The 72,089-nt window shown below is 38.7% G+C and overlaps 1 pseudogene; it reads left to right on the forward strand.

The window, feature by feature from the left end:
* Nucleotides 1-20,626: 20,626 nt before the first annotated feature.
* Nucleotides 20,627-43,932, forward strand: LOC122905338 (annotated as a pseudogene).
* Nucleotides 43,933-72,089: the final 28,157 nt, after the last annotated feature.

Consider the following 72,089-nt stretch of genomic DNA (forward strand, 5'->3'; position numbering starts at 1 on the left):
TTTGATTCTCAATGTTAGTGTATAAGAAAGCCACTGATTTCTGCACATTGACTTTGTATCCTGCCACGTTGCTGAATTGCTGTATGAGTTCTAGTAGTTAGGGGTGGAGTCTTTTGGGTTTTCCATATAAAAATCATGTCATCTGCGAAGAGAGAGAGTTTGACTTCTTCATTACCAATTTGGATACCTTTTATTTCTCTCTGTTGTCTGATTGCTGTTGCTAGGACTTCTAATACTATGTTGAACAAGAGTGGTGAAAGTGGGCATCCTTGTCTTGTTCCTGATCTCAACGGGAAGGCTGCAAGCTTTTTCCCATTGAGGATGATATTTGCTGTGGGTCTTTCATAGATAGATTTGATGAGCTTCAGGAATGTTCCCTCTATCCCTATACTTTGAAGCGTTTTAATCAGGAACGGATGCTGGATTTTGTCAAATGCTTTTTCTGCATCAATTGAGAGGACCATGTGGTTCTTCTCTCTTCTCATATTAATTTGTTGTATCACATTGATGGATTTGCGAATGTTAAACCATCTTTGTACCCCTGGGATGAATCCCACTTGATCGTGGTGGATAATCTTTTTAATGTGCTGTTGGATCCTATTGGCTAGGATCTTGTTGAGAATCTTAGCGTCCATATTCATCAGTGATATTGGTCTGAAATTCTCCTTTTTGGTAGGGTCCTTGCCTGGTTTGGGGATCAGGGTAATGCTGGCTTCATAGAAAGAGTCTGGAAGTTTTCCTTCTGCTTCAATTTTTTGAAACAGCTTCAGGAGAATAGGTGTTATTTCTTCTTGGAAGGTTTGGTAGAATTCCCCAGGGAATCCGTCAGGTCCTGGGCTCTTGTTTTTTGGGATGATTTTGATCACTGCTTCAATCTCGTTATTAGATATCGGTCTATTCAGGTTGTCGATTTCTTCCTGGCTCAATGTTGGAAGTTTATATTTTTCCAGGAATGCATCCATTTCATCTAGGTTGCTAAGCTTATTGGCATATAACTGTTCGTAATAACTTCTGATGATTGTTTCTACTTCCTTGGCGTTAGTTGTGATCTCTCCCTTTTCATTCATAATTTTATGAATTTGGGCTTTCTCTCTTTTCTTTCGGATTAGTGTAGCCAGTGGCTTATCGATCTTATTGATTCTTTGAAAAAACCAGCTTCTAGTTTCATTGATACGTTCTACTGTATCTCTGGTTTCTCCCTCATTGATCTCAGCTCTAATCTTGATGATTTCCCTTCTTATGTGTGGAGTTGGTTTGATTTGTTGTTGATCCTCCAGTTCTTTAAGGTGTAGAGACAGCTGGTGTGTTCTGGATTTTTCAATTCTTTTGAGCGAGGCTTGGATGGCTATATATTTTCTCCTTAGGACCGCCTTTGCTGTATCCCATAGGTTTTGGACCGAAGTGTCTTCATTCTCATTGGTTTCCATGAATTGTTTCAGTTCTTCTTTGATCTCCTGGTTGATCCAAGCATTCTTAAGCAAGGTGGTCTTTAGCTTCCAGGTGTTTGAGTTCCTTCGGAACTTTTCCTTGTGATTGAGCTCCAGTTTCAAAGCATTGTGATCTGAGAATATGCAGGGAATAATCTCAGTCTTTTGGTATCGGTTGAGTCCTGATTTGTGACCCAGTATGTGGTCTATTCTGGAGAAGGTTCCGTGTGCACTTGAGAAGAATGAGTATTCTGCTGTTTTAGGGAGGAATGTTCTGTATATATCTATGAGGTCCATCTGGTCCAATGTGTCATTCAATGCTCTTGTTTTTTTATTGATTTTGTGCTTCGATGATCTGTCTAATTCTGAGAGAGGCGTGTTAAGATCTCCTACGATTAGTGTATTCATATCAATATAACTCTTTATCTTGATTAACAGTTTTCTTAAGTAATTGGCTGCTCCCATATTGGGAGCATAGATATTTACAATTGTTAGATCATCTTGGTGGATAGTCCCTTTAAGGATTATGTAGTGTCCTTCTGTATCTCTGACTACAGTCTTTAGTTTGAAGTCTAATTTATCTGATATGAGAATCGCTACCCCAGCCTTCTTTTGAGTCCCATTGGCATGAAAGATGCTTCTCCACCCCTTCACTTTCAGTTTGCGTGTATCTTTAGGTTCAAAATGGGTCTCTTGTAGACAGCATATGGATGGGTCCTGTCGTTTTATTCAATCTGCAACTCTGTGCCGTTTTATGGGTGCATTGAGGCCATTCACATTGAGAGTGATTATTGATAGATACGTTTTTATTGACATCGAGTTACCTTTGAAGTCTTTCTTTCTGTAGACTGTCTCTATATTTCTGTTCAATGCTATTCTTGGGATTTTTCCTCTTTATAGAACCCCCCTTAATATTTCCTGCAGTGTCGGCTTGGTGGTTGCATAGTCTTTTAAGGCTTGCCGGTCTTGGAAACTCTTTATCTCTCCATCCATTTTGAATGTCAGTCTTGCTGGATAAAGTATTCTTGGCTGCATGTTCTTCTCATTTAGTGCCCTGAATATATCTTGCCAGCCTCTTCTGGCTTGCCAGGTCTCTGTGGACAGGTCTGACATTATTCTGATGGGCTTCCCTCTGTAAGTAAGGAGCCTCTTTGCCCTGGCGGCTTTCAAGAGATTATACCTACAATTATAATTCCTCATTTTGACTATCAGGTGTCGTGGTGTTTTTTTGGAATGTATAATCTTGGGTGGAGACCGTTCAGCCTCTAGTACAGGAACGCTGGTTTCATTCGCTATATTCGAGAAGTTTTCATGAAGGACTTGTTCCACGATATCTTCTAGACTTCTTTCTTTCTCCTCCCCTTCAGGGATTCCAATAATTCTGACGTTGGAACGCTTCATGGCATCATTTATTTCCCTAATTCTGCTTTCATGGGATCTAAGCTGTTTGTTCCAGGCTTCCTCCTGATCCTTCTCTCTATCTGTTTGTCTTCCAGATCACTAATTCTATCTTCTTTCTCAGTTACCCTAGCTTTGAGAGAGTTTAGATTAGATTGGAACTCATTGAGAGCATTGTGGACCTCCTCCCTGGTAGCTTTAAGCTCCGCCCTAACACTGTGAAAATCCTGTCTGGTCGCTTTCAGTTCGGCCCTAATCAATTCTGTTTGGTCATCCATGGCTTTCTCCAACCTAGCTATTGCCTGGATAATTGTTAGCCTGAATTCTCTTTCCGACATATTGTCTATGTTGATAGCCGTTAGCTCTGTTGCAGAAGGCCCATCCTCTGTATTTTTCTTCTGTTGGGCATTCCTCCTCCTAGTCATTTTGGTGGGAGAAGACTGAACAGATGTAGCTGGATGTATCAACTCTGGTGCAGTCAAGGTGCACCCTGGAACACTTCCTGATCTCCGTCTCAGAGAGAAGCCTCAGTCTGGGTGCAGAAGCTGAATTAATTCCCCCTTGGCCGCTGGCAGAGCAGGTTCCAAGTTAAAGACCCTGGGGGCGCAAGATCTTTTGCTCGTCCCCAAAGCCAAGGCAGTGGCTTCTGTCTGGGAGCTCCTGACCGCCAGAGAGGTTCCAAGCAGCGATCACACACTGAGATTTGCCGCTGGCCTGGGCTGGGAGTACATGGCTTGCGCGCACCTCTTTTCAGAGGCGGCTGTGGGTCGGGCGTGCGTCTGGGGCACTGAGAACGGGGCGCTGGTCCGTAAGCCGCAGGCTGGGCTTTTGCATGCCTCTGTCCAGGGAAGAGTTTTGCGCGTGCTCGCGACTTAGACTTTGAAACAATGGCACAGGTCAAGAAGCGCTCCCTGGCCTTAGAAACCCAGGAGAGCTGGAGGGACGTGCGCGCGCATCTCAAGCTTTGTGGTAGGGCTAGTGTGCGTTCTGCAGACCGGCACAGCTCCCATCCCCTCACAGGAGCCGGAACCCACGCGCTCTGGGGCGCTCTGGCGGCTTAGGGACCAGAAGCCGGTTTCTCCGCCGCACTCTCTCTGCCTCCACGCCGTGGAGGCCGTCTGGGACCGGGGACTTAAGCCCCTGTCCCTAGCCGCCCCGATTACCACAATTTGCCCCCCGCGATCCTTTGCTCTTTTGGAGTGCTTTCAACCAGTCTCCAAGTTAATGCTGGTCCCCAGACGCAGGGCACTCTCGCTCGTATCAGGGTATTACTTTCGCACCAGTCACCTCTGGTGGCTCCCTCCCCCTTTTGTTTATCTTCGGATATCAGTCCGCTGTTCCCATTCTACTTTACCTGCTCACTGGCGTCTTCTGCCCCTGTAGAGATCCAGACGTGTATAATTCTGATCTCAGGCTGATTTCATGGGTGATCGGAGTTCTTTGGTAGGTAATCAGCTCACTTTGGGGTACCAGCTGAAAAGACGCCTCTTCCTACTACCCCGCCATCTTGTCCCCCCTGTGAGTTTTTTTTTTAAGACAACAGAAAATGTTACAGAAATGGAGGCAGTAAGAAAATGGGTTGCCACGAAAAGACATAATATTTTATCAAACTAAATATTTTTTTTTTAGATTTTATTTTCTAATTTGAGAAAGAGAGAGAGTGAGGGAGAGAGCCTAAGCAGGGTCAGGGGTGGGGAGAGGGGCAAAGGGAGAAGCAGACTCCCCACTGATCAGTGAGCCCATCACAAAGTTCCATCCTAGGACCCTGGGATCACGACCCAAGCAGAAGGCAAACACTTCAAACCAAATTCTGATGGAACAAGTCAAATCACAGTATGCTAGAAATCGTGTGACTTTCTAGTTATCAGAACTTCACATATTCAGAGGGCACCAAAAATGGAAGCATCTCAGTATTACTCTCCACTTTAGCAGTGATTTGTGACTTTTGTTTGTAAAATGAGAAGAAATGGTTGCTTGCCCTGTAGTGTCAAGGCAGTGTTTAAAGGAGCTATGTGAGCTTCTTCTGACAAGTATAAAGCCAACCCTCTTTTTCTCAGAGTGAATTCAGAAGTAGCAGTAGGCTGAGAGACCACTAAAAACATGGGCCAAAACAGAAATAAACCAATACTATGGCAAACTCCTAAAGGGGAGCCAAGCTCTGGGAGAAATAAATAAGTACTTTACCTAGACATCGGATAATTTTAAAACAAGGTGATTTTAAAAAATAGTTTTGAGGATTATCATTTAGTGTTTTCAAATGCATTTTTAAAGTTTATGTCAAAGATCTAATATCCCATTGAAAAGACAGCTTATGCATAGGTTATTTGGAATAATGTTAGGAGGAACACTATTCTTACAAGCATCCACTAGAGGGCAGTATAAGCAAGCGTTATGGCTGATTGCCTGGAATAGTGATTTGTTTCAGAGACCATAACCTGAATATCATATTACAGCTTAGTTTTCTAAAATGACATACAGTTCTACTGTCTGTTTTAAAGTTTAAAAAGATTTCCCACATTAGGTGCCTAGATAAGTCTGTGTATTTCCATCTGATGTGAAGAATGATGGGGCTGATTATATGTTGAAACCATTTCTGTCTTCCTGACAAATCAAAGTGTGAATTCAAGTTTCTGTACTCAGTTGAGCAGTGATGCATTTCAATCTGACTAGAGTTTAATTTATACTCTCTACCTGAGGAAAGAAACCAGGTTTCCAGAGACAGCTGTCACTAATTGCAGTTAGGTCACACTGCCTCACACACCTTGACCCCAGAACATGGAGTGCAGTGGTCTTGATCCTATCAGCTGCCTGTGTAGCACACGCTTCCTTGAAGAAATGTATTTAATTTGATTTCTGAGAGTAAATGACTCATCTGTGAGACAGAGTTAGAATTCAAATTGCTCATTTAACTGTAAATAAATATTACAGTTGATGAAAACTAGGCATCTTTTGCTTATATTAATACCTGCCTCTTCACCGATAGTTCCTTCCTTCCTCCCAAAGGCCACCCATCACCATCTTCCATTAACTTACTCAATATTGATTGTTTTAAGCTACTTTGTTGTGGTAATTTGTTATAGAAACAAAAGGAAACTAATACACCCATCAAACTTGGTCAGCTTTGACCAACACAAGGAGAAAAAAATAATTCCAGCACACTTTCCACAGCTATGTGTATTCATTTGAGTTTTGTCCTACATTTTTCTCTTATTCTGGAAAGTCATTTTACCGTAAGGCAAAACTACTCTCATCTCCTTAACACAAACACATCCCTTATAGCATAGCTTCTCAAAGTAGCAAAAATGAACATGTTAACGGACCCAAATACATACTCTCTCTATATTGTAGACATAAGAGGCAAAATTATAAACAAAACTATGCTTAGTAATTAGTGTTTCAGTATTCTGTCTTACTTAGAAATGATCTAGGCATCTAGTAAATATTGATTGATTAACTGAATTTAATATCAATACAAGGGTTTAAGTTACCTAAAAATCTTAGAAATTATCTTCAAGTTGACATATTACAAAACACGGATACTATTTTTTTAATTAAATTTATTTATTTATTTTCAGAAAAACAGTATTCATTATTTTTTCACCACACACGGATACTATTTTTAATTAGGAGTCTGCCTAAAGTGATGTTTGACTACTCTAGGCAAGTTGATAGGAAAGACCAAGTGCTTCCTCCATTGCTACTGGTGGGAAGTTAAAACCATGCCAAGTCCCTGCGGGCACATAGAAAACTTCACTCCAGACCCTCCCCAACCACCATAAAAGACTCATGCCAGTCTCCTTTTTCTCTGTCATGAAATTTGGACCTGTTTGGCAGGCCTGCCCTGCTTTCTCCAGAAAGCCCCCTAATGTGAGTAATATTCCTACCTTCTTGGTATTCCAGTAGCAACATCAGTCTCTAATCTGAACCACATTTTGGATGGATGTCCATCTTTTCTTTGCAAGAGTGTCTAAAACACTGTTGGAATAAAATTTGTCAAAATTATGATTCAATATTGGTTAAGCATATTCATATTTTTCATATTCTTAAATATTTAGTAGAAGTCATATCTTTTTTTAAATGTTAATGTGTATATGTTTAGGAAAACCTTACCAAAATAGAAAAAAGACTCTATGCATATTATACTTAACCTTGGTCTAATAGAAAACAGGCAGCTGCTTTTCATTAAATCAAAACAAATCTTATTTTCCAAGGATTTACCTAAATTATGTAAACTTGAATTCTTTTTTTTTTCAATTTATTCATTTTCAGAAAAACATTATTCATTATTTTTTCACCACACCCAGTGCTCCATGCAAGCCGTGACCTCTATAATACCCACCACCTGGTTCACCTCCCCTTCCAATTTACCCAAATTCCCTACTCCTCTCTAACGCCCCTTGTCCTCCATGCTATTTGTTATGCTCCACAAATAAGTGAAACCATATGATAATTGACTCTCTCTGCTTGACTGATTTCACTCAGCATAATCTCTTCCAGTCCCGTCCATGTTGCTACAAAAGTTGGGTATTCATCCTTTCTGATGGAGGCATAATACTCCATAGTGTATATGGACCACATCTTCCTTATCCATTCATCCGTTGAAGGGCATCTTGGTTCTTTCCATAGTTTGGCGACTGTGGCCATTGCTGCTATAAACATTGGGGTACAGATGGCCCTTCTTTTCACGACATCTGTGTCTTTGGGGTAAATACCTAGGAGTGCAATTGCAGGGTCGTAGGGAAGCTCTATTTTTAATTTCTTGAGGAATCTCCACACTGTTCTCCAAAGAGGCTGCACCAACTTGCATTCCCACCAACAGTGGAAGAGGGTTCCCCTTTCTCCACATCCTCTCCAACACATGTTGTTTCCTGTTTTGTTAATTTTGGCCATTCTAACTGGTGTAAGGTGATATCTCAATGTGGTTTTAATTTGAATCTCCCTGAGGGCTAGTGATGATGAACATTTTTTTCATGTGTCTGATAGCCATTTGTATGTCTTCATTGGAGAAGTGTCTGTTCATATCTTCTGCCCATTTTTTGATGTGTTTATCTGTTTCGTGTGGGTTGAGTTTGAGGAGTTCATTATAGATCCTGGATATCAACCTTTTGTCTGTACTGTCATTTGCAAATATCTTCTCCCATTCCGTGGGTTGCCTCTTTGTTTTGTTGACTGTTTCCTTTGCTTTGCAGAAGCTTTTGATTTTGATGAAGTCCCAGAAGTTTATTTTGGCTTTTGTTTCCTTTGCCTTTGGAGACGTATCTTGAAAGAAGTTGCTGTGGCTGATATCAAAGAGATTACTGCCTATGTTCTCCTCTAGGGTTCTGATGGAATCCTGTCTCACGTTGAGGTCTATTATCCATTTTGAGTTGATCTTTGTGTACGGTGTAAGAGAATGGTCGAGTTTCATTCTTCTACATATAGCTGTCCAGTTTTCCCAGCACCATTTATTGAAGAGACTGTCTTTTTTCCACTGTATATTTTTTCCTGTTTTGTCGGAGATTAATTGACCATAGAGTTGAGGGTCCATATCTGGGCTCTCTACTCTGTTCCACTGGTCTATGTGTCTGTTTTTATGCCAGTGCCATGCTGTCTTGGTGATCACAGCTTTGTAATAAAGCTTGAAATCAGGTAAGGTGATGCCGCCAGCTTTATTTTTGTTTTTCAACATTTCCTTAGCGATTTGGGGTCTCTTCTGATTCCATACAAATTTTAGGATTATTTGCTCCAGCTCTTTGAAGAATGCCGGTGGAATTTTGATCGGAATGGCATTAAAAGTATAGATTGCTCTAGGCAGTATAGACATTTAACAATGTTTATTCTTCCGATCCAAGAGCATGGAATGGTCTTCCATCTATTTGTGTCTACTTCAATTTCTTTCATGAGTGTTCTGTAGTTCCTCAAGTACAGATCCTTTACCTCTTTAGTTAGGCTTATTCCCAGGTATCTTATGGTTCTTGAAGCTATAGTAAATGGAATCGATTCTCTAATTTCCCTTTCTGTATTTTCATTGTTAGTGTATAAGAAAGCCACTGATTTCTGCACATTGACTTTGTATCCTGCCACGCTGCTGAATTGCTGTATGAGTTCTAGTAGTTTGGGGGTGGAATCTTTTGGGTTTTCCATATAAAGAATCATGTCATCTGCAAAGAGAGAGAGTTTGACTTCTTCATTACCAATTTGGATACCTTTTATTTCTCTCTGTTGTCTGATTGCTGTTGCTAGGACTTCTAATACTATGTTGAACAAGAGTGGTGAAAGTGGGCATCCTTGTCTTGTTCCTGATCTCAACGGGAAGGCTGCAAGCTTTTTCCCATTGAGGATGATATTTGCTGTGGGTCTTTCATAGATAGATTTGATGAGCTTCAGGAATGTTCCCTCTATCCCTATACTTTGAAGCGTTTTAATCAGGAACGGATGCTGGATTTTGTCAAATGCTTTTTCTGCATCAATTGAGAGGACCATGTGGTTCTTCTCTCTTCTCATATTAATTTGTTGTATCACATTGATGGATTTGCGAATGTTAAACCATCTTTGTACCCCTGGGATGAATCCCACTTGATCGTGGTGGATAATCTTTTTAATGTGCTGTTGGATCCTATTGGCTAGGATCATGTTGAGAATCTTAGCGTCCATATTCATCAGTGATATTGGTCTGAAATTCTCCTTTTTGGTAGGGTCCTTGCCTGGTTTGGGGATCAGGGTAATGCTGGCTTCATAGAAAGAGTCTGGAAGTTTTCCTTCTGCTTCAATTTTTTGAAACAGCTTCAGGAGAATAGGTGTTATTTCTTCTTGGAAGGTTTGGTAGAATTCCCCAGGGAATCCGTCAGGTCCTGGGCTCTTGTTTTTTGGGATGATTTTGATCACTGCTTCAATCTCGTTATTAGATATCGGTCTATTCAGGTTGTCGATTTCTTCCTGGCTCAATGTTGGAAGTTTATATTTTTCCAGGAATGCATCCATTTCATCTAGGTTGCTAAGCTTATTGGCATATAACTGTTCGTAATAACTTCTGATGATTATTTCTACTTCCTGCTGTTATTTGTGATCTCTCCCTTTTCATTCATAATTTTATGAATTTGGGCTTTCTCTCTTTTCTTTTGGATTAGTGTAGCCAGTGGCTTATTGATCTTATTGATTCTTTCAAAAAACCAGCTTCTAGTTTCATTGATACGTTCTACTGTATCTCTGGTTTCTCCCTCATTGATCTCAGCTCTAATCTTGATGATTTCCCTTCTTATGTGTGGAGTTGGTTTGATTTGTTGTTGATCCTCCAGTTATTTAAGGTGTAGAGACAGCTGGTGTGTTCTGGATTTTTCAATTTTTTTGAGCGAGGCTTGGATGGCTATATATTTTCCCCTTAGGACCGCCTTTGCTGTATCCCATAGGTTTTGGACCGAAGTGTCTTCATTCTCATTGGTTTCCATGAATTGTTTCAGTTCTTCTTTGATCTCCTGGTTGATCCAAGCATTCTTAAGCAAGGTGGTCTTTAGCTTCCAGGTGTTTGAGTTCCTTCGGAACTTTTCTTTGTGATTGAGCTCCAGTTTCAAAGCATTGTGATCTGAGAATATGCAGGGAATAATCTCAGTCTTTTGGTATCGGTTGAGTCCTGATTTGTGACCCAGTATGTGGTCTATTCTGGAGAAGGTTCCGTGTGCACTTGAGAAGAATGAGTATTCTATTGTTTTAGGGTGGAATGTTCTGTATATATCTATGAGGTCCATCTGGTCCAATGTGTCATTCAATGCTCTTGTTTCTTTATTGATTTTCTGCTTCGATGATCTGTCTAATTCTGAGAGAGGCGTGTTAAGATCTCCTACGATTAGTGTATTCATAGCAATATGACTCTTTATCTTGATTAACAGTTTTCTTAAGTAGTTGGCTGCTCCCATATTGGGAGCATAGATATTTACAATTGTTAGATCATCTTGGTGGATAGTCCCTTTAAGGATTATGTAGTGTCCTTCTGTATCTCTGACTACAGTCTTTAGTTTGAAGTCTAATTTATCTGATATGAGAATCGCTACCCCAGGTTTCTTTTGAGTCCCATTGGCATGAAAGATGCTTCTCCACCCATTCACTTTCAGTCTGCGTGTATCTTTAGGTTCAAAATGGGTCTCTTGTAGACAGCTTTTGGATGGGTCCTGTCGTTTTATCCAATCTGCAACCCTGTGCCGTTTTATGGGTGCATTTTATGGGTGCATTTAGGCCATTCACATGGCCGTGTGGTGAGAGTGATTATTGATAGATACGTTTTTATTGACATCGAGTTACCTTTGAAGTCTTTCTTTCTGTAGACTGTCTCTATATTTCTGTTCAATGCTATTCTTGGGATTTTTCCTCTTTTATAGAACCCCCCTTAATATTTCCTGCAGTGTCGGCTTGGTGGTTGCATCGTCTTTTAAGCCTTGCCGGTCTTGGAAACTTTTATCTCTCCATCCATTTTGAATGTCAGTCTTGCTGGATAAAGTATTCTTGGCTGCATGTTCTTCTCATTTAGTGCCCTGAATATATCTTGCCAGCCTCTTCTGGCTTGCCATGTCTCTGTGGACAGGTCTGCCGTTATTCTGATGGGCTTCCCTCTGTAAGTAAGGAGCGTCTTTGCCCTGGCAGCTTTCAAGAGATTATACCTACAATTATAATTTCTCAATTTGACTATCAGGTGTCGTGATGTTTTTTTGGAGTGTATAATCTTGGATGGAGACCGTTCAGCCTCTAGTACAGGAACGCTGGTTTCATTCGCGAGATTCGGAAAATTTTCATGAAGGACTTGTTCCATGATATCTTCTAGACTTCTTTCTTTCTCCTCCCCTTCAGGAATTCCAATAATTCTGACGTTGGAACGCTTCATGGCATCATTTATTTCCCTAATTCTGCTTTCGTGGGATCTAAGCTGTTTGTTCCAGGCTTCCTCCTGATCCTTTCTCTCTATCTGTTTGTCTTCCAGATCACTAATTCTATCTTCTGTCTCATTTCCCTAGCTTTGAGAGAGTTTAGATTGGATTGGAACTCATTGAGAGCATTGTGGACCTCCTGCCTGGTAGCTTTGATCTCCGCCCTAACATTGTGAACATCCTGTCTGGTCGCTTTCAGTTCAGCCCTAATCAATTCTGTTTGGTCATCCATGGCTTTCTCCAACCTAGCTATTGCCTGGATAATTGTTAGCCTGAATTCTCTTTCCGACATATTGTCTATGTTGATAGCCGTTAGCTCTATTGCAGAAGGTCCATCCTCTGTATTTTTCTTCTGTTGGGCATTCCTCCTCCTAGTCATTTTGGTGGGAGAAGACTGAACAGATGTAGCTGGATGTATCAACTCTGGTGCAGTCAAGGTGCACCCTGGAACACTTCCTGATCTCCGTCTCAGAGAGAAGCCTCAGTCTGGGTGCAGAAGCTGAATAAATTCCCCCTTGGACGCTGGTTGTGCAGGTTTCAAGTTAAAGACCCTGTGGGTGAAAATCAGGAGTATTAAAAGTCTGTTCCGCTGAGAGACATCACTCCGGAGGCTAAACCGGGGCGAAGCCCACGCGGGGTCGGCGTGACCTCAGGTCCCGCGGGGTCACAGAAGGATCGGGGGTGTCTGAGTGTCGCAGAGCTTGCGGATATTGGAGTGGGAAAGCCGGCTGCAGAGACAGAGCCGACAGTAAGCTCGCAGCTCGGAGTTGCCTTGAACCGGTCGCAAGCTCGGTGAGCTCGGAGCGCGACCGGAGGTTAGGCAGACGCGAGTTACTAGGAGCTGTTCGCTGAGGGCGCACTGGGGAGCGGGGCCCTGGGCTCTCGGTCCTCCAGGCCGGAGACCAGGAGGCCGCCATTGGTATTCCTGTCCTCCGGAACTCTACAGAAAGCGCTCAGGGAACAAAAGCTCCTGAAAGCAAAGCCTAGTGGATCACTCAGCCCGGCCCCTGGTAAGGGCGGTGTAATTCCGCCTGGGGCAAAGACACTTGAGAATCACTACAACAGGCCCCTCCCCCAGAAGATCAACAAGAAATCCAGGCAAGACCAAGTTCACCTACCAAGGAGTGCAGTTTCAATACCAAGGAGAGAGCAGCAGAATTCCAGAGGAGGAGAAAACAAACCACGGAACTCATGGCTTTCTGCCTGTGATTTTTTAGTCTTGCAGTTAATTTAATTTTTTTTCTTTTTCATTTTTTTTCTCTTCTTCTGCTAAAATTTTTTATAACTTTTACCCTTTTCTTTTTTAACGTTTTTTAACTAGATTATCTAATATATATATATATTTTTTTTTCTTTTTTATACTTTTCTTTATTCATTTTCTTTTTTTTTAATTCTTTTTTTTTCTTTCTTTCTTTTTGAACCCTTTTTATCCCCAAATCAGAAGAGATCCTAATCTCTTCAATCTTTTTTTTTTCTTAATTCTTTTTAAATTCTTGGTTGAATTTTTAATTCAATCTCTTTTTTTTAATTCTTTTTTTCTTTCTTTCTTTTTGAACCTCTTTTTATCCCCAAATCAGAAGAGATCCCAATCAGAAGAGATTGGGAGATCCCAATCAAAGGAGATCCCAATCAGAGGAGATCCCTCACCCAATCGTGAGGGGGGAGAAATCCCCCCTCACGATTTGGGATCTATTCTGATTTGGTTAAAGCATATCTTCCTGGGATTGTTGCCACCCTTTTAGTATTTTACTTGCTCCTTCATATACTCTTAGCTGGACAAAATGACAAGGCGGAAAAATTCACAACAAAAAAAAGAACAAGAGGCAGTACCGAAGGCTAGGGACCTAATCAATACAGACATTGGTAATATGTCAGATCTAGGGTTCAAAATGACAATTCTCAAGGTTATAGCCGGGCTTGAAAAAGGCATGGAAGATATTAGAGAAACCCTCTCCAGAGATATAAAAGCCCTTTCTGGAGAAATAAAAGAACTAAAATCTAACCAAGTGGAAATAAAAAAAGCTATTAATGAAGTTCAATCAAAAATGGAGGCTCTCACTGCTAGGATAAATGAGGCAGAAGAAAGAATTAGCGATATAGAAGACCAAATGACAGAGAATAAAGAAGCTGAGCAAAAGAGGGACAAACAGCTACTGGACCATGAGGAGAGAATTTGAGAGATAAGTGACACCATAAGACGAAACAACATTAGAATAATTGGGATTCCAGAAGAAGAAGAAAGAGAGAGGGGAGCAGAAGGTACTGGAGAGAATTATTGGGGAGAATTTCCCCAATATGGCAAAGGGAACAAGCATCAAAATTCAGGAGGTTCAGAGAACGCCCCTCAAAATCAATAAGAATAGGCCCACACCCCATCACCTAATAGTAAAATTTACAAGCCTTAGTGACAAAGAGAAAATCCTGAAAGCAGCCTGGGAAAAGAAGTCTGTAACATACAATGGTAAAAGTATTAGATTGGCAGCTGACTTATCCACAGATACTTGGCAGGCCAGAAAGAGCTGGCATGACATTTTCAGAGCACTAAACGAGAAAAACATGCAGCCAAGAATACTATATCCAGCTAGGCTATCATTGAAAATAGAAGGAGAGATTAAAAGCTTCCAGGACAAACAAAAACTGAAAGAATTTGCAAACACCAAACCAGCTCTACAGGAAATACTGAAAGGGGTCCTCTAAGCAAAGAGAGAGCCTACAAGTGGTAGATCAGAAAGGAACAGAGACAATATATAGTAACAGTCACCTTACAGGCAATACAATGGCACTAAAATCATATCTCTCAATAGTTACCCTGAATGTTAATGGGCTAAATGCCCCAATCAAAAGACACAGGGTGTCAGAATGGATAAAAAAACAAAACCCATCTATATGTTGCCTCCAAGAAACTCATTTTAAACCTGAAGACACCTCCAGACTTAAAGTGAGGGGGTGGAAAAGAATTTACCATGCTAATGGACATCAGAAAAAAGCAGGAGTGGCAATCCTTATATCAGATCAATTAGATTTTAAGCCAAACACTATAATAAGAGATGAGGAAGGACACTATATCATACTCAAAGGGTCTGTCCAACAAGAAGATCTAACAATTTTAAATATCTATGCCCCCAACGTGGGCGCAGCAAACTATATAAACCAATTAATAACAAAATCAAAGAAACACATCAACAATAATACAATAATAGTAGGGGACTTTAACACTCCCCTCACTGAAATGGACAGATCATCCAAGCAAAAGATCAACAGGGAAATAAAGGCCTTAAATGATACACTGGATGAGATGGACATCACAGATATATTCAGAATATTTCATCCCAAAGCAACAGAATACACATTCTTCTCTAGTGCACATGGAACATTCTCCAGAATAGATCACATCCTCGGTCCTAAATCAGGACTCAACCGGTATCAAAAGATTGGGATCATTCCCTGCATATTTTCAGACCACAATGCTCTGAAGCTAGAACTCAACCACAAGAGGAAGTTTGGAAAGAACCCAAATACATGGAGATTAAACAGCATCCTTCTAAAGAATGAATGGGTCAACCGGGAAATTAAAGAAGAATTGAAAAAAATCATGGAAACAAATGATAATGAAAATACAACGGTTCAAAATCTGTGGGACACAACAAAGGCAGTCCTGAGAGGAAAATATATAGCGGTACAAGCTTTTCTCAAGAAACAAGAAAGGTCTCAGGTACACAACCTAACCCTACACCTAAAGGAGCTGGAGAAAGAACAAGAAAGAAACCCTAAGCCCAGCAGGAGAAGAGAAATCATAGAGATCAGAGCAGAAATCAATGAAATAGAAACCAAAAAAACAATAGAACACATCAACAAAACTAGGAGCTGGTTCTTTGAAAGAATTAATAAAATTGATAAAGCCCTGGCCAGACTTATCAAAAAGAAAAGAGAAAGGACCCAAATAAATAAAATCATGAATGAAAGAGGAGAGATCACAACTAACACCAAAGAAATATAAACTATTATAAGAACATACTATGAGCAACTCTACGCCAACAAATTTGACAATCTGGAAGAAATGGATGCATTCCTAGAAACATATAAACTACCAAAATTGAACCAGGAAGAAATAGAAAGCCTGAACAGACCCATAACCAGTAAGGAGATTGAAACAGTCATTAAAAATCTCCAAACAAACAAAAGCCCAGGGCCAGACGGCTTCCTGGGGGAATTCTACTAAACATTTAAAGAAGAACTAATTCCTATACTCCTGAAACTGTTCCAAAAAATAGAAATGGAAGAAAAACTCCCAAACTCATTTTATGAGGCCAGCATCACCTTGATCCCAAAACCAGACAAGGATCCCATCAAAAAAGAGAGCTATAGACCAATATCCTTGATGAACACAGATGCAAAAATTCTCACCAAAATACTAGCCAATAGGATTCAACAGTACATTAAAAGGATTATTCACCACGACCAAGTGGGATTTATCCCAGGGCTGCAAGGTTGGTTAAACATCCGCAAATCAGTCAATGTGATACAACACATCAATAAAAGAAAGAACAAGAACCATATGATACTCTCAATAGATGCTGAGAAAGCATTTGTCAAAGTACAGCATCCCTTCCTGATCAAAACTCTTCAAAGTGTAGGGATAGAGGGCACATACCTCAATATCATCAAAGCCATCTATGAAAAACCCACCGCAAATATCATTCTCAATGGAGAAAAACTGAAAGCTTTTCCACTAAGGTCAGGAACAAGGCAGGGATGTCCATTATCACCACTGCTATTCAACATAATACTAGAAGTCCTAGCTTCAGCAATCAGACAACAAAAGGAAATTAAAGGCATCCAAATCGGCAAAGAAGAAGTCAAATTATCACTCTTCGCAGATGATATGATACTCTATGTGGAAAACCCAAAAGACTCCACTCCAAAACTGCTAAAACTTGTACAGGAATTCAGTAAAGTGTCAGGATATAAGATCAATGCACAAAAATCAGTTGCATTTCTCTACACCAACAACAAGACAGAAGAAAGAGAAATTAAGGAGTCAATCCCATTTACAATTGCACCCCAAACCATAAGATACCTAGGAATAAACCTAACCAAAGAGGCTAAGAATCTATACTCAGAAAACTATAAAGTACTCATGAAAGAAATTGAGAAAGACACAAAGAAATGGAAAAATGTTCCATGCTCCTGGATTGGAAGAATAAATATTGTGAAAATGTCTATGTTACCTAAAGCAATCTACACATTTAATGCAATTCCTATCAAAGTACCATCCATCTTTTTCAAAGAAATGGAACAAATAATTTTAAAATTTATATGGAACCAGAAAAGACCTCGAATAGCCAAAGGGATATTGAAAAAGAAAGCCAAAGTTGGTGGCATCAGAATTCCGGACTTCAAGCTCTATTACAAAGCTGTCATCATCAAGACAGCATGGTACTGGCACAAAAACAGACACATAGATCAATGGAACAGAATAGAGAGCCCAGAAATAGACCCTCAACTCGATGGTCAACTAATCTTTGACAAAGCAGGAAAGAATGTCCAATGGAAAAAAGACAGCCTCTTTAATAAATGGTGTTGGGAAAATTGGACAGCCACGTGCAGAAAAATGAAATTGGACCATTTCCTTACACCACACACAAAAATAGACTCAAAATGGATTAAGGACCTCTATGTGAGAAAGGAATCCATCAAAATCCTTGAGGAGAACACAGGCAGCAAGCTCTTCGACCTCAGCCGCATCAACATCTTCCTAGGAACATCGCCAAAGGCAAGGGAAGCAAAGGCAAAAATGAACTATTGGGATTTCATCAAGATCGAAAGCTTTTGCACAGCAAAGGAAACCGTTAACAACAACAACAACAAAAAAAGACAACTGACAGAATGGGAGAAGATATTTGCAAACGACATATCAGATAAAGGACTAGTGTCCAAAATCTATAAAGAACAAACTCAACACCCAAAGAACAAATAATCCAATCAAGAAATGGGCAGAGGTCATGAACAGAGGTTTCTGCAAAGAAGACATCCAGATGGCCAACAGACACATGAAAAAGTGCTCCATATCACTCGGCATCAGGGAAATACAAATCAAAACCACAATGAGATATCACCTCACACCAGTCAGAATGGCTAAAATCAACAAGTCAGGAAATGATAGATGCTAGCAATGATGCGGAGAAAGGGGAACCCTCCTACACTGTTGGTGGGAATGCAAGCTGGTGCAACCACTCTGGAAAACAGCATGGAGGTTCCTCAAAATGTTGAAAATAGAACTGCCCTATGACCCAGCAATTGCACTACTGGGTATTTACCCTAAAGTTACAAACGTAGTGATCCAAAGGGGCACGTGCACCCGAATGTTTATAGCAGCAATGTCCACAATATCCAAACTATGGAAAGAACCTAGATGTCCATCAACAGATGAATGGATCAAGAAGAAGTGGTATATATACACAATGGAATACTATGCAGCCATCAAAAGAAACGAAATCTTGCCATTTGCGACAACATGGATGGAACTAGAGCGTATCATGCTTAGCGAAATAAGTCAAGCGGAGAAAGACAACTATCATATGATCTCCCTGATATGAGGAAGTGGTGATGCAACATGGGGGCTTAAGTGGGTAGGAGAAGAATCCATGAAACAAGATGGGATAGGGAGGGAGACAAACCATAAGTGACTCTTAATCTCACGAAACAAACTGTGGGTTGCTGGGGGGAGGGGGGTTGGGAGAAGGGGGGTAGGGTTATGGACATTGGGGAGGGTATGTGCTTTTGGGTAAATTGGAATTGGAGGTGAACCATGAGAGAATATGGACTCTGAAAAACTATCTGAGGGGTTTGAAGTGGCGGGAGGTGGGAGGTTGGGGTACCAGGTGGTGGGTATTTTAGAGGGCACGGCTTGCATGGAGCACTGGTTGTGGTGAAAAAATAATGAATACTGTTTTTCTGAAAATAAATAAATTGTTAAAAAAAGGAAAGCTGTTTGATAAATTTGTTCATGAAACAATATTTTATAGACATCTGTCTACACATATTTCTGTGAAATTTTTGTCACATTCCATTTATGATTATAGTTCTGCATAGTATTATGTAATTTGCATGTACCATAATATAAATGATTCCCTTATTAATGGGCCTTTTGGTTGTTTCCAATGTTTTCACTTTTGTAAATAATATTTCATCTTATCTGAAAAGTTTTCTTCGGATAAATTCTTGGAGGTGAGAATTTCTGGGTTAAAGGGTATGCCCATTTAAAAATTTGAGATATATGGTCAAGTTGTTCCCAGAAATGTTGTGCCATTTTATACCCCCTCTTTTTTTAGAGAGGGTGGGAGGAGGGGCAGAGGCAGAGGGAGAAAGAGAATCTTTTTTTTTTTTAAAGATTTTATTTATTTATTTGACAGAGAGAGATTACAAATAGGCAGAGAGGCAGGCAGAGAGAGAGAGGAGGATGCAGGCTCCCCGCTGAGCAGAGAGCCCGATGCGGGACTCGATCCCAGGACCCTGAGATCATAACCTGAGCCGAAGGCAGCGGCTTAACCCACTGAGCCACCCAGGCGCCCCGAGAAAGAGAATCTTAAGTAGGCTTCACACTCTGCCCAGAGCCTGATGGGTGGCTCCGTCTCACAACTCAGAGATCAGGACCTGAGCTGAAATCAAGAGTTGGATGCTTAACCAACTGAGCTACTGAGGCGTCCCTGTGCCATTTCATATTCTTACTCCAGTGTGCTTGAGGTTGATAACTTTGGAAAGTTATGAGCAATACTGGGTTTTCTTAATCTCTTAAGTCTTTGTAAATATAGCATGTCAAAAATGGGATTCTTACTTTAATCTTCATTTGTTTGATATAGTATCCAGAGGTTCCCTGGAGACTCTGTGTGCCCTGGGGATTGATGGGATGTGTAGTCATACCCCAACTTGGCTTGTAGGGTTTGAAGTTCTTTTTTTTTTTTAACAGTTTATTTATTTGACAGAGGTCACAAGTAGGCAGAGAGGCAGGCAGAGTGAGAGGGAAGCAGGCTCCTCGCCAAGCAGAGATGCTTGAAGTTCTTAAGACAGACAAGGGAAACAGTGATTTCGCCTGGTTACTAGGTGCTTAATGAGCAATGTCTTGAAGACACAAGCCAGATATGCTGCATGGAAAGTCACTTCTCCTTTTCCTTCCAAACTTTCTCTTTTAAGACCCAATATAAATAGCTCTTTCTACTCCTTTATTCCTTTGCAAAAATAATAGCTTACTTGGTCATGGGTCCAAGCTTAATTAATGACTTATTAAGGAGAGTCCAGATCTTTGAAATACTAAGGAACTTTTCTGCCTACCATAGGGCTTTGGAGGGCCCTGATTTGATCCCAGAAATACAAAATCTGGCTTTCTAAAACTTGGGAGGGGGTAGTTAGGAAGGGAAGGGATATCGTTTTATTCCTTCTTGAAGAGTCACTTTCTTTCTCTCGTTCTCTTTCATTCTCTTTCTATCTCTGATTCCCTACTTCCTTCCCTCAGTCTATCTCAGTTCCAAAGGATCACCTTGGAATTCCTGACACCCCCTTTTATTAAATCAGAAGTCCCATTTTTCATTCGATTTTGGTGTTTTGTGCTTCACAAAACTTAGAAGTTTAGGAAACATTTGACTCCTGTTTACCACAGAACATTGAGATCGTGGTGGATAAATTTAGTTCATATATACATGATCACTTTTGGTCTTGCCCCCAAATTCTGAAGGATATAATTCCCAGGGAGAAACCACTGTGAACCAGGGTTTCACCTTTTACAACAAAACTATTATTCTTAGTAGTTATTGGGTTTTTAAACTCTGGTTTCCTATAAAAAATTTAGTTCTAATCAACACCATGTTATTTTATTAACCTAATGTTGCCTTCACAATATCTTTTTTTGTTTGTTTCATGCTGGTATTCTTACACCAAATGAACCAGTGTGCAGCATCAAAAATTGATAAAAATGTAACAGAAGAAACAGTGAAGGTGAGGAGGCACAGTCGGCCCTCAACCCAAGCACACATTCCCTTTTAGTTAAAATTTAGTTAAAATTTGGGGGACAAGATGGCGGGGTAGTAGGAAGAGGCGTCTTTTCAGCTGGTACCCCAAAGTGAGCTGATTACCTACCAAAGAACTCCGATCACCCATGAAATCAGCCTGAGATCAGAATTATACACGTCTGGATCTCTACAGGGGCAGAAGACGCCAGTGAGCAGGTAAAGCGGTATGGGAACGGCGGACTGATACCAGAAGATAAACAAAAGGGGGAGGGAGCCACCAGTGGCGACTGGTGGGAAAGTAATACCCCAATACAAGCGAGAGTGCCCTGCGTCTGGGGACCAGCAGTAACTCAGAGACTGGTTGAAAGCACTCCAAAAGAGCAAAGGATTGTGGGGGGAAATTGTGGGAATCGGGGCGGCTAGGGACAGGGGCTTAAGTCCCTGGTCCCAGACTGCCTCCCCGGCGCTGAGGCAGAGAGAGTGCGGCGGTGAAACCAGCTCCTGGTCCCTAAGCCGCCAGCACGCCCCAGAGCGCGTGGGTTCCAGCTCCTGTGAGGGGATGGGAGCCACTCTGGTCTGTGGTATGCGCACTAGCCCTACCACAAAGCTTGAGATACGCGCGCATGTCCCTCTCGCTCCCCTGAATTACTGAGGCCCAGCCGGTGCTCCTAGACCCGCGCCATTGTTTCAAAGCCTAAGCTGCGCTCGCGCGCAACTCTTCCCCGGACAGAGGTGCGCAAAAGCCCAGTCTGGGGCTCACGGAGCCGCGCCCCGTTCTCAGTGCCCCAGACGCGCGCCCGACCCATAGCCGCCTCTGAAAAGAGGTGCGCGCAAGCTGGGCACTCCCAGCCCGGGCCGGCGGCAAAATCTCAGTGTGCCATTGCTGCTTGGAACCTCTCTGGTGGTCGGGAGCTCCCAGACAGCTGCCACTGCCTCGACTTTGGGGACGAGCAAAAGATCCTGTGCCCCCAGGGTCTGCACCTTGGAACCTGCTCTGCCAGCGGCCAAGGGGGAATTTATTCAGCTTCTGCACCCAGACTGAGGCTTCTCTCCGAGACGGAGATCAGGGTGCGGTTTGATTTCTTCTAATACTACAAAAACCATCAAAGGCGGTCAAGGTGAGAGGGACAAAAGTGAACAAGCAAAAAAAACGCCAGAGAACAAAAGCCTGAAAAAAACCAGTTTCCCCAGAGCCCACCCCCTTGAGGGGGGTGGGGGGGACTCAACTCAGGAAACATCATTGACTGACAACCCACGTGGCAGGCCCCTCCCCCAGAAAACAAACCGAGAAAGAAAAAAAAAAAAGGACTACAAGAGAACCACCACTACTTCATAGGAAAACTTGTATTGTTCACTCGTTTCCACTATTCCGGTTCATATATATATATTTTTTTACACATAGGTAATTTTTTTAACCTATTTACCATCACAGTGAGCTGTATAGTACATCAAATTCCATAATACCTTTCTAACCTGAACTTTTTGATACATACACCTATGTTTTTCTTTTGCATTTTTATTTTTTGAATTCCTTTTTTTAAAAAAATTTTAGTTTAGTTTAGTCTAGTGTATTCCTTTTTATTTTTATCCTCTAATATTCATATAGAGTTAAATTCAAAGTAATCCCCTTTCCCCAATCAATACTACCCCTATAGGTAAACCAATTTTTAATCCCCTTTCTCTTAGGAAAGTTGAGTCCTTTAACAAAGATATAAAGATACATCCAGGAAGAATCAAAACAACCTTCCTCGCACACACTGAGAATTTATAAGAACTCTCCCATCTTCGTCCACCAGTGTTTCTGTGTTTTTTGTGTTTGTCCTGATAGCATATAAATTTTACACTTGTGGTTCTTTTTGACGAGGTTCTTTCTTTATTTGCATATATATATATATATATTTTCTTTTTTTCTCTTGCCATATAATTGTATCAGTCTTTTTATCTCTTTTTGTTTGTCTACTTCATAAATCCTACCTTGGGGCCCATCTGGGCTGAACCTTCTCTTTCATCTTCCCTTTCTTTCCTGTCTCACTCTCTCTCTCTTTTTTCTTTTTTGTTTTTCTTTTTCTTCTTTTCCTCTTTTTCTTTTCTATTGTCTCTTTTTTGGGTGGGAAATCCTGATTGCTCAGAAGTGTTCCAGGGTGCACCTTGACTGCACCAGAGTTGATACATCCAGCTACATCTGTTCAGTCTTCTCCCACCAAAATGACTAGGAGGAGGAATGCCCAACAGAAGAAAAATACAGAGGATGGACCTTCTGCAACAGAGCTAAGGGCTATCAACATAGACAATATGTCGGAAAGAGAATTCAGGCTAACAATTATCCAGGCAATAGCTAGGTTGGAGAAAGCCATGGATGACCAAACAGAATTGATTAGGGCTGAACTGAAAGCGACCAGACAGGATGTTCACAATTTTAGGGCGGAGCTTAAAGCTATCAGGGAGGAGGTCCACAATGCTCTCAATGAGTTCCAATCTAATCTAAACTCTCTCAAAGCTAGGGTAACTGAGACAGAAGATAGAATTAGTGATCTGGAAGACAAACAGATAGAGAGAAAGGATCAGGAGGAAGCCTGGAACAAACAGCTTAGATCCCACGAAAGCAGAATCAGGGAAATAAATGATGCCATGAAGCGTTCCAACGTCAGAATTATTGGAATCCCTGAAGGGGAGGAGAAAGAAAGAAGTCTACAAGATATCGTGGAACAAGTCCTTCATGAAAACTTCTCGAATCTCGCGAATGAAACCAGCGTTCCTGTACTAGAGGCTGAACGGTCTCCACCAAAGATTATACATTCCAAAAAAACACCACGACACCTGATAGTCAAATTGAGTAATTATAATTGTAGGTATAATCTCTTGAAAGCTGCCAGGGCAAAGAGGCTCCTTACTTACAGAGGGAAGCCCATCAGAATAACGTCGGACCTGTCCACAGAGACCTGGCAAGCCAGAAGAGGCTAGCAAGATATATTCAGGGCACTAAATGAGAAGAACATGCAGCCAAGAATACTTTATCCAGCAAGACTGACATTCAAAATGGATGGAGAGATAAAGAGTTTCCAAGACCGGCAAGCCTTAAAAGACTATGCAACCACCAAGCCGACACTGCAGGAAATATTAAGGGGGGTTCTATAAAGGAGGAAAAATCCCAAGAATAGCATTGAACAGAAATATAGAGACAGTCTACAGAAAGAAAGACTTCAAAGGTAACTCGATGTCAATAAAAACGTATCTATCAATAATCACTCTCAATGTGAATGGCCTAAATGCACCCATAAAACGGCACAGGGTTGCAGATTGGATAAAACAACAGGACCCATCCATATGCTGTCTACAAGAGACCCATTTTGAACCTAAAGATACAGGCAGACTGAAAGTGAAGGGATGGAGAAGCATCTTTCATGCCAACGGGACTCAAAAGAAGGCTGGGGTAGCGATTCTCATATCAGATAAATTAGACTTCAAACTAAAGACTGTAGTCAGAGATACAGAAGGACACTACATAATCCTTAAAGGGACTATCCACCAAGATGATCTAACAATTGTAAATATCTATGCTCCCAATATGGGAGCAGCCAACTACTTAAGAAAACTGTTAATCAAGATAAAGAGTCATATTGATATGAATACACTAATCGTAGGAGATCTTAACACGCCTCTCTCAGAATTAGACAGATCATTGAAGCACAAAATCAATAAAAAAACAAGAGCATTGAATGACACATTGGACCAGATGGACCTCATAGATATATACAGAACATTCCACCCTAAAACAATAGAATACTCATTCTTCTCAAGTGCACACGGAACCTTCTCCAGAATAGACCACATACTGGGTGACAAATCAGGACTCAACCGATACCAAAAGACTGAGATTATTCCCTGCATATTCTCAGATCACAATGCTTTGAAACTGGAGCTCAATCACAAGGAAAATTTCCTAAGGAACTCAAACACCTGGAAGCTAAAGACCACCTTGCTTAAGAATGCTTGGATCAACCAGGAGATCAAAGAAGAACTGAAACAATTCATGGAAACCAATGAGAATGAAGACACTTCGGTCCAAAACCTATGGGATACAGCAAAGGCGGTCCTAAGGGGAAAATACATAGCCATCCAAGCCTCGCTCAAAAGAATTGAAAAATCCAGAACACACCAGCTGTCTCTACACCTTAAAGAACTGGAGGATCAACAACAAATCAAACCAACTCCACACATAAGAAGGGAAATCATCAAGATTAGAGCTGAGATCAATGAGGGAGAAACCAGAGATACAGTAGAATGTATCAATGAAACTAGAAGCTGGTTGTTTGAAAGAATCAATAAGACCGATAAGCCACTGGCTACACTAATCCAAAAGAAAAGAGAGAAAGCCCAAATTCATAAAATTATGAATGAAAAGGGAGAGATCACAACTAACGCCAAGGAAGTAGAAACAATCATCAGAAATTATTACGAACAGTTATATGCCAATAAGCTTAGCAACCTAGATGAAATGGATGCATTCCTGGAAAAATATAAACTACCAACATTGAACCAGGAAGAAATTGACAACCTGAATAGACCGATATCTAATAACGAGATTGAATCAGTGATCAAAAACCTCCCAAAAAACAAGAGCCCAGGACCTGACGGATTCCCTGGGGAATTCTACCAAACCTTCCAAGAAGAAATAACACCTATTCTCCTGAAGCTGTTTCAAAAAATTGAAGCAGAAGGAAAACTTCCAGACTCTTTCTATGAAGCCAGCATTACCCTGATCCCCAAACCAGGCAAGGACCCTACCAAAAAAGAGAATTTCAGACCAATATCACTGATGAATATGGATGCTAAGATTCTCAACAAGATCCTAGCCACCAGGATCCAACAGCACATTAAAAAGATTATCCACCATGATCAGGTGGGATTCACCCTGGGCGACAAGGATGGTTCAAGATTCGCAAATCCATCAATGTGATACAACAAGTTAATATGAGAAGAGAGAAGAACCACATGGTCCTCTCAATTGATGCGGAAAAAACATTTGACAAAATCCAGCATCCATTTCTGATTAAAACGCTTCAACATATAGGGATAGAGGGAACATTCCTGAAGCTCATCAAATCTATCTATGAAAGACCCACAGCAAATATCATCCTCAATGGGAATAAGCTTGCAGCCTTCCCATTGAGATCAGGAACAAGACAAGGATGCCCACTTTCACCACTCTTGTTCAACATAGTATTAGAAGTCCTAGCAACAGCAATCAGACAACAGAGAGAAATAAAAGGTATCCAAATTGGTAATAAAGAAGTTAAACTCTCTCTCTTCGCAGATGACATGATTCTTTATATGGAAAACCCAAAAGACTCCACCCCCAAACTACTAGAACTCATACAGCAATTCAGCAACGTGGCAGGATACAAAGTCAATGTGCAGAAATCAGTGGCTTTCTTATACACTAACAATGAAAATACAGAAAGGGAAATTAGAGAATCGATTCCATTTACTATAGCACCAAGAACCATAAGATACCTTGGAATAAACCTAACTAAAGTGGTAAAGGATCTGTACTTGAGGAACTACAGAACATTCATGAAAGAAACTGAAGAAGACACAAATAGATGGAAGACCATTCCATGTTCTTGGATCGGAAGAATAAACCTTGTTAAAATGTCTATACTGCCTAGAGCAATCTATACTTTTAATGCCATTCCGATCAAAATTCCACTGGCATTCTTCAAAGAGCTGGAGCAAATAATCCTAAAATTTGTATGGAATCAGAAGAGACCCCGAATCGCTAAGGAAATGTTGAAAAACAAAAATAAAGCTGGCGGCATCACCTTACCTGATTTCAAGCTTTATTACAAAGCTGTGATCACCAAGACAGCATGGCACTGGCATAAAAACAGACACATAGACCAGTGGAACAGAGTAGAGAGCCCAGATATGGACTCTCAACTCTATGGTCAATTAATCTTTGAAAAAACAGGAAAAAATATACAGTGGAAAAAAGACAGTCCCTTCAATAAATGGTGCTGGGAAAACTGGACAGCTATATGTAGAAGAATGAAACTCGACCATTCTCTTACACCGTACACAAAGATCAACTCAAAATGGATAAAAGACCTCAACGTGAGACAGGAATCCATCAGACTCTTAGAGGAGAACATAGGCAGAAATCTCTTTGATATCAGCCACAGCAACTTCTTTCAAGATATGTCTCAAAAGGCAAAGGAAACAAAAGCGAAAGTAAACTTCTGGGACTTCATCAAAATCAAAAGCTTCTGCACAGCAAAGGAAACAGTCAACAAAACAAAGAGGCAACCCACGGAATGGGAGAAGATATTTGCAAATGACAGTACAGACAAAAGGTTGATATCCAGGATCTATAATGAACTCCTCAAACTCAACCCACACGAAACAGACAAACACATCAAAAAATGGGCAGAAGATATGAACAGACACTTCTCCAATCAAGACATACAAATGGCTATCAGACACATGAAAAAATGCTCATCATCATTAGCCCTTAGGGAGATTCAAATTAAAACCACATTGAGATATCACCTTACACCAGTTACAATGGCCAAAATTAACAAAACAGGAAACAACATGTGTTGGAGAGGATGTGGAGAAAGGGGAACCCTCTTCCACTGTTGGTGGGAATGCAAGTTGTTGCAGCCTCTTTGGAGAACCATGTGGAGATTCCTCAAGAAATTAAAAATAGAGCTTCCCTACGACCCTGCAATTGCACTCCTGGGTATTTACCCCAAAGACACAGATGTCGTGAAAAAAAGGGCCATCTGTACCCCAATGTTTATAGCAGCAATGGCCACGGTCGCCAAACTATGGAAAGAACCAAGATGCCCTTCAACGGATGAATGGATAAGGAAGATGTGGTCCATATACACTATGGAGTATTATGCCTCCATCAGAAAGGATGAATACCCAACTTTTGTAGCAACATGGACGGGACTGGAAGAGATTATGCTGAGTGAAATCAGTCAAGAAGAGAGAGTCAATTATCATATGGTTTCACTTATTTGTGGGGCATAACAAATAGCATGGAGGACAAGGGGTGTTAGAGAGGAGTAGGGAATTTGGGTAAATTGCAAGGGGAGGTGAACCATGAGAGACTATGGACTCTGAAAAACAGTCTGAGGGAATGAAGTGGCGGGGAGGTGGGAGGTTGGGGTACCAGGTGTGGGTATTATAGAGGGCACAGCTTGCATGGAGCACTGGATGTGGTGAAAAGATAATGAATACTGTTTTTCTGAAAATAAATAAATTGAAGAAGAAAAATAAATAAAAAATTTTAAAAAAATTTAGTTAAAATTTTAGTTAAAATTCTGTGGGATGTTACTCTAGGCTTTTCAGCTTCTCCTCAGTTCCACTATAAGTACTGCACCAGTCCCTTGTGTGGGCGACCCTGACATAAAGGGATAGAGGTTTTGGGAAAAGAAAGAGAGAGTGATGAGGATGGCGTAGAAGACATGGAACAATTTTTTGCTGAGGCCTTTGGACAGTGTTTGAAAAGAGGAAGAAAAACAAACCCCCAACCAAGAACCTCAGTGTCTGTGAGCAGGGGGGAACAGAGCCCTAAGTGGGAGCATTGCCAGGTGGCTTAGGAAGGCAAGACGTGGACAAATGTGACTTCCAATCTTTGATCACCAAAGAGTAAATGATTTGGGTGGTTCTGTGGTGCAGAAAATGTCTACATAATGTCTTCAACTCAGAAAAACATGTATAAGCCTTTCCTTTTAGGCTGCAGGTAAGGAAAATGATGAAAAGTTTTGTAAAGGGGGAGGAGGTAAATGAAAATTAATTACACTACTGTTATTATTCTTTTAAGCTACCTAAATTATTATTGATGTTTATTTTTGGTGCTGATTTGTTGTTTTATTTTACAAAAAAAAAAAAAAAAGAAAGAAAGAAAAAAAAAGAAAATTCCCAAGGATTTTTATAGGCTCTTCTGACTATTTTTTCATAAATTAAAAAATACACAAACTTTCAAATTCCCTTACCATGGGAGCATTTTAATTTGTGTGCTTTAGGTCGCAAGAAAAGACACTTATTATTCCAATGACTTGAAGATACTTCAGCTCTCATATGGGGACTCCAGACAGAAGAGATGGTTCAGGAACTGTGACTCAGGGAGGTCAATAAGATTGCCAGGTTCTGTCTAGCTCTTCACTTTGCCATCCAGGTTATCCACTTTGCCCCAGGGCTGGCTCCTCTCATCCCTGCAAAATGACCTTGTAGCTGTCCAAGCTGTCACTTCCAGACACAGCACCTTTCAAGAGGGGAAGCTGTCCATTTCAGGATGCCATTCCAGAGACCAAAGAAGCCTTTGTCCCCAAAAGCCTGCCAGCAAATCTGCCTGCACTCTGTTACCTGCTGCCCATTCTCACTAATGGGTTGGGGACTGTCACACTTGGATTTAGTCACTTGGGCTTTTCCTAAGAGCCAGGAATGGGTTCCTGGTTCCCAGAGCTGTGTAGGAGTAGAAAGGATGTCCAGACAAAATTGGTCCTCTGTCCTCTGGGTGGGTGGAAAGGATAAGCATGCCCTGAAATTTTTAGCTTGGAAAGAGCATACCATCCTCTCATGGACATTTTTTTGACCTGCTTCACTATTGCACTTACTATATTTATTTGTAGATGCTGTTCTGAAACATTGAAGATATCCTGTACCTAAGGAATTTTAAAAAGTCTTGGAAGAATGCCTGCATCCAGAACCTAACACACAACAAGAAGTGGGAACCTTCTTTCTTCACTTTGTAAGATCAGTTTCTGTTTATTTTAGAAGCTCTGCCCCACCCCCCCAGATTTTAAGGTTTAGCTTTTGGCACACTAGCATGTGAGAACTCAGTGTAGAAGTAAAATGTGACACCGGAAGTTTGGGGTCTTTTAAGGCCAATGAAATCTTCCACTGAGAGCCAGAAAAGGGGTGAGGGTCTCACATCATCCATTTTATTCAGTGAAGAACAAACAGCCTTTTCTTTTTCCCAACAAGTTAGTTCTTCGCATCCTCTGTAGCTTTGAATCCTAATGAATATTCAGGCTGTTCATAATGAATGGATTTTTATGTTTCTCCCAAACATAGAGCATTTCCCTTTTGAGGCAGAAAATCCTTACTCTTATAATGGCATGATGAGCCTTTTGTGAGTCAGAATGTTCCCTTGTTAATCGGCTGGTGACAAGCCTGTGGGTGAACAAGCCATGTCACTCTAGGTACACAGATGCCAGAGTCTCAGTGTTTCTCAACGGTAGTTTCTCAGAAGGTCATACTGAGTGGTGCAGAAGAATAACCAGTCAGTCCTCAGTTGTTTCAAATTACACATCATGCTCGTGTAATCATTTCTGTCTCTTTGGACAGGATAGATGAAATTATTTGTGCAATTGATTTATAAAGTAAGAAGTCACCTATAAAATGAAAATTATTTTCGGAACTGAAGGGCATTCATAGCAAAAAAAAAAATAGTGCTGCTATTTATAGCATTCCACTGATGTTAATTTTCAGAACACCCACCTGAATTCCTTTCTATACCAAAATGCTATATAATTGATATTTTACTTAAAAATGCATGAGTATTTTGTCACAGAAGTCAATTTTTGTTTATTTTTATTTCTATTTAGTCTTTAGAAAGGTAACAGTATATAGTTTCAGGGTCTGTAATTCTGTATGGATTGGGCAGAGCTGCATATGTTCTTTTTATAATTAGGAAATATTTCATAAAAGTATTTAATATTAAATGAAGAGAGGCTCCTTGGTGTAGGAAGATCAAGCCATACTTTCCTTGAGTATGAGTGGAAGCCATGCATGTTTGTGTCCACTTAATCCAGACTGTTCCACTTCATGAAGGAATTCACATCTTCTGCCAGCTGGGCATTTGCTGCCTTAGTCCAGGGCCTCACATGGGAATCTTGCACTCTGACATCCATTTCCTCAGTAACACACTATGAATCTGTCATCCATGAATTAGCTAAACTATTTCTGAAGCGTATTTCATTCTGGGTCATACCATCTCTTGAAATAAGTAACTCAATATATTGTTTGCTGGCTATATAAAATAGCACTCAGTGTTGTTTTCCAGATGAATGTCATGGAAATTCCAGAGGGTGTACTTTGGTTCTAATATTTGATCAATACATTTTCTGTGTCTTCCTCGTATTGGAGTTGCTTTGGTAGATAATAATCCTAGCCACTGAGAGAAAAATCTAATGACGGAAGGATGCTTAGAGGTCATGATGGTGAAATTACTCCCTTTTTGAAAGTACCCCTTCTGTGGCAAATACGAAGGTTATTTATTTTGTTCCTACTTGATCACTTTTAGTGAGAGCTATAAACACTAGAAGATCTTTATGTTAATCCTGAATCTGCCTACCACTGCCCATTATGGATTGCCCTTGCAATTTCCACCCAGTGGTCTTAGTTTTGTGTTTTGGAGTGTTGTAAGTGTTGTTACAACACTTTTACACAGTGTTGTAATTCCCATTACACTGTGACAGTTGTCTGAAAGTAGCTACCATTTCCTTACTTTATTATACAAACAAATCATTCTACTTGAAATGACCTCTCATACTTTATCACAGAGAGTCTCAGAGCAGAATCTCCAAAGTCCATCATTATCTTAGTCACTTGTTGCTGACTATTCTCTTGTTTGTCCATGTCCCTCCTAAACACAGCTATCCAGACTGGTGCATGTGGACTGCAGGGTACTAGGTCTCTCTATTCCTGCATGATCAGGCACATGCTTTTCCCTGTTCCTAAAATGCTTTCTTCCCTCACCCTGCCTGGGAATGATGGATTTGTCTCTCTGAACCTTGCTCAGATGCTACTTTTTTTTTAAAGCTGTATCTGAACCCTCTCAGGAAAGCTAAGTACTCTCTTCTCTGTAATTTACTACCATTTGGCTCATTTACTTAGTATTGTGTATATCATATTGGAGTCTAGTTAATATAACCTTTTTTTTCCTAGATTAATCTTCTTGAATCAGAGAAAATTGATAAAGTGTGCTTAGATACATACATAGATAGAGTAGAGCTCCCAAAATATAGTAAATGCTTTGGACACATAAAGTATGTTCACAAACATCACACAGGTTAATCTTTCCAAGTAGCTACTGCCATGACTCTCTCTAACTTATCCTTATTCAAATTCACAAAAAGACATGTTTCATATCTATGATGAGTATTGTAGTAACCATGAGAAGGCAGAGAAATTGCTTCTTGAACTTAACAAAATAAGATCTGCACATTTCTTTTGGTAAGTATATATATGAGTGTTACCATACACTGTGATTTGTTGATAGGCTCTCTAAAGAACCAAGGACTAGCGTCAGTGTGGTGTAAAAAGTACTCATGGGACAATGCTTTAAATGTGTCCAGCCTAGGAGACTAGAGTCCCAAAGGACTCTAATGGTAAGAAGGGAGAGTTGGCAGAAGCTCATGGATGGGCAAACACTGATAATGCCCTCTCTTGACTAATTATGAATTGTTTGTGAGAACCACAGATTCTTAGTGAGAGAAGACATTTATGCCAGAGTTCATCATCGCTTTTATATCCCTCAGCTCCCTAGGGTTTCATTTGCTTTTTTTTTTTTTTAATTTTTTTATTAATTTTTATTTTTTTTTCCAATTTATTTATTTTCAGAAAAACAGTATTCATTATTTTTTCACCACACCCAGTGCTCCATGCAAGCTGTGCCCTCTATAATACCCACCACCTGGTACCCCAACCTCCCACCCCACCACCACTTCAAACCCCGCAGACTGTTTTTCAGAGTCCATAGTCTCTCATGGTTCATCTCCCCTTCCAATTTACCCAAAAGCACATACCCTCCCCAATGTCCATAACCCTACCCCCCTTCTCCCAACCCCCCTCCCCCCAGCAACCCACAGTTTGTTTCGTGAGATTAAGAGTCACTTATGGTTTGTCTCCCTCCCTATCCCATCTTGTTTCATGGATTCTTCTCCTACCCACTTAAGCCCCCATGTTGCATTACCACTTCCTCATATCAGGGAGATCATATGATAGTTGTCTTTCTCCGCTTGACTTATTTCGCTAAGCATGATACGCTCTAGTTCCATCCATGTTGTCGCAAATGGCAAGATTTCGTTTCTTTTGATGGCTGCATAGTATTCCATTGTGTATATATACCACTTCTTCTTGATCCATTCATCTGTTGATGGACATCTAGGTTCTTTCCATAGTTTGGATATTGTGGACATTGCTGCTATAAACATTCGGGTGCACGTGCCCCTTTGGATCACTATGTTTGTATCTTTAGGGTAAATTCCCAGTAGTGCAATTGCTGGGTCATAGGGCAGTTCTATTTTCAACATTTTGAGGAACCTCCATGCTGTTTTCCAGAGGGGTTGCACCAGCTTGCATTCCCACCAACAGTGTAGGAGGGTTCCCCTTTCTCCGCATCCTCGCCAGCATCTGTCATTTCCTGACTTGTTGATTTTAGCCATTCTGACTGGTGTGAGGTGATATCTCATTGTGGTTTTGATTTGTATTTCCCTGATGCCGAGTGATATGGAGCACTTTTTCATGTGTCTGTTGGCCATCTGGATGTCTTCTTTGCAGAAACGTCTGTTCATTTGCTTTTGCTAAGAGAGCTGTAAGTGGGGCAGTCAGGAAGGAAGGAAGGAAGGAAGCAAGGAAGGAGATCCTGGGTATGGTAGAAAAGAAATTTAAAGATTGACCTTTCTCCTGCATAAATTTCTTACTCACTTTCCACAGAAAGAATAAGAATCTATGTTTAATTTTTTCAGGATAGCACAAAGAAATACATATTTTGGTAGTAATTTGGACCATTTAATTGCCAGTGAGGACCACATTGTAAGCATACAATTCAATAATATTTAGCCAACTGTGGAGTGGAGGAATCATCCCCAGTATCCAGTTATAGAGATTTCTAGCACCCTGAAAAGTCCCTCATGCCTGCTCATGGCCCATCTCTACAACCCCTGTAAACTCTAGGCAATCATTGATTTACTTTCGATCTCTGTAGTTTGCCTTTTCTGGATAGTTCTTACAAATGGAATCTTTCAATGTAATATTTTACACCTGGTTTCTTTTACTGAGTAAAATGTTTTGAGGTTCATCCCCATTGTGACATGTATCCATATGCCATTCATTTTTATTGCTGGATAGTATTTGTTGTATGGCTATACCATATTTTATTTATCCATTTGCCTGTGTATGGACTTTGGTCAGCATGCAGGTATGATTAATGATGGGCCTTGAAGATCTTTTCAGAGAGAGATATTAGTATAGAAAAAGTCAGGAAATGTCCTGTTTGAACTGTTTTATAAATGATGCTGCAATGAACATTCATGTACAAGTCTTTGTGTGGATATTTTCATTCTCTTGGATGGATGCTAAGAGTGGAATTGCTAGGTCATAGTAAGTGTATATTTAAGAAACTGCCAAAATGACTGTGCCATATACACCAGCAATGTACATTTGCAGTTTCTTTATATCTTTGCAAACACATGGTATTACCAGTTGCAATTATAGCTGGGTTAGTGGATGTGTAGTTTATCTCAAGATGATTTTTATTTCTATTTTTCTCATGACCATTGATATCAGGCATGCTTTCAGTGTTCTTATTAGACATTCATATATCCAGTTGTTGAAATGCTTATTCAAATCTTTTGTTCCATTTTAAAATTGAGATGTTTATCTTATATTGAGCTATAAGTGTTCTTTATTTTGGATATAGCTTCTGTATCTGACATATAATTTGTGAATATTTCTACTCAGTGTGGTTTGTTTAAAAATGTTATCTTTTGGAAATCAAAATTCTTACATTTTGTTGAAGTAGGATTTACTAAATTTTTTCCCTATGAACGTATTTTCATTTTATTTAAGAAGTCTGTATTCAGGTTTTATACTGACTTTGTTAATTTTTTCCCCAAGTATTTTACTCTTTGATGCTGTTGTGATCAGAATGATCTTAATATCATTTTTTGGACTGTTCATTGCTACCATATAAACATTTGACTTTTATTTATTTTTATTTATTGTATATTTTTTGTATCATGTGCTTTAAATTCATGTATTAATTCTAGTAGTTTTTTGGTAGATTCTTTAGGACACTTTACATATAGAATGAAGTCATCTGAGAGTAAAGATAGTTATGTTACTTCCTTTTCAATATAGATGTCTCTCCCCGACCCCCCCAGGTTTTGCACTGGTTAGAACCAGTTTACTATTGAATAGAAGTGATAAGAACAGATGTGCCTGCCTTGTTTCTTTTTTTTTTTAATTTTTTATTTTTTATAAACATATATGTATGGTCTGTGAATCTCCAGGTTTACACACTTCACAGCACTCACCAAAGCATATACCCTCCCCAATGTCCATAACCCCACCGCTCTTCTCCCAACCCCCCTCCCCCCAGCAACACTCAGTTTGTTTTGTGAGATTAATGGTTTATCTCCCTCCCAATCCCATCTTGTTTCATTTATTCTTCTCCTACCCACTTAAGCCCCCATGTTGCATCACCACTTCCTCATATCAGGGAGATCATATGATAGTTGTCTTTCTCTGCTTGACACTTCACTAAGCATGATACGCTCTAGTTCCATCCATGTTGTCGCAAATGGCAAGATTTCGTTTCTTTTGATGGCTGCATAGTATTCCATTGTGTATATATACCACTTCTTCTTGATCCATTCATCTGTTGATGGACATCTAGGTTCTTTCCATAGTTTGGCTATTGTGGACATTGCTGCTATAAACATTCGGGTGCACCTGCCCCTTCGGATCACTACATTTGTATCTTTAGGGTAAATACCCAGTAGTGCAATTGCTGGGTCATAGGGCAGTTCGATTTTCAATATTGTGAGGAACCTCCATGCTGTTTTCCAGAGTGGTTGCACCAGCTTGCATTCCCACCAACAGTGTAAGAGGGTTCCCCTTTCTCCGCATTTTCGCCAGCATCTGTCATTTCCTGACTTGTTGATTTTAGCCATTCTGACTGGTGTGAGGTGATATCTCATTGTGGTTTTGATTTGTATTTCCCTGATGCCAAGTGATATGGAGCACTTTTTCATGTGTCTGTTGGCCATCTGGATGTCTTCTTTGCAGCCTGCCTTGTTTCTGATCTTGGGGGAAATCAATTAGTTTTTCATCATGAAGTTGATGTTACCTGTTGTCGCAGATGTCCTCTTCCAGTTGAAGAAGTTCCACTATATTCATAGTTTGTCAAGAGTTTTTATTGGGACCTTTTTGCTTTTTCCGACGTAGGTGTTTAAAGCTATGAATTTTGTCCTACACACTGCATTAGTTTTATTCCATAAAATTTTACATGTGTTTTCAGTTTCATTCAGTTATTGAAAAGGTCTAGTTTCCTTCATAATATCTATAGTCTATTCTTTATTTAGAGTTTGGCTGGGAAGGCAGTTCTGCATGGGACTGTGTCTCTGTACATTTTCTGAGTGGAGGAACTGACCGCCTTTGTTCTGGCTGATCTTTAAAGGATGTTTATATCATGATATAAGGGATGTTCATATCATAAGGTAGAGATATTCTTTTCCTCTTAAGTGGCGGGCAGTAATGCCTGCTGCCCTCATGAAAGATGCATGGTTCTTAGCCTCAGGTCTCCTTTCCTGGTGTCCCATGTGCATGGGCCACCTGGTCTTCCTTGTGTTGCGATTTGGGAACTGAGCCTTGGCAAACTGGCCCCCAAATAATGATACTCTGGCTACTGCTTTTGCTTTAAGGAAAAAAAAAAGTCCTGTAGCTCTGGCCTAGGAGTTTCATGTGTTCTTCCAGCATCCAGAAATCTCTGGCCGGTTAACTTTTGAGCTTGTCAGTAGTAACCTTTTAGAATCATCAGTTTTAACATTCCGTTATTTTATTTCCCAAGGTTGGAATTTTCCTGATTTCTTCCTGTAGTTGACTTTTAAAATTTAATTCCATTTTTGTCAGAGAACATAATTAAATCATTAAATCTTTATAAGTTCATTAAGACATTTTTATGGTTTAGCATATGGTCTGTCCTGGAATTTTTTGGGTTTTTTTTTTGTTTTCCCCCCTCTCTGTATGCTTCATGTGTGCTTAAAAACTATGCATATTCTGTAGCTGTTGGGTGAAATGTTCTATAAATGTTAGGTCAGTTTTGTTTTATAATGTTTTGGGGCTCTGTTGTTAAATATATACTCATTGAAAGTGCTTGTATTTGTATTTCTATTGATCATAAAATGTTTTTCTTTGTCCCTAAGGATATTTATTTTCTTAAATTAAGTCTTTTTTGGCTGATATTATTATAGCCATGAGACTTCTTGTATTGCTTGTGTATCTTTTTCCAGTATTTTACTTACAAACTATTTAGGTCTTTGAATCTAAAACATGTCCCTGGGAGACAGTATATAGTTGGATCTTGCCTTTTTAAAAAATATATATATTTTATTTAAATTCAGTTAGCCAACTATAGTACATCATTATGGATCTTGCTTTTTTATCCAGCCTGATCATCTCTAAATTTTGATTGGAGTGTTCCATTCATTGATCTTTAACTGAATTATTGATATTGTTGTATTGACAGGTACCGTTTTATTGTTTTTTTTTTTTCTGTCTGTGTTTTTGTTGTCCTTCTGTTCCTCCTTTACCTTCCTTAGTGTACTGTTTTATTTCCTCTGTTGATTTTTTTTGAACTATTTTTTGGGGGGGCGGTGATTGCTGTAAGAACAATATTCATCTTAATTTATCAAGTCTATTTCCTGAAGTTGGTTGTTGCTTTTTGTTTGTGTTGTTTTGTTTTGTTTGTAATTTTCCTGGACTTGATTTAAGAAACTGTGACTCTTGTATGTACAGCTGCTATCTCTACTCAATTTTTTTGTTTTATAATTTAGCCTCTCTTTTTAGGGGGTCACTCCAGTAACTGCTTAACTTAGTTCTGTCAGTGGTTTGCCAAAGGTGACCAAACATCATTAATCATCTTGTCTGTGGATCTATGTGTTACTTTGGGAGGGTGGGGGAGACATTCAAAGGGTAGGCAGTTTTCAAGTCAGATCTAGGTTTTTCTTTCCATGGGGACACCCCTTCCCCCTTGGGTCTTTTCTACAGATGCACAGCCTGATATCTGCTCCAATTCAGGCCAACCGAATTGAGGGTATTCTCCATTTTTCTTATAGAGTGTGCTAACTTTATTGACAATGCCCTCAGGAGTGAGATATTTACTCTCTGCAGCCCCACCTGAAAGCAGGTTTTCAGGGTCTATCACTATGTCAGGGCCCCTGTGATGGGGTTATTGCAGGGGAGCCACTGTGGAAGCACAATTTTGATAGGGGCACTGTGCAGGGTGAGCTGAGGAGGGTAGGGGCATGAAGAGGCAGGGGGAAGGTGGGAGAAGCTCTTGTGAGAATGCTATAGACTCCCACCTTTCTTACCTGAAATTTCAGCAGTTTTTCATGAATAAACACTTCCCAGTTTTTTGTTTGACTTTAGTTGATTTCCAGAGCCCTGAAGTTGATATTTTTGACAATTTTGCTGAGGTTACAGTTTTTTTTTTTTAGGAGGAGGATTTACTGATCCCTTTTCTCTGCCACAGCCAGAAGAGGCTTCTATGCCACTAAAACTTTAGGGCTTTTTAAGAGGTGTTAGAGTTTCATTGTCTCAGTGAATCCGGTCTGTTCTCAACACAGTTGACTCTTTGATCCCCTGATCTAGTTTATTGACTGAATTACGTCAAGCCATGCCAGTCAAGTCCAAAGAGTGCTGGTTTTTAGATGATCCTGCAGCACAGTCTGGTAGGAAACCTGGCTTTTATAATTCCTGCTCTGGTACTAAGTGACCTCTAATTACCTGAATGACTTAAAGAAATTCATTATATCGCTGGTGTCATTTTCCATCTCCATAAAATGGGGGATAATAACAGTCACCCTTGGGAAGACAGGTAAGAGTTTACAGATTTGGTAATGGTATTATTTGGGTACTTGGATATGCCGCCACCGTTTTCATCATCAGGGAGATCTCTGGGAGCTCATTTAGAAGATATTCTTTCTGAGGGCGCCTGGGTGGCTCAGTGGGTTAAACCTCTGCCTTCAGCTCAGTCGTGATCCCAGGGTCCTGGGATCAAGCCCCGCATCGGGCTCTCTGCTCAGCAGGGAGCCTGCTTCCTCCTCTTTCTGCCTGCCTCTCTGCCTACTTGTGATCTCTGTCAAATAAATAAAATCTTTAAAAAAAAAAAAAAGAAGATATTCTTTCTGGATGCACAGAGAGAGAGTTGGCTTTCATAAACCAGTCTAAAGTGACAACCCACCTCTGCTATTATGAAGACAGTTCATGATCTGTACAGTCCTATTAGACAAGAAAATAACAGTGTGTTAAGCAGTCATGAATTTCTTAGGGTACTTCAACCCAGGGCTAGGGAAAGGGGTGGCTGTGTTTATAAGGGTCGCTAAAGTATGTAGGGATGCTGAAACATCACTGGAAATACAGTGAGATGTACATAATTGTGTTTCATACAGTTCCTCTGGGAACAACACCGTGCGGGGTTGGAAAAAAATATTTTGGTAAACTGATTGCAATGGGGGCTGAAACCCTCAAAGAGCATGCTTGAGTCAGAACACTTATTTGCTCCCCTGTCTTCTAAAGTGTCTGGGTGAAGTTAAAGGCATGATGTTAGTTTTGCTGACTTGAATACATTTGGCTAAAGCCAAGTTGCTCACGACAGTCGGGGGTGGGGGGCATATACTGCTACCCCCAGTCTGTTCTTTTTCATCCTTTCCTGCTCAGCTCTTGGTCTCTCTTCCTCTCTTTTCAATGAATGTAGGACAGTAGTCTAAACCCTTGTAAAATGCTGGTATAAAGGTTGCTAAATTATCAGTATGATATTTGAGGAGCCCTTTTCTCCATTTATTACATATTTATCGACTACTTTCTTTTTGCCAGCTACTCTGATAGGCATTGTAGGAAAAGGATTTGGCACAAGTTTCTAATCTTTTTCTTTTTTAAATTGATACTTAAACTATAAAATAAAGACCAGATGCTTCAGAGGATATAGGCTTTTTAAAAAAATTATTTATTTATTTATTTATTGTTTTTAATTTTTTTTAAAAATCAGAGTTGATTTTCTCTTCTATTTCATCTTATTCTGATTGCTGCTTTTGAGATTTCTCCATTCATCTTGCTTCTCTGGTGATCATATCTGACCTCCTTCTCAGAGACTGGCTGGCCATTGTCACTGGTGGGGTATTATAGCTAAAAGTGACTTAGCAATCACTTGGTTAAAACATGACAATTTCACAGGGATGAGAACTGGCATTCTGAAATCAACCCAAAGTTACATCACTAATCAGTGGTGAGGATGTATAGAACCCAGTTGTTCCCAGGCCCTGCTCTTTACAACACAGCACAACACCACAATTCAGCTACAACACAACTCCCTTTATATGCAGGATTGATCTATTTATCTTTGTGTCTATTATTTATTTATCCATCAGTCCATTCATCCACCCATCTGTCCATCCATCCATTCATCCATCCACCTACCCATCATTTATTCCTCCATCTCTATCCTATTTCTTTTTCTTCAGACTTCAGAGGATAGTACATAACAATTTATTTTAAAGGTATGTATTTAAAACATATTTTGGTTTCTGTAACTAACATGATATGAAAATACTTCTCTTTGTCTTCTGTAAATGTTCTTTGTGATTTCACAGGCTCATCTCAGAGAAAGAAGGTATAAAGACAGGTTTTCACAAGTTTTTGGCAGAAAATTTTATGATAGAAAATTTCATGGTTTCAGCTTTAAAAATTTGTGATTAATTATTTTTATTTCAGAACTGCATGCTACTTGGAGGATGGAAGAATACAGATGTTCCCCTGGAAGGATATTTAGTAACACCAATACAAAGAATTTGCAAATACCCTCTCCTTTTGAAGGTATTTTATGCATTTATTTCACTGTAATATCTTCCTTGTATCTGCATATTTTGCTGCATATTTTGCTTTAAAATTTTTTTCTTTTAAATAATCTGATTTTCTGAAGAAAAGGCAGATCATAGTTACTAGGGAAAATAGCTATTTCATCACATATATATGGATTAGGAAACAAATCTTTTAGGAAAAGAGACTTTTAGTGCTCTTTGTAGAAAACTTATCCGTTTGAGTTTTATTTAGAGAAAATGCATTAGTTTCAAGATAGATCCCATTAAATACTTTATGACAAGTTTATATTGTATATTATGTACAGGGTTGGTTATCTTAAGTAAATCTACTATTGTATTTTTTGACTTCCCCTTACACTGGTGTCTTCTTAATGCTAATGAACTTAAAGTGAGTTACATAATTTCACAATTTGGTTTTTGAATCAGTATTATAGGGAATGTTGTGGGTCACATGGGACAATAAATGGTAGGATGTAGAACGACCATGCTAAGCAAGTACTGCCTCTGGACGCGTTAATGGTCATAGGCCATTGCCTCATTACAATGACTAAAAGTGTTATTGTGAAAAACATATTTTAATGTGCTATTTATGCTTGTACTGTAAGAATATGTGAATAGATTAGAATAGCAATTCTGGAAATGGTGCTTCTTGGAACTACAACAGCAGTTTGGGTTGGTGGTTGAACACAGGAGCTCTGAGTTCAGATCCTAAGTATTCTGCTTACTAGCAGTGTGACTGAACACATAATCTAACTTCTTAAAGCCTTGGGTTTTTATTAATGAAGCAGAAATAATGATGATGAAATTGTAGCGTATGTCTGCAAGGATGTGTATAATGGATGTGTATGTCTGCGTATGTGTGTATGTACATATATGTATACACACACATATGGAAAATGTATTACATAAAATAGTAATTAACCTTTTATGCAAATCATTTAGCACAGCATGTACTCTGTATATGTTAGCTATTATTGTTCATATATATTTGATTCTGATTTATCTTAATAGATTAACTACTGCTTGCTCTCTAAATTTTTAAAATATTTCAGTATGTTAGGCACATATTAACTGGTGTTCTTATTGATTTACTTTTTGAGAAACAAATGTAAGTAATTTGAACTTAAAATACATTTTTTTAACTACAACTTCCATGAGTTGCATAATTGGGTTTTTGTGTAAAATTTCTTTGAAAACAATTTCTCCTTATTAAAAAGCAAGTTAAAATTGCTTGGTTAGGCCACAGAGGGAAGCTAACATGGGGATTTTCAGTTCTGCAGACCTTTAATATGGTCTTCAGTTCAGGAAGATTGGGGCAAACGTGATTCCTGTCTTTCTGAGAGTCCTTTCAGACTCGACGTGGTGACTCAGATCACGTCAGCTATTCCTGGACCTGATTTTGGAATCCCAGGCATTTATTTGTTTTAAGAGTCAGAAGGGATAGTGATATTAAGAGAAGGATATCATGCTAACTAGTTGTTCTAAATCACTTCTGGATGGGGATGATCACCAGATAAGGTTGGCTGATCTGACCTCTCAACAGATAGAATAATGGACACATCCTTGCTTAGGAAGAAAAAGATCAAATTAGAGCTCCTTTGAGAAGTGGAAAGATGCATCTTTCCCCTTCTTTGGATGATTATCTTCACAAAGAAGCATGAAGAAACTATTTACTTGTGTAGTAGGTATGTTGGTGTTGATAATTTTTTTGTTGTTCTACCATTGTGCTGATAGTCTCTTTGATTTTGGTTGGTTTTATTTATTCAGAGAAAAACATTAGGGGTTAGGCTGTGTGTTAAACAATCTATCGATCATATTTGTGGAATATCTGTGTGGCCACCCAGTACAACATTCATAGAAAGTAACTGACAAAAGATTATTACTAATCATTTTTCTTGCTATTTCACATTGTCTACATTCATATCTCAACTTCACAGATACGCACTGGGCACAGTTCCATAGGACCTCAAATCACAGTCTGCACACTGACTTGACCACTTCACATAATTTACAAATACTTCTGCACTTTAGAATTTTTAGAGAAGCCAGCATATCTCTTTTATGGATTTGTGATCCAACATAAGTTTTTAAATCTTGTCTTGGGAGTGATGTAATTTGTATTCTTCTGGTGCTAGCTCTGCCGAGCAGAGTGTGAACATACTGAATGCAGGGTAAAAGTTTATGGCAGAAGTTTCTATAGTAATAGACCTCAAGAGAGTATAACAACTGCATAGTTTCCCACTAGATGTTAAGAATTGAGAAAATTATTTTAAAGACTTGCCCAGGATTTCTGTAATTGTGTTAGTTACATGGTGATGGCAACTGTAGTAAAGAAACAAATGACTAATTAAAAAGCAATGTGGTCACAACTGTCTAGACAGTGGGTGAATATTTTAATTTTGTGCTTCTAAACAACAAACAAAACCTTTTAAGATACTTAAAAAATTAAAGATCACGCTTGCTCTGATATCCTGAATGGAAAAAAACCATAAAATGCCAAAAAAAAAAAAAAACCCAAATCAAAAAAACAACAAAAAAAGCTATTGAGGGGCCTATGGCAATTCATTCATTGCAGAAAGTGAAACCAAGTTATTGATGAAAATAGCATAAATTGCTCCATTAGTGATGGAATATCATGGAACTTGTAAGTTATTTGTTTTGCTAGAGTATAAGACATTATTTAAAAATTTTGCTTTACTTATGGCATGTTTTTGTAGTTTCTCAAAAGTGTATTAGGAAATAAGGCATTGAAATTATTTTTGAAATTATGGGACATTTGTTTAAAGACTTACTATTCTGCTAAGACTCTAGGAAGACATAGAGAGTTCTATTTCTGTTGGAGCAGAGGTCAATCTTGGAAACAAATTACATGCTGCAGGTGAGATATTTGACAATTCAAAAGGAGAAATCTAATTTAGTTTTTAAAACAAAATAATTTTAAGGCAAAAGAATTAAAGGAGCTGCAAAATGTGTGTCAGGGTAACGCATATTCATTGATTCAACCTTTCGTTTTTGATCTGAATTTTAGTGGAGTTTGTGATGTCCCTTCTGAAAGTGGTTCTCATGATCTCTGCAGTTCTTATTTCCTGGTCATTCTGAACCTGTTGTACCAGATAGCTGAAGATCAAAGGGCGATTTGTTTTTTTTTTGTATATAAACAGGAGTTGCTGAAGTGGACTCCAAGGAAACACAATGACTATGCAGCAGTAATGGAAGCCCTCCAAGCCATGAAAGCTGTTATTCCAACATAAATGAGGCCAAGAGGCAGATGGAGAAGTTAGAGGTTTTAGAGGAATGGCAGTTTCACATTGAAGGCTGAGAGGTACATTCACTCTACTCAACAATGGAGCTTAAAATTGTTTTGTTATGTCTTATGCTGCATGTAAAATTGTTGACATTGGATGGAGCCATAAATGGTCATTTTCCCAGATAATGCCAGAGGGCTTAAAACCATTTCTGCAAAGTGTTGTCATTATTATTTTTAAATATCTTTAGAGTGACAAGTTAATTGACTTAACATTAACCCGAAAGCTTTGTCATAGAGGCTTCTAATATTGTGTGGGTTATGAGATTTGGTATTTCAGTATTTGTGCATCTTGATTATCCTTTTCCCTGCCTTCCTTTGGTCAATAAGTACATAGCCTGAAACCTGGAGAGAGTAAGGAAGGGGAGTTTCGCCCTGTATATGTTCTATGATATGTTATTTTCAGATTCTAAATTAGGTGTTTGATGATGAATTTCATTTTAAGGTCACTTAATCTCTTAAATTTCATTTCATTGCAATTATTTCATCATTTCTAAATGAAGAGACTGTCTATGATGTGATTTTTAAGGTCCATTCAAGATGAAGAGTCTTATGGATTTATGACACATTAAAGAAAGATTTTTTTAAATGATAAAAAAAAGCAAACGAAGAGTGATATTCAGACGCTGTTATAGGTTTTCATCCATGGTAACTTTGAATCCCTATTATTTCATGGGGTTGGAGCCCTATGTTAATTTAGAGCTATATATAGCATAAACTAAAATTTTGTCTTTAAATTGACTTAATTGAGATGAGATGAGCTTTCAGCTGGGATCATTTATTTTTATAAAGCAAAGCAATTAAGACATTTTTTAAAGGTATAGAGAAGATTTAAAATATTTCCAACCAAATAATGTATGACACAAATTCGAGTGGATTGCTTTTTATCTTTAGGACCTTAGAATTGACTGACTTGTTTCGTATCTTCAATATGTTGATTTCCATTTAGATCTAAAATTATATCCATTCAGATTTGTAAAGAAACCACAAATGTTGACCTCCGGGAATTCCCCAATTTATCCACTCTTTTCAAATCCAGCTGGGATTGGAGTTTTCTCTTCATCTATATTCTTTGATTTCAAGTGTCTGGGGTGACCTCGCATTTCAGCATGAATGCTGCTTATTTCAGTCAGTTAAAATGGTTGTGTGTTTTGCAGTTGATTCATGATGATAATTCCTTTCCTGGGGAGCAGTTGTCCTGCTGGGTTGAGAAAAATGGACTGAAGTTTGCTTTTGTCATTCTGTTGTCACTTGAGCATTGGAAGGAAAACTGGACGTGCTTTAAATTGCAGGATTTCTCATTGATATCTTCCAGGCCTTTTCCCAAAACAAAACCTCACAGATTCTTCTTGGTACTCTAGGGGAATGGAATCTGTCATAATTTTGTTCCTCCTCATGTATATTCTAAAAGAAATTTTATCTACTGCAGAATTAAGAGATTCTTTAAAAAATTGATATTTCTTGCTCTGGGCATGCCAGTTACTCAAATGAAGAATGAGTGTGGATCATGTTCTGTTACTTACAGCCCCTAACCCGGGGGTGCCTCAATCTCACCAGTTCTTTGTAATTACAACAAACAGTTGAAGTGCAAGAGGAAAATGCAGCATTGGGACAGAGGAAACTGCAGGAAATCAGATATGACTATAGTTCCAGCAGGAACAGAGATCATATGAGTGTCGGGTCCCAAAAAAGGGCAGCAACGCAGATTATATTTGAGTAGGATTTGAATATAATTGCATAAGACATAGCCAGGCTACTTTGCCAGGGCGGGGTGGGTTTGGGACATTGAGGGAACACAGCTTGGAGGAAGGCCCAGCTAACTGGTTGGCAACATTGATAAGAACATGATTCCTCATCTCAGTCCACCAGCTTGAAGAGAGGGGGAAAGCTCTTATAATACTCAAACCTGGTCTGTTCCTGGAAGCTTTGGAGAAACTGCTGATAGGACTCCGATGTCCAGGAGAAAGGGGTAGACTTACAGGATGAATGCAGGCCCTGGGAGGAAAGGGGGATAGTTACAGAGCTTTCTTTGAATTGCAAACAAAGATTACTGCTTAGCTTGCAGACAGCTTTGTGTATGTTTAGAGTAGCTCTAGTGGGTTTAGGACATGGCCAAGGGCAGATGTCAGGTGGCCTGCTGGCCAAGAAAAAAAGTTTCTTAAAAAGACTTTGAGGTGAGAAGTCATGAGCTAATAAGGTTGGGAAACAACTCCCTGTCTAGTTCCTTCCCCAAGCTCCTGCAGACCCTTGAGGACCACCTGAGGGATGACTCCCTCACTCCAGTAACTAACATTTCTTGAATGGGATCTGAATCTGATACACCATGAATTAGCATTATTTTCACCTTAGGTGGATTATTTATTTCAAGCAAGTCACTTAATTATCCAGTCTTATTTTCCCATTGATCAAATGAAGGCTTTTTATAGTAAAATCTGTCAGGTATCTTGCCTGTCTTATATTTTGTGCTATAAATTATCGTTACATTCCTTTATGTTGAATTTAGGTAAACAAGTGATTGAAATCTATGGTCCCAAATTAGATGACATAGAGCTGAAGCCTGATTTTCAAGCAGACTTCATCTCTAGTCCGGACTCTAATCCTTACTTCGGGGATGATGCATCAGAGCTCTCCCATATACTATGTGGGTTATTACAGGAATCAAACGAAATAAGTGGAGGTGCCTTGAATAATGTAAAATGCTATGCAAATGAGAAGTATTTTAAAGCTCTGGTTCAATGGTAGGATTTTACCCTTGAGAAATTCCTAATTGTCTAATACATGCTCCTGACTACCGAAGGTGTTATATCACTTCAGAGAAGGTTATTTAGCTCCAAGTCACAGAAACTAAAAGAAAAATTAATTTAAAAAGATATGGGGTAGCTCACAGAATCACTAGAAAAGCTACACTCTCAAGGGTGTCTAGGCAGCCAATGCTGGTAGGTAGGTTCATCAGTGCCCTGACTAAAATGAATAGACTCTAATGCTTTTTTCTACCATTCTATTACATCACTCAAGATTCAAGATCAAAATCTAAGATTCCTATAGTCTTGCCTAGGGGAGGACAGAGGTCCTTGTTGGCCAGTCAGCCACTTTTCTTTTGAAGAAAGGCTGATCTTCCATTGTATGCAATTTTGGTGAGCCCCTAACAGTTTGCTGAGGTATTATAATCCCCATTACACAGATTTAAAAAATGAGGGCCATATAATTTACCCCAAGTGCTTACAGCTAATAGATGGCAGAGTTTAAACCTATATTCCTTGTCACCATGTAATATTGTATCTACTCAGAAAAAAAATTAAGCTAATTCTTTAGATTAAGTTGATTGCTTGCCATTTAGAAGCAAATTGACTATAGAAATTAGGTTTTTGTCATCATTTACATAGTGACCGACATTATAGAAGATCTGTAGTTTAATTGCTCATATTTGAAGTTCTGCCTTTTATTAGTATAATTTATCATATCTCAGTTTTATGTCTTATCCAACATTCAGAGCATTGTCCAGGATATTCTACCAAAGGTAATTGTAGGGCAATGATCAGTGTGCTTGGAAAGGAAGTTCGTTAGTTGTTTAATCAGAGTCACTGATTCATTTCATAGAACAGGACCAGTTGCTATCTTGGTCTGCTTTTTGGCTGATTGATAGTATTGTAATGGTAACTTTAATCTTTGGAATCATACTGAACTCTATCAACAAGGGAGTATCAAAAAGCATTATATCACTTGGTAATTCAGCTTTGTATCTGTGATAGCCCTGTTTGGAATAGATCTCTCAAATCTGAAAATAATCATATTAAAAGATAAGAGGGAGAATTATTAATATATGAAGGTTCTGGAAAAAATAAGATCAAAATAGTCACTGCATTTTACGAAATAGAAACAGAATAGAAATTTGACACCTCTTGGCTTTCTACATGGAGAAATATAATGGCACAAAACCATTTTAACATCCATTTCCTGCTTTACATATGATTAAGTTTGTGTCTGACAGTATATTGACTTCAAGTCATGTTCTCATACTTTATTTTTTTTCCAATTTATTTATTTTCAGAAAAACAGTATTCATTATTTTTTCACCACACCCAGTGCTCCATGCAAGCCGTGCCCTCTATAATACCCACCACCTGGTACCCCAACCTCCCACCCCCCTGCCACTTCAAACCCCTCAGACTGTTTTTCAGAGTCCATAGTCTCTCATGGTTCACCTCCCCTTCCAATTTACCCAAATTCCCTACTCCTCTCTAACGCCCCTTGTCCTCCATGCTATTTGTTATGCTCCACAAATAAGTGAAACCATATGATAATTGACTCTCTCTGCTTGACTGATTTCACTCAGCATAATCTCTTCCAGTCCCGTCCATGTTGCTACAAAAGTTGGGTATTCATCCTTTCTGATGGAGGCATAATACTCCATAGTGTATATGGACCACATCTTCCTTATCCATTCATCCGTTGAAGGGCATCTTGGTTCTTTCCATAGTTTGGCGACTGTGGCCATTGCTGCTATAAACATTGGGGTACAGATGGCCCTTCTTTTCACGACATCTGTATCTTTGGGGTAAATACCCAGGAGTGCAATGGCAGGGTCATAGGGAAGCTTACTTTATGACTGTGAGTCTAACAGAGGTTGTGATCAGAATTTTTTTTTTCTTTTCTACAAAGTGATTTGGTAGATACAAATTTGTCTATTGCCTTGAGACAGAATTGATTTATAGATGGCCTTTGTTAGTTAAGGATAGGTGGTTTGGGAAGAAGGCCATTGAAAGTCAATCTGTGTAGAAAGGGAGCAGAATTTCCTAAGTGGGAGGGGGCAAAGCTTGATTGGGACTTCATTTCGACAAAATGAACATTTATATTATTAGTTTTATCTAATATATGACAGAATGTAGGTTAAAACATCAGTTAATAAATTGAATCTCAAAAAGAGTGAACCAAATGCTGAATCTTGCTGGGCGGCATACATTTTATGACATTATATGATAAAATGATGTGATATTCTTCATTTCATGTTTAACTTTTCTAGTAGTTTTCTAGTAACTTTTCTAGTAGTTTTCTAGTAGTTTTAAAAGATTTTTTGAAAGAATATTCAAATGCTTCATTCATTTTCTTGAGACACTTCTTTGATATTGAAACCATTCTCTATTGCAACGCCCACCCAGTTGTCATTCTTGTCAATTTTCTTCCACAGTGAGTGGGTATAGCTCTTGTTAGATCTTCATCTGTCTGTGCTTTGTATATGATTGGGGGAAGTTTCAGAGCCTCCTGTCATCCTTCTTCTTTGCCAAGATTATGCCTTTTCTCTGTAGTCTGCGTTTTTCTGGTATTGACATTCAACATTTAGTTGACAAGATGAATGAGGTAGACTCTGGTGTTAAGCAGGGAGAGCTGACAATGGGGTCAGATAGTGACTAGTTTCCTATTATAATGATTTTTTGCCTCTTCATAGCTGCAAAGAATCAGTAATGAACCCTTACATAACATATTAAGAGAACTTAATATAAAAAGATTTAACCTTTCAAATAATCCAGATGTGGTTTAACAATATTATTTTCATTGCATCTTTTTCAGAGGTGAGGCTTTGTTCTACTGTTGCAGTGTTTTATAAATCATTTCATAAATCATATTTGAAAACACATTGGAAATTAGAAAAGGAGCCATAAAATAAATGCACACACTCCTGTCTGTCTTTTCTGGGTGTTGTCATTTTCTGAAAGCATACTTTGGCACCTAACTAGTGTCCACCTATGAAAATTCATCATATTCCACATTAAATTAAATTAAATTAAATTAAATTAAATTAAATGCATTAAGTTCTGTAATGGCACTTTGAATTTACTAGTCTTTCATGTATGCTGACTATATAATTCATATCTGATTATACCTCAAATTATAGAATCAAAATTTATTCAGCTTCTTAACAAATTAGATTCTGAATTGTCACCATTTTCTGGCTGGATCTTGACCATGAGACACCCACAGTGGGAAGGGGAGCCATTGGTGAGGAGTGTTGCCAGCATGGATTGCCTCTGGGTCCTGGCTTTAGTGACTGAAGTCATGGTTTGCTCCATCCATTTCAGACTGATCTTTTCACCCTATCAGAAAGTGATACGGAAATGGTGTACTTTGTAAGTGACAAAGAAAATCCCTAAGCATGATTGAAACCTGAAACCACGACATGAAATGAACTATATAGTTAATGATAAACAAATAATCATACACACACAGCTATCTCTAATAGTGTTAATTCATGCAAGCTCTCATTTTGTTGATACTCTGTTACTGCAGTGATCATGCTGCATTTAATTCTATGTTTTCATATGTATTTCTTCCACTAGTATCGGGAACAGGGGTCATGTCCCAAGACTTTGCACCTGCTGGGACCAAGGTGAAGGAGGAGGGATAACATAGGTTTCCACAGACTGGACTAGAAAGAGAAGCTTTTGGAAGGAGAGGCACTGGATGAGTAGATTCCCACCCACGGTGCAGTTATTAGTGGATGGTTACTTCTCCTCTTGAACTGCCACTCAGCCTACCTTTCCTGATTTAATAAAAGTGGTCAGGATTAGAACCATCCATGGAACTTCCTTGCTGGGGCTTTGCTGTATTTTGTTCTATATATATAATTCATCACAGGTGTGATTTCACATGATCAATGTTGCTTCTTAAAGGGAAATGCATGTTAAAAAGGATAAATCATCTAGATGAAAAAAGTACATTATTTTGGTTATTTATTTTTTAAGGGAATGTTGAGACAGCAAAACTCTGAATCATATGGGTAAACACATTATTTAAAAATACTTGTTTTGGGGCACCTGGGTGGCTCAGTGTGTTAAAGCCTCTGCCTTCGGCTCAGGTCATGGTCTCAGGGTCCTGGGATCGAGCCCCACATGGGGCTCTGCTCAGCAGGGAGCCTGCTTCCCCTCTCTCTCTCTCTGCTTGCCTCTCTGCCAGCTTGTGATCTCTCTCTCTCTGTGTCAAATAAATAAGTAAAATCTTTTTTAAAAATCTGTATTTAATATGTACATATACATATTACATTATGGGTAATAGCTTTAGAATAGTTCAAAATTAATGATTTATACAAGCCCTCTTACTTTTTAAAAATAATTATTTTATACCTTGCCTCTCAAATGTTGGTTTATGACTCTATGATATATCAGTGTACTATTAAAATAGCTTATTTTCATGGACAATATTTTTTTCACAAACACATGAAATTCCATCTTTGTAAAAGTATTTCTATAGGTTTGTTTGTTTGTTTGTTTTCCCATAGTGAAATAATCTGCTGCCTTCAACATCTACTTGGTGACCCATGAAAAACTGTACAAAACTGATCTAACCAAACATCTTTCCCTTTCTTTTATCTTCCTTGCACCTGTCCTCCCTCCATCTTTCTTTCTTTCCTTCCTCCTTTCCTCCTTTACTCCCTCCTCCAGTTTCCCTCCCTCACATCTCCCTCTGTCCCTCTTGCTTCCTAAAAGTTTACAAACAGAGAAACCAACCTGCTAGAGATTTATACCAGGAAAAAATGTTTAACACATTGTTTGACATGTTATAAAATGTTAAAATCCTGACTTTAGTATTCATCTAGAGAAAAGTGTTTATCATACATGATTGTTCAATGACTAAATATGGAATTGCCAAAGAACATATTTCTAAATTTAAAAATTAGCATCAATTTTCAAAATGAAGATAAAACACTAACTAGGTTATGTAACATTATTTAGGTGTAAGTGAATACTCACTGGTGATGAAATATACCAGAGGTGACCATGTGGTATATTTGTGACCATGGTAATATGATCAATGCCTCTCTGCTCTGGGACTAGGAAGCAGTCAGGACTACCTCTGGCAGAGACCTGTGCTCTCCTCTATCTCCCTGTCAGCAGGGTTGCCATCCGATACACTTGAGCACCTGGATTCAGGTACCCAAAACCTCCAAGGTAATTTTACTTAGAGTGTTCCACATGCATTAGCATTTACTGGAATGACCTGGGACCTACCACAGCTTTACTTAGTTTCAATCTCCAAAGGTAGGACCAGGGAACCTGGGAATTTCAAGAAGCATATCAGGTGTGTCTCCCAAACACTAAACTTTGAGAACCATTGCCCTAGAGGCTTTGCTCTCTTCCGATGATCTGCCTGGCTTGTTTTACTGCTTCCACATTTTTTATATTCTAGTTCGCTTGCCTGACGTTGTCATTTTGATAGACTTTAGTGCTCCTGACTCTTACCTAGTAATCTGATGTTCATAATCATACTTTATTTCAATTTCTTCTGTGAATTTTATAGCTTGATTTCTTTATTTCTAACCCCAGAAAACTCTCCTGGGATTTCTAGGTAAATAAAAAAAATTGCATGTAATTTCAAAATATCATAAATTTCATTTACTTTAAAGATAAAGTTGTGAGGTTTCTGTTTTGTTTTCTTTTGTTTTAGCTACAGAGAAAGGTAGATTTATCATGTAAGCAAGGAGAAAATAACCACAACATTATTTAAAAAGAGACGCTTTTTAAGTGTCTACTTGTACATGGGATGGATTTGAAGTGAGAGGCATATCATGACTATACAGAAGACTGTATATACACTTGGTCAAATTTTTAATATTTCTAACATTGTACGTCTCTGTAGTTAAAAGATTCTTAGTGATTTCTAGTTGCCATTGTCCTAGTAATAATGCACGAATTCAATCATGGTAAATCAAGGACACAATGGTTCTTCTTTACTATTTACGGCTTTACACAGGGTATAAAGAGAAATGCTATAGGCCATTCATTTAGAAGGAGTTTTTTTTAGACAAATGTGTATGTTCAACTCAGATTCCTTTAAGTGAGTAAGCAATCCTCTGGGAATTATTTAATGGACATTTCATGTGATAATAGTAGATTACTATTATCTAATACTATTACTATTCTACTGTGGTAGAAGATGGTAAAGGTACCTACTGTACTGATTCTTAAAGCTTGATGTTAAATATGAAAGACATATCATTACAGTGATAGAAATGTCTCGTAGGATTTAGTAATATATAATATGAGTGATGTTATGTTTATATTGTGAGATATACTTTAAAATATAACAAGATTGTTGGGCTTGATGTCATTGCCCCACAAAGTTTCATTAATAGATTATTAAACAGATGCTTTGGGCTGTTTTTGAAAAGAAGTGTTTTACCTCACAGATTTTTGATCAGGAGCTACGAGCTAATGGGAACTTATGGTAATGACTTAAACACTCCTGGGTATTTACCCCAAAGATACAGATGTCGTGAAAAGAAGGGCCATCTGTACCCCAATGTTTATAGCAGCAATGGCCACAGTCGCCAAACTATGGAAAGAACCAAGATGCCCTTCAACGGATGAATGGATAAGGAAGATGTGGTCCATATACACTATGGAGTATTATGCCTCCATCAGAAAGGATGAATACCCAACTTTTGTAGCAACATGGACGGGACTGGAAGAGATTATGCTGAGTGAAATAAGTCCAGCAGAGAGAGTCAATTATCATATGGTTTCACTTATTTGTGGAGCATAACAAATAGCATGGAGGACAAGGGGCGTTAGAGAGGAGTAGGGAATTTGGGTAAATTGGAAGGGGAGGTGAACCATGAGAGACTATGGACTCTGAAAAACAGTCTGAGGGGTTTGAAGTGGCGGGGGGGTGGAGGTTGGGGTACCAGGAGGTGGGTATTATAGAGGGCACGGCTTGCATGGAGCACTGGGTGTGGTGAAAAAATAATGAATACTGTTTTTCTGAAAATAAATAAATTGGAAGAGTTAAAAAAAATAAAATAAAATAAAATACAATCCTGTGACAGGAGCAGCTGGATGGCTCAGTGGGTTAAGCCTCTGCCTTCACCTCAGGTCAAGATCTCAGGGTCCTGGGATCAAGGCCTGCATTGGAGTCTCTGCTCAGTGGGGATCCTGCTTCCCCCTCTCTCTGCCTGCCCTCTGCCTGCTTGTATCTCTGTCAAATAAATAAATAAATAAATAAAATCTTTAATAAAATAAAATCATATCACAAACAAACAAACAAACAAACAAAAAGTATTCCTATATGACACCAAAGGGATAGGGATCATGCTTTTTGCTTAGTTGTTTTTTTTTTTAATTTTAAGATTTATTTGTTTATTTTAGAAAGAAATAGTGTGCTCCAGTGAGGTGGAGGGGAAGGGCAGAAAAAGGCACTTGCTGAGTATGGAGGCTGATGTGTGGGGATGGATTCCAGGACTATGAGATCATGACCTGAACCAAAATCAGGAGTCAGCCACTTAGCTGACTGAGCCAACCAGGTGCCCCAAGACTTGCTTTTTAAATAATTCACTCCATCCTTCAAATTGTTACAACATGCATAACCATATATAAATTACATATTTGTGACCTTCTATGTGAATAATATACTGTACATATTGTAAAATTTTTTTTAATTTTTTATTGTTTATAAACATATATTTTTATCCCCAGGGGTACAGGTCTGTGAATCACCAGGTTTACACACTTCACAGCACTCACCAAAGCATATTGTAAAATATTTTTAAGAAAATCAAATTCCAGGATGACCTGATGTGCCTTCCATCTTCTTCCTGTGAGTAATCCATCTGTATGTCTTTGGAGAAATGTCTGCTCAAGGCTTCTGCCCATTTTTAATCCATTTAATTAGATTGTTAGGTTTTTTTTTTTTTTTTTTTTTAGGGAGTTTGGCATTGAGTTGTATAAGTTTTTCATGTATTTGGATGCTATTCCTTTTTTTTTGCTAAGATTTTATTTATTTATTTGACAGACAAGAAATCACAAGTAGGCAGAGAGGCAGGCAGAGAGAGAGAGAGGGAAGCAGGCTCCCTGCTGAGCAGAGAGCCTGATGCGGGGCTCGATTCCAGGACACTGGGATCATGACCCGAGCCGAAGGCAGAGGCCTCAACCCACTGAGCCACCCAGACGCCCCTGGATACAATTCCTTTATTGGATATATAATTTGTGAATATCTTTTCCCATTCAGTAGGTTGTCTCTGTTTTGTTGATTCTTTCTTTTGCTATGCAGAAACTTTTTATTTTGATATAGTGCCAATAGTTTATTTTTGCTTTTGTTTCTCTTGCCTCAGGAGACTGACCTAGAAAAATGTTGCTATGGACAATGTCAGGAAAGTTACTGACTACTCTCTTTAAGGATTTTTATGGTTTCAGGTCTCAGATTTAGGTTTTCACTCCATTTTGAGTTTATTCATTTATTATTAGTTTTTTTTTTGTATGATGTGAGAAAATAATCAAGTTCCATTCTTTTGTAACTATTCTCGGTTTTTTATAGAAGAGGCTCTCTTTTTTCCATTTGTAATCTTGTCTACTTTATCAAAGGTTAATTGACCACATAATCATGGGTTTATTTCTGGGATGTCTGTTATGTTCTATAGATCTATGAGTCCATTTTTGTGCCAGTACTATATTGTTTTGATAACTGCATCTTTGTACTGTATCTTGATATCTGGAATTATGATACCTTCAGTCTTGTACTTTTTTTTCAAGACATCTCTGGCTATTCAGGTCTTTTGTGATTCCATACAAATTTTAAGATGATTTGTTCTAGTTCTATGAAAAATGCTGTTGGTATTTTGATAGTGATTGCATTAAATGTGTAGATTGCTTTGGGTAGTATGGACATTTTAACAAAATTTGTCTTGCAATCCATGAGCATGGAATATCTTTCCATTGTTTGTGTCATCTTTAATTTCTTTCAGTGATGTTTCATAGTTTTCAGAGTACAGGTCTTTCACCTCTCAGGAAAGTTTATTTGTTAGTATTTTATTATTTTTGGTATAATTGTAAATGAAATTGTTTTCTTAATTTCTTTTTCTGATACTTCATTATAAGTGGATAGAAAGGCAACAGATTTCTGTACATTGATTTTGATTTTGTATTCGGCAACCTTAATGAATCCATTTATTGGTTGTAGTAGCTTTTTGGCAGTCTTCAGGGTTTTCAGTATATTATCATGTCATCTGAAAATGATGAAAGTTTTACTTCTCTCTTACTAATTTGGATGACTTTTATTTCATTTTGTTGGGCGGTTGCTATGGCTAGGATTTCCAGTACCATGTTGAATAAAAGTGCTCAGAGTGAATATCTTTGTCTTATTCTTGACCTTAAGGGAAAAGCTCTCATTTTTCTCACCACTGAGTATGATGTTAGTTGTGTTTTTTTTCATATAAGACTTTTATTATGTTGAGGCATGTTCCCTCTAAACCTACTTTGTTGAAGGTTTTTATCATGAATTAGTGTAGTACTGGGTCAAAAGCATGTTTATCATTTGTCAAAATGACTATAAGGTACTTACTCTTCTCTTATTGATGTGATGTATCATGTTGATTGATTTGTAAATATTGAACCACCTTTTTTTTCTTTTTTAAGATTTTATTTATTTATTTGACAGAGAGAGAGAGACAATGAGAGCAGGAACACAAGCAGAGGGACTGGGAGAGGAAGGAGTGGGCTTCCTGCAGGAAGCCCGGTGTGGGGCTCAATCCAATGAAACAATTTCATTGTTCCCAGGTCCATGGGATCATGACCTGAGCCAAAGGCAAACACTTAATGACTGAGCCACCCAGGCACACTTTATATTGGGCAACTCTTGCATCCCAGGAATAAATCCCACATAATCATAGTGGATGATTTTTTTTAATGAGTTGTTGGATTTGTTTTGCTAATGTTTTGTTGAGGATCTTTGCATCTATGTTCATCAGAGATGGCTTGTAGTTCTTTTCTTTTGTGGTGTCTTCACTTGGTTTTGTATCAGGGTAATGCTGGCCTCATAGAATGAATTTGGAGACTTTCCATTCTCTTCTATTTTTTGATAATAGTTTGAAAAGAATAGGTATTAACGTTTCTTTAAGTGTTTGGTAAAATTCACCTGTGATGTCATCTGGTCCTAGACTTTTGTTTAGGGGAGGTCTTTTTTTAATTTTTATTTTCCTAATTACTGATTCAATTTCATTGTTCATAACCAGTCTGCTAATTTTTCTATTTCTTCTTGATTCAGTTATGGGAGGTAATATTTTTCTAAGAATTTATCCATTTCTTCTAGGTTGTCCAATTTGTTGGCATATAATTTTTCATATTATCATGCCTTCGTTTTTCTGTGGTGTTGATTGTTATTTCTCCTCTTTCATTTCTGATTTCAGTCCTATTTCTCTCTCTCTCTCTCTTTCTCTTTCACTCATTCCAATGGGTTTGACTAATAGTTTATCAATGTTTTTTTATGTTCTCCAAGAACCAGCTACTGATTTCATTTATCTCTTCCAATGTTTCGTTTATTTTTAATTTTTATTCCATTTATCTCTGCTTCAATCTTTTTTTCAATCTCTGCTTTCAATCTTTTTTTACATCCTTCCTTCTGCTGGTTTTGGGTTTTTTCCCCCCCTAGCTCCTTTAGGTTTAAGATTAGGTTAATTATTTGAAAATTTTCTCACTTCTTGAGTAGGCCTCTAAATTTGCTTTAAAATTCCCTTTCAGAATAGCTTTTGCCGCTTCCAAAAGATTCCAGGCTATTGTGTTTCATTTTCATTCATACTCATGTATTTTTAAATTTTCTCTTTGATTTCTTAGTTGACCATTCCTTGTTTAGTTGCATGCTATTTAACCTAGTTGTATGTGTGTTCTTTCCAGAGTTTTTCTTATCCTTGATTTCTAGGTTCATAGCACTGTGGTCAGGAAAAATGGATGGTATGATTTTTGTCCTTTTTAATTTGTGGAGACTTGTTTTATGGTCTAATATGTGATCAATTCTGGAGAATATTTGATGTGTACTTGAAAAGAATGTATATTCTGCTATTTTAGGATGGAATGTTCTGAATATACCAATTAGATACATCTTGTCAAATGTGTGATTCAAAGCCATTGTTTCCTCATTGATTTTCTGTTTGAAAAATCTATCCATTGATGTGAGTAGGGTGTTAAATTCCCATATTATTTTGTATTACTATTGATTACTTCCTTTATGTTTGTTATTAGTTGCTTTATGTATTTGAAGGCTCCATTGGAGGGTGCATAAATATTTATAATTGTTATATCTTTTTGTTGAATTGTTTCCTTTATGGTTATAGTGTCCTTCTTTGTATCTTGTTACAGACTTTGTTTTCAAAGTCTATTTTGTCTGGAAGAATCCTGTAGATGATGGAAAAGTAGGGGAACTGTGTTTCATCTGGTCTCTTGAATTCACTTAGATATCTAACAGATCATTCAGAATATCTGTATATTCAACCTGAGATCTAAGGAAAGAATTGTTACAATACTACAAATAGAAAAGAGACCACTTTTGCAAAGAAAGAAGGTGCAGAGACATGAACTTAAGGGGATATATAAACCACAGTGGGGAGGGAGCCTCTGTAATCAGGCCACTGGAAAGTGATAATAGCAGCAGAACACAAAATCAGAACTTTTAGAAGTCTGCTTCCTTGAGGGACATCCTTGGCTGAAATATGCTCAGGTGGTGAATCAAGGCAGACTCTTATGTGGTACCATGTGGTATCAGGATCCCCAGGGTCACAGAAAGAAGGGGGATGACTGAATGCAGCAGAATGCCCAAGCATTGGATCAGAGAAGCCAGCTATAATTAGCAAGCTCCAGAGTGGCTTCTCAGCTATGTGTTACAATAAACTGTGAACCCCAGCACAATCAGGAGACCACTCTCCAAGCAGGGACTCAAAAAAGAACAAATGCTTTGAGAGCTGGCTCCTTTGCCCAGGAGGAGTGGCATGGATCAGAAAAAAATAAGGCAAAGCCTCGCCAAGCAGGCTTTGTTGAGGCACCTCTCCTTCCCCTGTGGGTTCACACAACAGTAGTCTGGGGAGTTAGAAGCATATGAAAGGGTCTGATTGTCTTTCCCTGAGGGTGCACTGAAGAGTAGGGGACATGATCCTTTAGCTCTGGGGCTGGAGATTGTGGTGATGCCATTTTTTTCTTTTTTAGTTTTTTTTGGTTCACCCTATAAAGCAGCAGGGAAAGACAGAGCAATCCAACTGATTTTACACTGAGACTGGCCCCTGGCAAGGAATGGTGCAATTCCACCCAGGCAAAGACACCTGAGAATCACTGCAACAGTCATCTCCCCCAGAAGATCAGCAGGATCCTCAGGGGAATACCAAATTTATAGATCACTCAAAACTGAAAAACTCTTGTGCTAGGGGACAATAGTATATAGAATTGGGTTTTTTGGCATGAGTCTTTAGTCATTCAGTTTAAGACATTTTTTTTCCTTTTCAAGTAGTTTTTTTTTATTTTATCAACTTTTTGTTTTTAAGTCTTTTTTAAATTCCATTTTTCCATTTTCACTTTATTGATATATACTTCATTTTAGGCTTCCTTTTACTGTATACAATTTTATTTTTGTTATATATAAATTTTGCTTTCTTTACAATTCTGAGATTTAGTGTCTTCTAACAAACAGGCCAAAATACACACAGGGCAAGTGGATTACCTTGTTTTATCCACCTGTGTCCACCTCATCTGTGAGATTATTTTCTTTCTTTTCTACTTTTTTCCTTTTTCTTTTCTTTTTTGTTTTCTTTTTTTTTTTTTTAAAGATTTTATTTATTTATTTGAGAGAGATAGACAGTGAGAGAGAGCATGAGCGAGGAGAAGGTCAGAGAGCGAAGCAGACTTCCCATGGAGCTGGGAGCCTGATGTGGGACTCGATCCCGGGACTCCAGGATCACGCCCTGAGCCGGAGGCAGTCGTCCAACCAACTGCGCCACCCAGGCGTCCCATCTTTTTTGTTTTCTGACATCTTCAGATTTGTCTGGTGTGTATTTCACTTGATATTTTTAATTTTGGTTTCTCACTCATCCTTTCTTCTCTGGACAAAATCACAAGAAGAAATAAACCACAACAAAGGAAAGTACCAGAGGTAATACTTTCTGCCACAGATCTTATCAATATGGACTTAAGTGAAATGTCCGAGCTGGTATTAAAGATATCAGTTACAAAGTTACTAGCTCTCTTAAAGAAACATAAAAGGCTTTAGAGAATCTCTTAGTGCAGAAATAAAATCTAAACAGGCAGAAATTAAAAAATGCTTTAACTGAGATGCAGTCTAAAATGGCTGCTCTAATGGCTAGGGTAAATGAGGCAGAAGAGAGAGTCCGTGACATAGGAGACAAGAAAATTGAAGGGAAGACAGCCGAGGAAGAGAGAGAAAAACGATTAATGGACCATAAGGGGAGGCTTTGAGAAATCAGTGATACCATAATGTCCAACAATATTAGAATTAGTGGGGTCCCAGAGGAAGAAGAAGAAGGAGAGAGAGAGAGAGAGAGAAGGTATATTTGAGCAAATCATAGCTGAGAACTTCCCTAATCTGGGGAAGGAAATAGACATTCAAGTTCAAGAAGTAAACAGAATGTCCCCTAAAATCAATAAAAGTAGGTCAACACCCTGCCATATAATAGTGAAGCTTGCAAATTTCAGAGATGAAGAGAAAATCCTGAAAGAAGCTCAAGGCAGGAGCTCCTTAAACTACAATAGTAGAAACATTAGACTGGCAACAGACCTATCCACAGAGACCTGGTCGACCAGAAAGGGCTAGCATGATATATTCAGAGTACTAAATGAGAAAAACATGAAGCCAAGAATACTTCATCTCTCAACGCTGTCATTAGAATGGAAGGAGAGATAAAGAGTTTCCAGGACAAAGAGAAATGAAAACAATTGTGATCTAAACCAGCCCTACAAGAAAGACTAAAGAGGATCCTGTAAGTGAAGAGAGAGCCCAAAATTAGCATAGACCAGAAAGAAACAGAGATAATATACAGGGACTTTACAGGTAATACAATAACACTAAATTCATTTCTGTCAGTAGTTACTCTGAATATAAGTAGTCTAAATGCTCTAATCAAAAGACTGAGGATATCAGATTGAGTAAAAAAAGCAAGAACCATCCATATGCTGTGTACAAGAGACTCATTTTAGACCTAAAAACACCTCCAGATTGAAAGGGGGTGGATAACCATTTATCATGCTAATGAAGTTAAAAGAAAGCTGAAGTAGGAGTTCTTATATCAGACAGACGAGGTTTTAAACCAAAGATGATAATAGAAGATGAGGAAGGACAGTATATCATACTTAAAGGGTCTATCCAACAAGAAGATCTAACAATTACAAATATTTATACTCCTAATTTGGAAACAACCAATTACATAAATTAATTAATAACCAAAGTAAAGCAACAAATTGATAATTATAAAATAATAATAGGGGACCTCAACACCCCACTCACAGCAATGGACAATCATTTAAGCAGAAGATCAACAAGGAAACAAGGGTTTTGAATGACAATGACACAGTGGGCCAGGTGGACTTCACAGATACATACAGAGCATTCAATCCTAAAACAACAGAAAATACATTCTTCTTGAGTGCACATGGGACATTTTTCATAACAGACTGCATACTGGGTCAAAAATAAGGTCTCAATGGGTACCAAAAGATTGGGATTATTCCCAGTAATTTTCATACTACAATCCTTTAGAACTTGAACATAAGGAAATTTGGAAGAAACTTAAACACTTGGAGGTTAAAGAGCATCTTACTAAAGTATGAATGGGTCAACCAGGAAATTAAAGAAGAATTTAAAAAATTCATGGAAACAGATGAAAATGAAAACACAACTGTTCAAAACCTTTGGGACACAGGAAAGGTGGTCCTATGGGGGAAATATATTAGCCATCCAAACCTTTCTCAAAAAATTAGATAAGTCTCAAATATACAATCTAACTTTATACCTAAAGAAACTGGAGAAAAAACAACAAATAAAGCTTAAACCAAGCAGAGGAGAAATAACAATGATTAGAGCAGAAATCAATGAAACAGGAACCAAAAGAAGAGTAGAACATATCAATAAAACTAGAAGTTTGTTCCTTGAAAGAATTAATAGGATCAATAAACCCCTGAACAGATTTATTTAAAAGAAAAGAGAAAGGACCCAAATTAATAAATTGAAGATTTTAATAAATTGAAAATTAATAAATTGAAAAATGGAAGAGGAGAGATCATGATCAACATCAAGGAAATACAAACAATTATAAGAACATATTTTGAGTTACTATATGCCAACAAATTAAGCAACCTAGGAGAAATGGATACATTCCTGGAGACTTATAAACTACCAGAACTCTAAGGGGAAGAAACAGAAAACCTGAACAAACCCTCACCAGCAAGGAAATTGAAGCAGTGATAAAACATCTCCCAACACCTGAGTCCAGGTCTGGATGACTTTCCAGGGATATTTTGCCAAACATTTAATGAACTAATACCTACTCTTCTGAAGCTGTTCCAAAAATAGAAGCAAAAGGAACACTTCCAAACTCTTTCTATGAGACCAACATTGCCTTGCCCAAATCCAAAGAACTAATCAAAAAGAAGAATATCCCAGACCAATATCCCTGATAAGCATGAGAGCCAAAATTCTCACCAAGGTATTAGTAAGATCCAACAGATACATTAGAAGGATTATTCACCATGACAAAGTGGAATTTATTCCTGGGCTGCAAGGGTGTTTAAACATTTGCAAATCAAACAACATGATATATCATTTTAATAAAACTAAAGACAAGGAACATATGATCCTCTCAATTGATGCAGGAAAAAGTATTTGACTAAATACACCATTTTTTCTTAATTAAAACTCTCCACACTGTAGGGATAGAGGTAACATACTTTAATATCATAAAAGCTATCTATGAAAAACCCACAGCAAATATTATTCTCAATGGGGAAAAAACAGAGCTTTTCCCTTAAGGTTGAGGACACAGCAGTGGATGCCCAATTTCAACCACTGTTATTCAACATAGTACTAGAAGTCCTACCCTCAGAAGCCAGACAACAAATGGAAATAAAAATAATTTAAATTGGAAAGGAAGAGGTGAAACTCTCACTCTTCACAGATGACATGATACTTTATATAGAAAAATCCAAAAATTTCCACCCCAAATTGCTAGAACTCATACAGAAAATCAGCAACATGACAGAATATAAAATTAATGCACAAAATTCAGTTGAATCTTTATACACTAACAATGAGATAGAAAAAGAGAAGATGAGGAATTTATCCCATTTACAACTACACCAAAACCCATAAGATACCTAGGAATAAAATTAACCAAAGAAGCAAAGGATCTGTATTCTAAAAACTACAGAACACTTATGAAAGAAATTGAGGAATACACAAAGAAATGGAAAAGCATTCCATTGTAATGGGTTGGAAGAAGAAATATCGTTAAAATGTCTATGCTTCCCAAAGCAATCTACACATTCAGTGAAATATCTATCAGAAAGCCACGGACAGCCGTTGTTTCAAAGTTTAAGCCGCGTGCACGCGAAACTCTTCCCTGGACAGAGGCGCACAAAAGCCCAGCCTGCGGCTTACGGACCAGCGCCCCGTTCTCAGTGCCCCAGACGCGCGCCTGACCCACAGCCACCTCTGAAAAGAGGTGCGCGCAAGCCGGGCACTCCCAGCCCAGGCCGGCGGCAAAATCTCAGTGTGCAGTCGCTGCTTGGAACCTCTCTGGCGGTCGGGAGCTCCCAGACAGCCACCACTGCCTTGGCTTTGGGGACAGCAAAAGATCCTGAACCCCAGGGTCTGCAACTTGGAACCTGCGCTGCCAGTGTCCAAGAGGGAATTTATTCAGCTTCTGCACCCAGACTGAGGCTTCTCTCTGAGACGGAGATCAGGAAGTGTTCCAGGGTGCACCTGGACTGCACCAGAGTTGATACATCCAGCTACATCTGTTCAGTCTTCTCCCACCAAAATGACTAGGAGGAGGAATGCCCAACAGAAGAAAAATACAGAGGATGGACCTTCTGCAACAGAGCTAACGGCTATCAACATAGACAATATGTCGGAAAGAGAATTCAGGCTAACAATTATCCAGGCAATAGCTAGGTTGGAGAAAGCCATGGATGACCAAACAGAATTGATTAGGGCCGAACTGAAAGCGACCAGACAGGATTTTCACAATGTTAGGGCGGAGCTTAAAGCTACCAGGGAGGAGGTCCACAATGCTCTCAATGAGTTCCAATCTAATCTAAACTCTCTCAAAGCTAGGGTAACTGAGACGGAAGATAGAATTAGTGATCTGGAAGACAAACAGATAGAGAGAAAGGATCAGGAGGAAGCCTTGAACAAACGGCTTAGATCCCACAAAAGCAGAATCAGGGAAATAAATGATGCCATGAAGCATTCCAACGTCAGAATTATTGGAATTCCTGAAGGGGAGGAGAAAGAAAGAAGTCTAGAAGATATCGTGGAACAAGTCCTTCATGAAAATTTTCCGAATCTCGCGAATGAAACCAGCGTTCATGTACTAGAGGCTGAACGGTCTCCACCCAAGATTATACACTCCAATAAAACATCACGACACCTGATAGTCAAATTGAGAAATTATAATTGTAGGTATAATCTCTTGAAAGCTGCCAGGGCAAAGAGGCTCCTTACTTACAGAGAGAAGCCCATCAGAATAACGTCAGACCTGTCCACAGAGACCTGGCAAGCCAGAAGAGGCTGGCAAGATATATTCAGGGCACTAAATGAGAGAACATGCAGCCAAGAATACTTTATCCAGCAAGACTGACATTCAAAATGGATGGAGAGATAAAGAGTTTCCAAGACCGGCAAGCCTTAAAAGACTATGCAACCACCAAGCCGACACTGCAGGAAATATTAAGGGGGGTTCTATAAAAGAGGAAAAATCCCAAGAAGAGCATTGAACAGAAATATAGAGACAGTCTACAGAAAGAAAGACTTCAAAGTTAACTCGATGTCAATAAAAACGTATCTATCAATAATCACTCTCAATGTGAATGGCCTAAATGCACCCATAAAATGGCACAGGGTTGCAGATTGGATAAAACGACAGGACCCATCCATATGCTGTCTACAAGAGACCCATTTTGAACCTAAAGATACACGCAGACTGAAAGTGAAGGGGTGGAGAAGCATCTTTCATGCCAACGGGACTCAAAAGAAGGCTGGGGTAGTGATTCTCATATCAGATAAATTAGACTTCAAACTAAAGACTGTAGTCAGAGATACAGAAGGACACTACATAATCCTTAAAGGGACTATCCACCAAGATGATCTAACAATTGTAAATATCTATGCTCCCAATATGGGAGCAGCCAACTACTTAAGAAAACTGTTAATCAAGATAAAGAGTCATATTGATATGAATACACTAATCATAGGAGATCTTAACACGCCTCTTTCAGAATTAAACAGATCATCGAAGCAGAAAATCAATAAAGGAGCAAGAGCATTGAATGACACATTGGACCAGATGGACCTCATAGATATATACAGAACATTCCACCCTAAAACAGCAGAATACTCATTCTTCTCAAGTGCACACGGAACCTTCTCCAGAATAGACCACATACTGGGTCACAGATCAGGACTCAGCCGATACCAAAAGACTGAGATTATTCCCTGCATATTCTCAGATCACAATGCTTTGAAACTGGAGCTCAATCACAAGGAAAAGTTCCGAAGGAACTCAAACACCTGGAAGCTAAAGACCACCTTGCTTAAGAATGCTTGGATCAACCAGGAGATCAAAGAAGAACTGAAACAATTCATGGAAACCAATGAAAATGAAGACACTTCGGTCCAAAACCTATGGGATACAGCAAAGGCGGTCCTAAGGGGAAAATATATAGCCATCCAAGCCTCGCTCAAAAAAATTGAAAAATCTAGAACACACCAGCTGTCTCTACACCTTAAATAACTGGAGGATCAACAACAAATCAAACCAACTCCACACATAAGAAGGGAAATCATCAAGATTAGAGCTGAGATCAATGAGGGAGAAACCAGAGATACAGTAGAATGTATCAATGAAACTAGAAGCTGGTTTTTTGAAAGAATCAATAAGATCAATAAGCCACTGGCTACACTAATCCAAAAGAAAAGAGAGAAAGCCCAAATTCATAAAATTATGAACGAAAAGGGAGAGATCACAACTAACGCCAAGGAGGTAGAAACAATCATCAGAAGTTATTACAAACAGTTATATGCCAATAAGCTTAGCAACCTAGATGAAATGGATGCATTCCTGGAAAAATATAAACTACCAAAATTGAACCAGGAAGAAATCGACAACCTGAATAGACCGATATCTAAAACGCGATTGAATCAGTGATCAAAAACCTCCCAAAAAACAAGAGCCCAGGACCTGATGGATTCCCTGGGGAATTCTACCAAACCTTCCAAGAAGAAATAACACCTATTCTCCTGAAGCTGTTTCAAAAAATTGAAGCAGAAGGAAAATTTCCAGACTCTTTCTATGAAGCCAGCATTACCCTGATCCCCAAACCAGGCAAGGACCTAACCAAAAAGGAGAATTTCAGACCAATATCACTGATGAATATGGATGCTAAGATTCTCAACAAGATCCTAGCCACCAGGATCCAACAGCACATTAAAAAGATTATCCACCATGATCAGGTGGGATTCATCCCTGGGCTACAAGGATGGTTCAACATTCGCAAATTAATCAATGTGCTACAACAAATTAATATGAGAAGAGAGAAGAACCACATGGTCATCTCAATTGATGCAGAAAAAGCATTTGACAAAATCCAACATCCGTTCCTGATTAAAACGCTTCAAAGTATAGGGATAGAGGGAATATTCCTGAACCTTATCAAATCTATGAAAGACCCACAGCAAATATCATCCTCAATGGGAAAAAGCTTGCAGCCTTCCCATTGAGATCAGGAACAAGACAAGGATGCCCACTTTCACCACTCTTGTTCAACATAGTATTAGAAGCCCTAGCAAAAGCAATCAGACAACAGAGAGAAATAAAAGGTATCCAAATTGGTAATGAAGAAGTCAAACTCTCTCTCTTTGCAGATGACATGATTCTTTATATGGAAAACCCAAAAGACTCCACCCCCAAACTACTAGAACTCATACAGCAATTCAGCAACGTGGAGAAATCAGTGTGCAGAAATCAGTGGCTTTCTTATACACTAACAATGAAAATACAGAAAGGGAAATTAGAGAATCGATTCCATTTATTATAGAACTAAGAACCATAAGATTCCTTGGAATAAACCTAACTAAAGAGGTAAAGGATCTATACTTGAGGAACTATAGAACACTCATGAATGAAATTGAAGAAGACACAATTAGATGGAAGACCATTCCATGCTCTTGGATCGGAAGAATAAACATTGTTAAATGTCTATACTGCCTAGAGCAATCTATACTTTTAATGCCATTCCGATCAAATTCCACCGGCATTCTTCAAAGAGCTGGAGCAAAAATCCTAAAATTTGTATGGAATCAGAAGAGACCCCAAATCGCTAAGGAAATGTTGAAAAACAAAAATAAAGCTGGCGGCATCACCTTACCTGATTTCAAGCTTTATTACAAAGCTGTGATCACCAAGACAGCATGGCACTGGCATAAAAACAGACACATAGACCAGTGGAACAGAGTAGAGAGCCCAGATATGGACCCTCAACTCTATGGTCAATTAATCTCCGACAAAACAGGAAAAAATATACAGTGGAAAAAAGACAGTCCCTTCAATAAATGGTGCTGGGAAAACTGGACAACTATATGTAGAAGAATGAAACTCGACCATTCTCTTACACCGTGCACAAAGATCAACTCAAAATGGATAAAAGACCTCAACGTGAGACAGGATTCCATCAGAACCCTAGAGGAGAGCATAGGCAGTAATCTCTTTGATATCAGCCACAGCAACTTCTTTTAAGATACGTCTCCAAAGGCAAAGGAAACAAAAGCGAAAATAAACTTCTGGGACTTCATCAAAATCAAAAGCTTCTGCACAGCAAAGGAAACAGTGAAAAAAACAAAGAGGCAACCCACGGAATGGGAGAAGATATTTGCAAATGACAGTACAGACAAAAGGTTGATATCCAGGATCTATAATGAACTCCTCAAACTCAACCCACACGAAACAGACAAACACATCAAAAAATGGGCAGAAGATATGAACAGACACTTCTCCAATCAAGACATACAAATGGCTATCAGACACATGAAAAAATGCTCATCATCATTAGCCCTCAGGGAGATTCGAATTAAAACCACATTGAGATATCACCTTACACCAGTTAGAATGGCCAAAATTAACAAAACAGGAAACAACATGTGTTGGAGAGGATGTGGAGAAAGGGGAACCCTCTTACACTGTTGGTGGGAATGCAGGTTGGTGCAGCCTCTTTGGAGAACAGTGTGGAGATTCCTCAAGAAATTAAAAATAGAACTTCCCTATGACCCTGCAATTACACTCCTGGGCATTTACCCCAAGGATACAGATGTTGTGAAAAGAAGGGCCATCTTTATCCCAATGTTTATAGCAGCAATGGCCACAGTCGCCAAACTATGGAAAGAACCAAGATGCCCTTCAACGGATGAATGGATAAGGAAGATGTGGTCCATATACACTATGGAGTATTATGCCTCCATCAGAAAGGAACGAATACCCAACTTTTGTAGCAACATGGACGGGACTGGAAGAGATTATGCTGAGTGAAATAAGTCAAGCAGAGAGAGTCAATTATCATATGGTTTCACTTATTTGTGGAGCATAACAAATAGCATGGAGGACAAGGGGCGTTAGAGAGGAGTAGGGAATTTGGGTGAATTGGAAGGGGAGGTGAACCATGAGAGACTATGGACTCTGAAAAACAGTCTGAGGGGTTTGAAGTGGCGGGGGGGTGGGAGGATGGGGTACCAGGTGGTGGGTATTATAGAGGGCACGGCTTGCATGGAGCACTGGCTGTGGTGAAAAATTAATGAATACTTTTTTTCTGAAAATAAATAATTTGGAAAAAAATTGGAGAATACCCATTTTCCTCACATATGGAATATTTCTGGAAACTTCTACATCTTGAATTATGAGGTTTCCACAGAAACACTGCTCTGCAGGATTCTATGGTTTCTATCAGTTTGTTGAGTTGTTTCTGCTACTCTGTGGACTGAAATGCCAGAGGCCATCCTGGTGCAATCCAACTTGTTCAATATTTTTCAAACTGTCATGCATAATATCTAATCTTTCTCAGTCCCTGATGTTCTCACATATACTGACAAAGTTTTCCTCTGCCCTTCCTTCCATGAAGCTCCTCTTGAGAGAAAGCTAAAATTGCCCATTTTAAGTAGATTCCCAGGAAGTCTAAGCAGCATTATCCCTCAGTCATAGTAGATGCATCTAGAACATGTTTACTTGCTCTTAAAATCACTTCAATCCCCTACCCTGCAAATTCAATGAAAACCAAATTAAAGGATAATTTGCTGTTTAGTAATTTGCTCTTAATGCTGACTCTAAAATTTTTATAAGCAACAAATATGTTTTTCTTTTCAAAAAGTCTTCAAATACCTAATCATGTAGTACATAAAAAAAATAGTTTTGAATGATACAAAATGTCTATATAGTATCTGATGTTTTACAAGCCAAAACCCTCCTAGGGATCATGCGATCTGTCTTTGTGTATCAGAGTTCCATGGTCAAAGAGGTGATGAAGCAAAGGACTTAGGATAAAGTAACAAGGTTGAACTTCATCTGATCCCTGTGCTTCTGAGAGCAGCAACAGGTAAGAAACCTCCCTATCCCTTTGTAATTCTTTGAGAAGTGACAAAAGGGTTAAGCAGCTAACCAGCTAACTACAAAAGACCACCATGCCCCTTCATACTCTGAATTAAGACTCTTCCTGAAGGACTCTCATGTTTTTTAAAATCTCCAATTTTGTCCATCTTTAAGATATTTATCATAATGAATGTTCTCTCTGTTGCAATGCCTTGAATAAAATTATTTCCATAACTATCTGGAACATTTTGTCTTTCAGGATTTGGTGCTATTTCAGATGGTATTTGTTCCTGCCTCAAGATCCTGTTTACTCCTTCCAGGTAGTGAGACCCCCTTCAGAGCGCTTGTGCTTCATTCCTGTGTGATGATCCATGGACCCAAAAGTGAGCTCAGTTCCTAATCCTGTGTTCTGGACTCCTGTCCATTCATAGCATGATAACAATTTGATTTGATATCTTTTGAGTACTTACTTCATATAGGGGGCCAGATTCTTCTGGTTTCATGGTCTGATCATTTTTGTGATTCCTGTAAATGTATCAGTGGTTTATAGAGATCTTGTTTTTTTGGCTGAAAGACAACCACCAATCTGGTGTTAGACTTTTCTGTTTATCTTTTTCCCTGTCTTGAGCTAAAAACAGCTAAGAATTTGTACCCACTACTAATAAAACCCTATTTAGACCAGTGACATTTTGCTTCTGTGTTTATGCTTGATTCATGGCTGAATTTTTTACAATAAAGTTATAAGCTCTCCATTTGTGTCTGTTTGTATGTTTATATATTTGTAACTCAGAAATGTCTTTATATCTCATTGTGTAAGTGTATAATATTTTCCTACCCTTCATGGTATTAATAAATTAGATCATAAAATCTCTTATAGGATCCCTACTCTGATTAACTTAGTGATAAAAAGCACTTAAGCAAGCTGAATAATTCTAAAATTTCCAGATGCTAAGGAAATTAAACCTCAAATATTTCCAAAGTGAAAAAAAAGAAGTATCCTTATAGAAATGAACCCAGAAATGTTTTAAGAACTCAAGTGTACATAATTTAGGTAAATCCTTGGCAAATAAGATTTGTTTTGATTTAATGAAAAGCAGCTACCTATTTTCTATTAGATCAAAGTTAAGTAAATATACATAGAGTCTTTTTTCTATTTTGGTAAGTTTAAGTTTTCCTAAACATATACACATTAACAATTAAAAAAATATGACTTCTACTAAATGTTTAAGATTATGAAAAATATGTATATTCTTAACCAAAATTGGATCATAATTTTGACAAATTTTATTTCAACAGTGTTTTAGACACTCTTGCAAAGAAAAGATGGACATCCACCCAAAATGTGGTTCAGATTGGAGACTGATGTTGCTACAGGAACACCAAGAAGGTAGGAATATTACTCACATAAGGGGGCTTTCTGGAGAGAGCAGGGCAGGCCTGCCAAATAGGTCCAAATTTCATGACAGAGAAAAAGGAGACTGGCATGAGTCTTTTATGGTGGTTGGGGGAGGGGCCGGAGTGAAGTTTCCTATGTGCCTGCAGGGACTTGGCATGGTTTGAAATTCCCACCAGTAGCAAAGGAGGAAGCACTTGGTCTTTCCTATCAATTTGCCTAGAGTAGTCAAACATCACATTAGGCAGACTCCTAATTAAAAATAGTATCCATGTTTTATAATATGTCAACTTGAAGATAATTTCTAAGATTTTTAGGTAACTTAAACCCTTGTATTGAAATTAAATTGAGTTAATCAATCAATATTTACTAGATGCCTAGATCATTTCTAAGTAAGACAGAATACTGAAACATTAATTACTAAGCATAGTTTTATTTATAATTTTGCCTCTTATGTCTACGATATAAAGAGAGTATGTATTTGGGTCTGTTAACATGTTCATTTTGCTACTTTGAGATACTATATACTATGGGATGTGTTCGTGTTAAGGAAATGAGCATAGTTTTGCTATAAGGTAAAATGACTTTCCAGAATAAGAGAAGAATGTAGGACAAAACTCAAATGAATACAGATAGCTGTGGAAAGTGTGCTGAATTTTTTTTTTCTCCTTGTAATGGTCAAAGCTGACCAAGTTTGATGGGTATATTACTTTCCCTTTGCTTCTGTGGTAATAACAAATTACCACAACAAAGTAGCTTAAAGCAATCAATATTGAGTAAGTTAATGGAAGATGGTGAATGGGTGGCCTTTGGGAGGAAGGAAGGAACTATGGGTGAAGAGGCAGGTATTATTATAAGCAAAAGATGCCTAGTTTTCATCAACTGTAATATTTCTTTACAGTTAAATGAGCAATTTGAATTCTAACTCTGTCTCACAGATGTGTCATTTACTCTCAGAAATCAAATTAAATACATTTCTTCAAGGAAGCGTGTGCTACACAGGCAGCTGATAGGATCAAGACCACTGCACTCCATGTTCTGCGGTCAAGGTGTGTGAGGCAGTGTGACTTAACTGCAATTAATGACAGCTGTCTCTGGAAACCTGGTTTCTTTTTTCAGGTAGAGAGTACAAATTAAACTCTAGTCAGATTGAAATGCATCACTGCTCAACTGAGTACA

The sequence above is a fragment of the Neovison vison genome, chromosome 4, assembly GCF_020171115.1.
Source record: "Neovison vison isolate M4711 chromosome 4, ASM_NN_V1, whole genome shotgun sequence".
NCBI classification, from domain to species: domain Eukaryota; kingdom Metazoa; phylum Chordata; class Mammalia; order Carnivora; family Mustelidae; genus Neogale; species Neogale vison.